The sequence below is a fragment of the Erinaceus europaeus genome, chromosome 18 (assembly GCF_950295315.1).
Source record: "Erinaceus europaeus chromosome 18, mEriEur2.1, whole genome shotgun sequence".
Classification (NCBI taxonomy): domain Eukaryota; kingdom Metazoa; phylum Chordata; class Mammalia; order Eulipotyphla; family Erinaceidae; genus Erinaceus; species Erinaceus europaeus.
The window spans coordinates 578,570-649,708 of record NC_080179.1 but is presented as its reverse complement, the minus strand read 5'-3'; the positions used below and the strand labels follow the sequence as shown (position 1 = coordinate 649,708).

The following is a 71,139-nucleotide window of genomic DNA, read 5'->3' as shown; positions in this document are numbered from 1 at the left end:
CGAGTCTGAATGTAGCCCCCCGGGCGGGCGAGACTGCAATGCCATGCGGGTCCTGGAGTCACCACGTCAGGGGCAGCCAGCGGGGACAAAGCGGCGGTGGCCCAGAAGCCGGCTCGCAAGTCTTTCCTCGTCTCTTTCTGGAAACTTGAGATTTTCAAGGCACAGACTGTGTCCACACTTGGACAGAGTGATGGAGGAACAAAGCTCGAGTCACAACAAGTATCTTAGGCAAAGGAGAGCTCTGCACAGTGTGGTTGGCGATGCCTGCATGTGGCGTTTGCCCATCAAAACCCATCAAAACCCATGAAAACCAGGAGCGACTGACTCTGCTTTGCTGCAGGCCGGCCGCACCTGCTGCCTGTGAACACTAGAGGGAGGTGCGTGCCCTGCGATCGCAGAGGAGCGGTTCATCAGCCTGTGAACACTAGAGCGAGGCCCATGCCCTGCGATCGCAGAGGAGCGGTTCATCAGCCTGTGAACACTAGAGCGAGGCGCGTGCCCTGCGATCGCAGAGGAGCGGTTCATCAGCCTGTGAACACTAGAGCGAGGCGCGTGCCCTGCGATCGCAGAGGAGCGGTTCATCAGCCTGTGAACACTAGAGCGAGGCGCGTGCCCTGCGATCGCAGAGGAGCGGTTCATCAGCCTGTGAACACTAGAGCGAGGCGCGTGCCCTGCGATCGCAGAGGAGCGGTTCATCAGCCTGTGAACACTAGAGCGAGGCGCGTGCCCTGCGATCGCAGAGGAGCGGTTCATCAGCCTGTGAACACTAGAGCGAGGCGCGTGCCCTGCGATCGCAGAGGAGCGGTTCATCAGCCTGTGAACACTAGAGCGAGGCGCGTGCCCTGCGATCGCAGAGGAGCGGTTCATCAGCCTGTGAACACTAGAGCGAGGCGCGTGCCCTGCGATCGCAGAGGAGCGGTTCATCAGCCTGTGAACACTAGAGCGAGGCGCGTGCCCTGCGATCGCAGAGGAGCGGTTCATCAGCCTGTGAACACTAGAGCGAGGCGCGTGCCCTGCGATCGCAGAGGAGCGGTTCATCAGCCTGTGAACACTAGAGCGAGGCGCGTGCCCTGCGATCGCAGAGGAGCGGTTCATCAGCCTGTGAACACTAGAGCGAGGCGCGTGCCCTGCGATCGCAGAGGAGCGGTTCATCAGCCTGTGAACACTAGAGCGAGGCGCGTGCCCTGCGATCGCAGAGGAGCGGTTCATCAGCCTGTGAACACTAGAGCGAGGCGCGTGCCCTGCGATCGCAGAGGAGCGGTTCATCAGCCTGTGAACACTAGAGCGAGGCGCGTGCCCTGCGATCGCAGAGGAGCGGTTCATCAGCCTGTGAACACTAGAGCGAGGCGCGTGCCCTGCGATCGCAGAGGAGCGGTTCATCAGCCTGTGAACACTAGAGCGAGGCGCGTGCCCTGCGATCGCAGAGGAGCGGTTCATCAGCCTGTGAACACTAGAGCGAGGCGCGTGCCCTGCGATCGCAGAGGAGCGGTTCATCAGCCTGTGAACACTAGAGCGAGGCGCGTGCCCTGCGATCGCAGAGGAGCGGTTCATCAGCCTGTGAACACTAGAGCGAGGCGCGTGCCCTGCGATCGCAGAGGAGCGGTTCATCAGCCTGTGAACACTAGAGCGAGGCGCGTGCCCTGCGATCGCAGAGGAGCGGTTCATCAGCCTGTGAACACTAGAGCGAGGCGCGTGCCCTGCGATCGCAGAGGAGCGGTTCATCAGCCTGTGAACACTAGAGCGAGGCGCGTGCCCTGCGATCGCAGAGGAGCGGTTCATCAGCCTGTGAACACTAGAGCGAGGCGCGTGCCCTGCGATCGCAGAGGAGCGGTTCATCAGCCTGTGAACACTAGAGCGAGGCGCGTGCCCTGCGATCGCAGAGGAGCGGTTCATCAGCCTGTGAACACTAGAGCGAGGCGCGTGCCCTGCGATCGCAGAGGAGCGGTTCATCAGCCTGTGAACACTAGAGCGAGGCGCGTGCCCTGCGATCGCAGAGGAGCGGTTCATCAGCCTGTGAACACTAGAGCGAGGCGCGTGCCCTGCGATCGCAGAGGAGCGGTTCATCAGCCTGTGAACACTAGAGCGAGGCGCGTGCCCTGCGATCGCAGAGGAGCGGTTCATCAGCCTGTGAACACTAGAGCGAGGCGCGTGCCCTGCGATCGCAGAGGAGCGGTTCATCAGCCTGTGAACACTAGAGCGAGGCGCGTGCCCTGCGATCGCAGAGGAGCGGTTCATCAGCCTGTGAACACTAGAGCGAGGCGCGTGCCCTGCGATCGCAGAGGAGCGGTTCATCAGCCTGTGAACACTAGAGCGAGGCGCGTGCCCTGCGATCGCAGAGGAGCGGTTCATCAGCCTGTGAACACTAGAGCGAGGCGCGTGCCCTGCGATCGCAGAGGAGCGGTTCATCAGCCTGTGAACACTAGAGCGAGGCGCGTGCCCTGCGATCGCAGAGGAGCGGTTCATCAGCCTGTGAACACTAGAGCGAGGCGCGTGCCCTGCGATCGCAGAGGAGCGGTTCATCAGCCTGTGAACACTAGAGCGAGGCGCGTGCCCTGCGATCGCAGAGGAGCGGTTCATCAGCCTGTGAACACTAGAGCGAGGCGCGTGCCCTGCGATCGCAGAGGAGCGGTTCATCAGCCTGTGAACACTAGAGCGAGGCGCGTGCCCTGCGATCGCAGAGGAGCGGTTCATCAGCCTGTGAACACTAGAGCGAGGCGCGTGCCCTGCGATCGCAGAGGAGCGGTTCATCAGCCTGTGAACACTAGAGCGAGGCGCGTGCCCTGCGATCGCAGAGGAGCGGTTCATCAGCCTGTGAACACTAGAGCGAGGCGCGTGCCCTGCGATCGCAGAGGAGCGGTTCATCAGCCTGTGAACACTAGAGCGAGGCGCGTGCCCTGCGATCGCAGAGGAGCGGTTCATCAGCCTGTGAACACTAGAGCGAGGCGCGTGCCCTGCGATCGCAGAGGAGCGGTTCATCAGCCTGTGAACACTAGAGCGAGGCGCGTGCCCTGCGATCGCAGAGGAGCGGTTCATCAGCCTGTGAACACTAGAGCGAGGCGCGTGCCCTGCGATCGCAGAGGAGCGGTTCATCAGCCTGTGAACACTAGAGCGAGGCGCGTGCCCTGCGATCGCAGAGGAGCGGTTCATCAGCCTGTGAACACTAGAGCGAGGCGCGTGCCCTGCGATCGCAGAGGAGCGGTTCATCAGCCTGTGAACACTAGAGCGAGGCGCGTGCCCTGCGATCGCAGAGGAGCGGTTCATCAGCCTGTGAACACTAGAGCGAGGCGCGTGCCCTGCGATCGCAGAGGAGCGGTTCATCAGCCTGTGAACACTAGAGCGAGGCGCGTGCCCTGCGATCGCAGAGGAGCGGTTCATCAGCCTGTGAACACTAGAGCGAGGCGCGTGCCCTGCGATCGCAGAGGAGCGGTTCATCAGCCTGTGAACACTAGAGCGAGGCGCGTGCCCTGCGATCGCAGAGGAGCGGTTCATCAGCCTGTGAACACTAGAGCGAGGCGCGTGCCCTGCGATCGCAGAGGAGCGGTTCATCAGCCTGTGAACACTAGAGCGAGGCGCGTGCCCTGCGATCGCAGAGGAGCGGTTCATCAGCCTGTGAACACTAGAGCGAGGCGCGTGCCCTGCGATCGCAGAGGAGCGGTTCATCAGCCTGTGAACACTAGAGCGAGGCGCGTGCCCTGCGATCGCAGAGGAGCGGTACATCAGCCTGTGAACACTAGAGCGAGGCGCGTGCCCTGCGATCGCAGAGGAGCGGTACATCAGCCTGTGAACACTAGAGCGAGGCGCGTGCCCTGCGATCGCAGAGGAGCGGTTCATCAGCCTGTGAACACTAGAGCGAGGCGCGTGCCCTGCGATCGCAGAGGAGCGGTTCATCAGCCTGTGAACACTAGAGCGAGGCGCGTGCCCTGCGATCGCAGAGGAGCGGTTCATCAGCCTGTGAACACTAGAGCGAGGCGCGTGCCCTGCGATCGCAGAGGAGCGGTTCATCAGCCTGTGAACACTAGAGCGAGGCGCGTGCCCTGCGATCGCAGAGGAGCGGTTCATCAGCCTGTGAACACTAGAGCGAGGCGCGTGCCCTGCGATCGCAGAGGAGCGGTTCATCAGCCTGTGAACACTAGAGCGAGGCGCGTGCCCTGCGATCGCAGAGGAGCGGTTCATCAGCCTGTGAACACTAGAGCGAGGCGCGTGCCCTGCGATCGCAGAGGAGCGGTTCATCAGCCTGTGAACACTAGAGCGAGGCGCGTGCCCTGCGATCGCAGAGGAGCGGTTCATCAGCCTGTGAACACTAGAGCGAGGCGCGTGCCCTGCGATCGCAGAGGAGCGGTTCATCAGCCTGTGAACACTAGAGCGAGGCGCGTGCCCTGCGATCGCAGAGGAGCGGTTCATCAGCCTGTGAACACTAGAGCGAGGCGCGTGCCCTGCGATCGCAGAGGAGCGGTTCATCAGCCTGTGAACACTAGAGCGAGGCGCGTGCCCTGCGATCGCAGAGGAGCGGTTCATCAGCCTGTGAACACTAGAGCGAGGCGCGTGCCCTGCGATCGCAGAGGAGCGGTTCATCAGCCTGTGAACACTAGAGCGAGGCGCGTGCCCTGCGATCGCAGAGGAGCGGTTCATCAGCCTGTGAACACTAGAGCGAGGCGCGTGCCCTGCGATCGCAGAGGAGCGGTTCATCAGCCTGTGAACACTAGAGCGAGGCGCGTGCCCTGCGATCGCAGAGGAGCGGTTCATCAGCCTGTGAACACTAGAGCGAGGCGCGTGCCCTGCGATCGCAGAGGAGCGGTTCATCAGCCTGTGAACACTAGAGCGAGGCGCGTGCCCTGCGATCGCAGAGGAGCGGTTCATCAGCCTGTGAACACTAGAGCGAGGCGCGTGCCCTGCGATCGCAGAGGAGCGGTTCATCAGCCTGTGAACACTAGAGCGAGGTGCGTGCCCTGCGATCGCAGAGGAGCGGTTCATCAGCCTGTGAACACTAGAGCGAGGCGCGTGCCCTGCGATCGCAGAGGAGCGGTTCATCAGCCTGTGAACACTAGAGCGAGGTGCGTGCCCTGCGATCGCAGAGGAGCGGTTCATCAGCCTGTGAACACTAGAGCGAGGTGCGTGCCCTGCGATCGCAGAGGAGCGGTTCATCAGCCTGTGAACACTAGAGCGAGGTGCGTGCCCTGCGATCGCAGAGGAGCGGTTCATCAGCCTGTGAACACTAGAGCGAGGCGCGTGCCCTGCGATCGCAGAGGAGCGGTTCATCAGCCTGTGAACACTAGAGCGAGGCGCGTGCCCTGCGATCGCAGAGGAGCGGTTCATCAGCCTGTGAACACTAGAGCGAGGCGCGTGCCCTGCGATCGCAGAGGAGCGGTTCATCAGCCTGTGAACACTAGAGCGAGGCGCGTGCCCTGCGATCGCAGAGGAGCGGTTCATCAGCCTGTGAACACTAGAGCGAGGCGCGTGCCCTGCGATCGCAGAGGAGCGGTTCATCAGCCATCTGATGATGCTCTTCGCCACGGAATCATGACACAGACGAGAAATAGAGCCGTGTGCTGAGAAGGAAGAAAGTGCTGCGTGTTTGGACAATAGCCTAACTCCTTTATCAAGTAAGGCGATGAGGCCGGGCGGTGCTGCGCCTGATTAAGTGCTCACATTACAGGGCACAGGGACCCGGGTTCAAGCCCCTGGTCCCCACCTACAGGGGGAGAGCTTCATGAGCGGTGAAGCAGGGCTGCAGGCGTCTCTCTGTCTGTCTCCCTCTCAGTGTCTGTCTTTATCCAATAATAAATAGAAATATTTTTTAAAAGAAAAGTTAAAAAATAAGGTCTTAACTAAAAAACTATTCATTACCTACTTTTAATTATTTCATTTTTGATATTGTATTGATTTATTTTGTTAGAGACAGAAATTATAAGAGAAGGGGAGGCAGAGAGGGAGGGAGAGAGAGAGAGAGACACCCACGGTCCTGTTTTGTCATTGGTGAGACTCCCCCCCACCCCGCAGGTGGTGACCGGGGGTTTGAACCCGGGTCCTTGCACACTGTAACATGTATATCCTACCAAGTGTGCCACTGCCTGGCCCCCTCACCTGGTGACCGTAAGCTCTATTTTCAGATGATAGTTTAGTCATGGAGTGGGGTGGGGAATGCAAAGCAGAAAGACTTAAATCTGATGGTTTGTATTTATAGAAAGATCGGCTCCTCCTCCCCAGGGGCCCTGGCCAGACTCCGGCTGTAAGTCAGTCAGGAGCTGTGGCTCTGGATACGCCTGTGGACTTTGAACGTTGCTGGACCGGCCTCGGTCACGTCCATTGTTGCTCAGGTGGCTTAAAGGTCCTTGGCAACGACTTTGTGCTGGTATTTTTATTTGCCCAATAAAGACTTTGCTCGGTAATCGCAGAGATATGTAATGTTTTCAGGATTGCTTGGGGCAACGAGTAAAACTTTCTCTTTATGTACTTTAGTAAACTTTTCCAAAGAAGGTACTACGAGGCCTACTTCTTTCTTGATCAAAGATTGAAGGTGAACCCTGTCCAACAATTCTTAGCCTAACAAACACTTTACTTGACCTTGTAACTAATTTAATAAGTCCTCTCTTCTGTAACACTAGTGTGTAAATACTTCTGATCATCATAGAAAAATGTTTTTCCCATCTCTGGGCAAAGAGTACACTGTAGAGAAAGGGGTTATTTCCTTTCATCAGAGCTGTTAACTAAACTTGTTGTAGCAATAATTTATCTGTGTAAATGTCAAACTATTATGTTGTACACCTAAAACTGAAACAATATTACTTTATTATGATTTATGCTTATTTATTGGACAGAGACAATTCGAACCTGGGTCCTTGTGCACTGTAACAAGTGTGTTCAGTCAGGTATCCCACCAATGGGCCCAACTAAGACAATGTCACATGTTAAGTTACCTCAGTATATCCACCCTGATGTTGCCTCTTCCAACAAGGGATTTGCGCTGTTAAGCTGACATGTTCTCTTCTGTATTTGGCATCAGAGATTTGCAGAACTGAGGGACTGACTCAGATAATGTTTGGAGAGCATCTAGCTTGGCTCCTAGGTAAAGGAGGTGTTCCCAGTTCCCCGCACCTTCTTTCATCCCAGGCGAGACAGTTTATAAAACGGCCCAGAGAAGCACTTGTGGACTGATTAGGTGCTTTGAAAGGTTTGTCAAGTGCTGGACATATGTACAAAGTGGGACTAAGAGTCCGAGCAATAATCCTGGAGGCAAAGAAAAAGGAAGGAAGAGAGAAAGAAAGAAAGAAAGAAAGAAAGAAAGAAAGAAAGGGGGAGGGAGGGAAGGAAGGGAGGGAGGGAAGGAAGGGAGGGAGGGAAGGAAGGGAGGGAGGGAGGGGAGGAAAGCGGTGATCCTAGGTCCTGACTTCGCAGCTCTGTGATGGAGCCACTCAATGTGGCTGTGTCAGGGTGGCCAGTTTCCTGTCAAGAGCTGGAGACAGAGCTGCAGGTCCTGCAAGGCGGGCCACAGCGTGTGCCAAGCGTGTTCCTGGTGAAGCAACACTCGGCAGGCTTCTGGTTTTGCCCCCGGGCCATCAATATGCACATTTCACAAACAACAACGCACAAGCCATTCAGAGCAGTTTGCCGTCACCAAACTCGATTCCAGAACACCGCCCATGCATTCCTTCTTCCTTCTGCATTTTCTGTAGCCCTACAGCCCTCTCCCCACTGTGGAGTTTCTATGCTGTGAGATGAAGGGCACCTACTTGGCTGAACTAGGACACGTTTTAATGGTGCAGATTCTTCTGTGAATTTACTTCTCTGGCTTTATTCCAGTGATACTCAGAGGAATTCCAGGGGTCAGGCGTTTACTCAGATGTCCAACAACCATCTATCCTTCTAAAACAATCCGCACACTATTCTTCCTGTTTGTTGGCTGTAGGATACTAGTCTTTTTATTATTATTTTTTTGCTATTAACAGTACATTACACGACTGTAAGATTACAATGTGTGGTTCCCAGCTGCACCTAGACTCAAGCTCTGAGTCCCGCCCCGCCAGCTCCCAGCCAGAACCACCAGGTTCTCACGGGGCCTGTAAGCACTTTGCTTGCTTCTGGTGTTTGTTTGCATCCGGAAGCTCACGTGAATCAGACGGAAGCTAGAGTCCACGTATGAGTGAGCCCATCTGGGGGCATCTCTCCTTCCTCGGTTTGTATCTTCTCGGTCTTTCACATGGACATTCCCACTTGCCGATTTCCTGAGAACTAGCACCAGGACCAGCTCTTCTGCAGACTCGTCTCCGGCCGTGCCAGTCACTTGCGTGCCCCAGTACACGGCACACTTTCCAGCAGCTAGCCGCACAGAGGACGAGAGAGCTTCCAGCTGCTCTGTATTTGTAGAATGACCTCGATAAAGTTAATTGCTTTCCCAGACCCAAAGGATACACACATAAATTAGCAGGAAAAGATCTTTTCTAGGTTAAGCATCAGGCACTGTGAATAGAACCAATCAATAGAAACTTACTCTCTCAGAACAATATTTTCAGTGAAACCAGACAATCCCTATCACTGTGGTCTGGGAGACACATCACTACATCCTAGAAATGGCAACCGCCAGTCTTGCAGTCACAACTTTTTCTTGCATCACAAAAATAACAAGTTAGTACTGGGATGGTTGAAACACCATTATGCGCTTGTGCAAGCCCACAGAACATATAACACGAAGATTGTCTGCCAGCTCTAGCCATTGTTAGCGTAAGCGATGCTTGTTCATCACTGCGACAAGTATGTCACGTTAACACTGACATGTAACACTTCTTCTTCTAGCGTTTGCCACATGTAACACTAATGCTGCGGGAAAGCAGAAGGGGCAAGAGGCATTCGAGAACTTACATACTACTGACTCAACTTCACCTTTTCTTTTTCTCTCAGCAGAGCACTGGTCAGCTCTGGCTTATGGTGGGGCAGGGGCTGGACCTGGAGCTTTGGAGCCTCAGGCTTGACAGTCTCTTCGCATAACCACTGTGCCATCTCCTCTGCCTGCCTCCAACTCAACTCTTACGTAAACCTAAAGCTACTCAGAAAGCCACATCCATCAGTTAAAAGAGAGCACCGTTATTGTAGAAGTAGGATGTGATGTGAAATGAGGAAGAAAATCCATCTTCAGACCTCCTCCTCCCTCCCTAACAAGGCATCACAGTTTACTTCCGGGTGTGAATCTAGTCCTGTCCTGTCTGTCCTCCGGGAATATAAAACTGCTCCTGCTCCATTTGTCCATACCTCATTCACTTGCCTGTCCTTCAGTGCTGTCCCAAAGGCCAGGTACTGGGGCTGGACGCTTACAGAAACAAGCAGGCAGAGACCCTCTGTCGAGGACACAGTCTTCAGACCAGCACATAGAACTGAGGTGGTCGAGGGGTGATTTTGGTTGCCGGTGTTACAAGAAGTCAAGGATTATTTTTAACACTCTTCTCCTGTAGGCAGCATGTTGTTCCTCTAGCTGTTTTCTTTTATTAATATTTAAAATAAATTAATACATAAATAAGAAAGTATCTCTATCTGATTTATTATTATTATTATTATTTTGGCCAAAGCACTGCTCAGATCTGGCTTATGGTGGGGCAGGGTATTGAACCTGGGACTTGGAGCCTCAGGCATGAAAGTCTCTTTGCATAACCATTACGCTATCTACCCCCCAACCCACCCAATTTGTGTGTGTGTGTTTTTTTATTTTACTGTATTTACTTATCTATGCTAAACTAGAGCCCTGCTCAGCTCTGGTTTATGGTGGTACCAGGGACTGAACCTGGGTCCTCAGAGCCTAGGGCATGAGAGTCTCTTTGCACGGCAATCATGCTGTATCCCTATCCTCCAAAGCTAATTTAATAAGCTCAAATTAAGTTTTCCAGTAAAAACAGATAATCACAACAAGACAAGGAGAATTTTAGGTCATTCTCACTATGTGAAAACCTTAAAGTATTATGCCAAGTCAAACAGCAAATAAATTATAAGAATGCAAGAACTGCTTAACAGGGGGAAAGAAGCTATCAATATAATTCATCTCACTGAGGTATAACAAAAATACATTTGACCTTTAGCTATATTTGACCTTTGTCCCCTGTTCTTGGCACAGAGCTCCTGAAATCTCTGGAATTTCCTGAGATAGGCATCTCCTTTGTGAGTCATTATACTAAATCTCTCCCTACTGTCACTTCAGGGTAGCTGCTGTCCAGAAAGACCTGGCATCAGAAGGGAGGGTGGGGAGGAGTCTGTTCTACCTGCTGACGTTGGGGGACAGCAGAGGGACAGAAGACTGTTCTGTGACCAACGTGCGGTGCATGCATCAGCGAGAGCTCCATAAGCGCGTTCCTGGGCAGCGAGGCTCCATAGGTTTCCAGCGGCAGACACACTGCTGAGCTGGGGGGCAGGGCAGCGTGCCCATAAGTCCAGCCCAGGCTTTCCCTATGGCACCAGAGGGGGATTGATGAACAGATCGAGGAACAGGGGGATTGTTATTGAAATGGGCATTGTCTTCAATAGAAAGGTCCTTACCTACTGCACCAAAGCAAAAGACTCTGGGGTGGGAGGGGGGGAACACAGGTCCAAGAAGGATGGCAGAGGACCTAGTGGGGGCTGTACTGTTATATGGAAACTGAGAAATGTTATGCGTGTACAAACTGTTGTATTTACTGTCGACTGTAAAACATTAATCCCCCACTAAAGAAATTAAAAAAGAAAAAAAGAAGAAAGCTCCTTACCGGGGCCCTGGTTGAGCACACCTGTTATGTCTTCAGCCCCTGATCCTCACCTGCAGGGGGAGGGGGCTTCATGAGCCTTGAAGGAGAGCAGCAGGTGTGCCTCTTCCTCTTCCCTCTCTTTCCCCCTCCTTTATCATGTCTCTCTGTCTTATCAAAGAAAAAGAAAAAGAAAGGCTACTGCCAGGAGTGGTGACTTCATCACGCAGGTGCCAAACTCTAGCATTAGCCCTGGAAATTAAAAATAAGAGAAGAAAGAAAGAAAGAAAGAAAGAAAGAAAGAAAGAAAGAAAGAGGGAAGGAAGGAAGGAAGGATGTGGTGAAGCAGCACACTGGTGACCGTGCCTGGCCACAGAGCATGCAGTGGTCAGATCCGGCGTGTGGTGGGCTGTGGGTGGATCCAGTCTGTGCTGATGTGCAAAGCATTGTGGGTGGACTGAACAGACTTAAAAGCACAGTCAGCTGCAAGTCTGGGCTCTTTGGCTGCTGCTGCTTCTCCTGGTCAGAAGCATCTTGGCGGAGGTGCGCCAGGTTCCGCCACGGCTACTTCTCCTGGGAACTGCACACGTGTGACGCTGCTAGCCAGTAACGTTTACACCCCTCTACAGCCATGAGCAGCCGTTACCAGAGCTGATAATTGTTAATCTTATGGGACCAGACTTTTGATAACTACACTCAGACCTTATGGGCCTAGCGTACTCTTAGCCCTGATGATAATAGCTTATGTTGCCTTTTACCTGTTTCTCCCTAATACACCTCGTATTGTTTAAACCCGGTCCCAGTGCCCCACTGTGAATCATTTTAAGCACCTCAGCTCCCCAAACCCTTTCAAGTTTCAACAGAAAGAAAGAAGGGAGGAAGGAAGGAGGGAGGGAGGGAGAAAGGGAGGAAGGAAGAAGGAAGGAAGGAAGGAGGGAAGGAAGGAAGGAAGACAGAGGAAAGAAAGCTCTTTCTTATGTTGGTGAGGAGGTCTGGACACACAGGCTGGTGAGGAGGTCTGGACACTAAGGACAAACACTGGGCTCCAACTTGTGTGCCTGTATCTGACGGAGCCTGGCAATCTTCTTTTTCTTAAGAGAGAGCCACGTGGTTTGCCGGAGCGATTGCTCAGTGTAGGAACACGGGGCTGGCATGCCTGAGGCCCCAGAGTTTCATTCCTCACACTGCCACGAGCTGTTCCGGCCTCTTTCATAAAAATAAATCTTTTGTACAGGAGAAAAATATGGAAATGGTCCAATGGCACCACGAACATTGAGAGAGTGACGGTCTGTCCACTCACTGTGACGTATGAGCCAGAGTCTGACGTGTGGTGGCCTGGGGGCGGGCAGGGGGCACGGAGCTGGCACCTGAGACCACCAGAATCTGGCGTGTGGTGGCCTGGGGGTGGGCAGAGGGCATGGAGCTGGGGCACCTGAGACCACCAGAGTCTGACGTGTGGTGGCCTGGGGGCAGGCAGGGGGCATGGAGCTGGCACCTGAGACCACCAGAATCTGGCATGTGGTGGCCTGGGGTTGGGCAGGGGGCACGGAGCTGGCACCTGAGACCACCAGAGTCTGACGTGTGATGGCCTGGGGGCGGGCAGGGTGCACGGAGCTGGCACCTGAGACCACCAGAATCTGGCGTGTGGTGGCCTGGGGGTGGGCAGAGGGCATGGAGCTGGGGCACCTGAGACCACCAGAGTCTGACGTGTGATGGCCTGGGGGCGGGCAGGGGGCATGGAGCTGGCACCTGAGACCACCAGAATCTGGCGTGTGGTGGCCTGGGGTTGGGCAGGGGGCACGGAGCTGGCACCTGAGACCACCAGAGTCTGACGTGTGATGGCCTGGGGGCAGGCAGGGGGCATGGAGCTGGCACCTGAGACCACCAGAATCTGGCGTGTGGTGGCCTGGGGTTGGGCAGGGGGCACGGAGCTGGCACCTGAGACCACCAGAGTCTGACGTGTGATGGCCTGGGGGTGGGCAGGGTGCACGGAGCTGGCACCTGAGACCACCAGAATCTGGCGTGTGGTGGCCTGGGGGTGGGCAGAGGGCATGGAGCTGGGGCACCTGAGACCACCAGAGTCTGACGTGTGGTGGCCTGGGGGCAGGCAGGGGGCATGGAGCTGGCACCTGAGACCACCAGAATCTGGCGTGTGGTGGCCTGGGGTTGGGCAGGGTGCACGGAGCTGGCACCTGAGACCACCAGAGTCTGACGTGTGATGGCCTGGGGGCGGGCAGGGGGCATGGAGCTGGCACCTGAGACCACCAGAATCTGGCGTGTGGTGGCCTGGGGTTGGGCAGGGGGCACGGAGCTGGCACCTGAGACCACCAGAGTCTGACGTGTGATGGCCTGGGGTTGGGCAGGGGGCACGGAGCTGGCACCTGAGACCACCAGAATCTGGCGTGTGGTGGCCTGGGGGTGGGCAGAGGGCATGGAGCTGGGGCACCTGAGACCACCAGAGTCTGACGTGTGGTGGCCTGGGGGCAGGCAGGGGGCATGGAGCTGGCACCTGAGACCACCAGAATCTGGCGTGTGGTGGCCTGGGGTTGGGCAGGGTGCACGGAGCTGGCACCTGAGACCACCAGAATCTGGCGTGTGATGGCCTGGGGGTGGGCAGAGGGCATGGAGCTGGGGCACCTGAGACCACCAGAGTCTGAAGTGTGGTGGCCTGGGGGCAGGCAGGGGGCATGGAGCTGGCACCTGAGACCACCAGAATCTGGCGTGTGGTGGCCTGGGGTTGGGCAGGGGGCACAGAGCTGGCACCTGAGACCACCAGAGTCTGACGTGTGATGGCCTGGGGGCGGGCAGGGTGCACGGAGCTGGCACCTGAGACCACCAGAATCTGGCGTGTGATGGCCTGGGGGTGGGCAGAGGGCATGGAGCTGGGGCACCTGAGACCACCAGAGTCTGACGTGTGATGGCCTGGGGGCGGGCAGGGGGCATGGAGCTGGCACCTGAGACCACCAGAATCTGGCGTGTGATGGCCTGGGGGTGGGCAGAGGGCATGGAGCTGGGGCACCTGAGACCACCAGAAGGGCCTGAGTCCTCAGGTCCTGATCAGTTCTGTCTCCTCCAAGAAGACGAACTTGGTGCCTTGTGCCTCCCTCTGGAGGAAATAGATTCTTTTGGAAACTGTGTAGAAAGTATCTACAAGAAAGAAAAAACTATCAGTGGTTATCAAAGGGACATGTTTTGGTGTACGGCACAAAGTCAAGGACTCTGGGGTGAGGGGAGGGCTGAGGTCCTGGATCATGATGGTGGAGGAGGGCCTGGTGAGGGTGAGAGTGTGACACATGGACCAACTTCTGTATTTTACTGTCGACTGTAAGCCACTAATCCCCCAATAAAGGGGGAAAAAAGAGTACCTTTACCTTTCAGAAAGTTGTGATTTCATTTTGAGTGCACATTAATGATTAGTGCTATTAAAATTGTGCTTCGGTGAAAAAGGTACAAAGGAATTGTCCTTATAAAAAATACCTTCCGAGTTGTCTCAGAACCTCAGGGTCTGACAGTGGTGGGCATCTGCCCGGGTGTCCCAGCTGAAGGGCATGCTCGGGCGTCCTCTGCAGGCCACATGTAATGTAATGAGCAGGGCCAGGCGTGTTCAGGTGCAGAGCCCACGGCCTTGAAGAGCTGGGGGCCGGGGCGCTGAGGTGGGGGTGACACGCGTGAGCACGCGGGGGTCAGGGAAGGACGGCAAGCAGTGTTCCAGCTGCACACGGTCCTTTCCAGCTTCTGATGAAGATGCCGACACCCCCGGGGGAGTGACGGCCGGCATCTTGGCTAAGCAGAAGTGAAATCTCTGCAGACTTTTACTGGAACTTGTACCTGTGTCTGCATGCTGAGTGTTTCGCTTTTGTTTTGGATCCTTTCTGACTCCCTGAACCCTGTCAAGTTCTTCAGGACAGAATGACTGGCTGTATGTGTTGGGCAGGAGATGCCCCGCTGCTCACGTTCCAGGAGATAGAAGAGAATCATTTTGCTCCTTCCTATGCTTATCGCCCTTGACATTCTCCATGACCAGAACCTCGCTCACTGGCTGGAAGCCTGCTCAGTGTTCTCCTGAGTCAGGGTGGACTTGGTCCAGCACTTCCCCCTGGAGAAAAGGGTGTGGGCGTCCAATTGAGTTACAGAGGGAGCTGAATTTGATCGTCTTGTGTGCTTTGCCAGCAATACTTCTGTAACCACAAGTTATCTGGTGCCCCGGCAGTTTCGTTTTGCGTCAGGTCAGGCAAAGGTCCGCGGTGGGTCTGAGCAGCCATTGTTCTGCTCGCTGCTTCACACAGTCCCCCAGCACCCACCTGCAGAGACGCCTGCTCAGCAGAAAGGGCTGTCGGCTCCCTTTGACCATCTCAAATGTGAAGGTCTCTCTCCTGCATGTCCCAGACTTGATGGCCCTGACACTTAAACACAGGAGGGACATTCCAGGAAAGACAAGCTCACCAGGATTTTTCAGAGCGTCTAGACCGATTCAAGGTTTTCTTTTTAAATCTTGCTTCTTGAAGTGTAATAGAAAGGAGAAAAAAAACATGAGTTAATAATGATAAGAGGAATAATAAAAAATAATAATAAGGATAGCAGAGGCCGAGTGGTGGCGCACCTGGCCAAGGGCACACATCACAGCACACAAGGACCCGGGTTCAAAGCCCTGACCCCACCTGCAGGGAGGAAGCTTCAGGTGTCTCTGTCTCTCTTCCTCTTTATTTCTCCCTTCCCTTTCAATTTCTGACTGTCACTACCCAATAAACATAATAAAACATTTAAAAAGCAAAGAAAAAATAAGTAAAAAATAATAAAATATAATAAAGTTAGCAAGATGCCCTGCGATGAGTTGTCCCAGGTTCAAGCCTAGCCCCCAGTGTTGGGGCAGGGGGCTCAGTGCTCTAAGGCCCTTTCCTCTTTCCTTCTCCTCCTCTGTCTCTTTCTGCCTGAAAAAGTCAGCAAAATAAATAAAATACATAGTAATAATAGGGTTTTGGCAAGGGCAGAGTAACAGGTACTCTCTCTTAGCAGCTAGACCTTGAACCATCGGGACACTATGTCTCCAAATGAAAGCAAACTCATTTATCATTTGACCTTGAAAATGTACTTTTAAGAAATTACCTTGGGGCCAGGCAGTGGCGCACCTGGCTAAGCGCTCACATTACAGTGCGCAAGGACCCGGGTTCAGGCCCCTGGCCCCCACCTGCAGGGGGGAAGCTTCACAATTGGTGAAGCAGGGCTGCAGGTGTCTCTCTGTCTCCCTCCCTCTCTATTCCCCCTCCCTCTCAATTTCTCTCTGTCCTTTCAATAAAAGAAAGAGCAAAATAAAGAGATGAGAATTTTGAGAAAAATACAATAGAATGTTTCATAAATAAATGTGTTTCTTAGAGACAGGGAGGCAGAAATATCAACCTATTTTCAAGACTGTGGGAGAACTGGAGTGGTTTTCTATAGGTGTGGGAATGGGAACACAGACCTTTGGTGACAGGAGTGGTAAAAAAAAAAAAACTTTTAGAAAGTAAAATAAATAAATAAAGACACCCACCCCCCCCCCAAAAAAAAAAAAAAGAGCAACAGTTGAAGACTCTAGTTCTGTAAAAACTTGAGCAAGAGTAAAAACCTCCTCAACTCTGTGCAGGGCAGGGAAAAATTTGCCATTTCCTGAAATAGCTCATTTTTTTTCCAGATCATGAAAGAGATATAATTTAGAGAAAAGAGATGATCACAAGTAACATTTTCTCCTGAAAATAAAAACCAAAGCAAAAAAAAAAAATCCGTATATTTATAAGCCACCACAGTGGTGAGTCTCACTAGGCCTGGAGCCACTCAGAGGCTTGGAATCATGAACTCACAGCGAGGGTGACAGGGGCTCGGACACTCCAGCTTCTCCTCTGCCCACATCTCGGCAAGCGGTGGACAAAACCCTCATTTACTGGCCCTCGCCTTCAGGGCTGCAAACAGCAGTTCTGGACACGTGCTCACGGCCCTTTGCCAGCGTCTCAGCGCCACCATGGATCCAAAGCCAACCAGAAGATCTTGTTTTCCAAAGCAGTTTTCCATAGAATAAAGTCGTGTGGAGAGCAGGGAGTGAGAATTATCTGGATGTTGGGAACTCCTGGCAGGAGAACAGAGTTGTGCTGAGGGCTACAGGGCTCCCTTACAGAGAAAGGAGAAGCCTTCTCTTTTAGCTCCGAGTGAATTCCTCAGCAATTAGTGGCCTATCTTGAAATGATAGCAGCTGCAAGGGCTGCGGGCGGTCAGACATTTGTTGCTGCCGACATCACGGAAACATCCTTGGCCCCCGCAGGAAAGAAGTTGCAGGGATCACTGTGGCACAGGACAAGTCGCTGAACCCTTGGGGGCTCTCCTGTGCCCTGTGAAGCAAGCAGACAGAGCACGGCTTCCCGGGAGAGGGGCTGCGTAGGCAGGCCGGGCAGGCTGTGGACGACTGTCAGAAGGTGCTGCTTCTCAAAGAATACAGCACGGTACGCCGAGATTCCCTCCAAGAGGTCGCTGAGACATTCGGAGAAGTCAAGGCGGAGAGACTTGTGGGATTCTCCAAGATGACTCAAACTTCCTGGAACACTAAAAAGGCCTAGTAAAGTGCTGTGAAGAACACACACTTCCAAGATCAGCTAGAACCAGTCAACGCCCGCCCATGTTCAGCGGGGAAGCAATTACAGAAGCCAGACCTTCCACCCTCTGCATCCCACAACGACCCTGGGTCCATGCTCCCAGAGGGATAGAGAATGGGAAAGCTACCAGGGGAGGGGATGGGATATGGAGATTGGGTGGTGGGAATTGTGTGGAGTTGTACCCCTCCTACCCTATGGTCTTGTTAATTTATCGTTTCTTAAATAAAAAATAAATTAAACAAAAAGCCATCGATAGTATCGTCTTACATTTTTATTTCCCCACCCTTTCAAATCTGTTGGTAGAAGAAATGCCTACTTACTGGGAGAAGCAGGAAAGTTATCACCAGTCATTTCCACTGCGCGAGGCTTGAGTTTAACAGACAAGTACGCTTTTTCTTGACTTCTTCCCTTGGTATTTTTTTAAACCTAGTTGAGATTAGATTGTAAGAGTGAGTGTGCGTGTGTGTGCATGTATGTGTGCACGCGTGTGCGTGTACATGTGCGTGTGTGTGTGTGCGTGTGTGCATTGGACGCACCACAGGAATCTTCCAGGACTGAGGAAAGACTTGCTCACTCATTTTGAAAGGAGCATGACGTCTCACCACAGGAACATCCCTGACTCACTGAACTGTCTCCTGCTCCTGCACATTCTTGGTACGTCTGCTCCCTCGCTTGACACGAGCACACACGTGATGAGCACGTATGTCAGCTCACTTACGCTGCCCAGTCCCCTCAACATCTGCCGCCACCACACTTGTTGGCAGGGTGGCGGGCACAGTCCTCCCAGGAGACCCTGGTTTGCAGACCTACTGCTTTGCACTCGTCTTCTTCAGTGTCCAGACAATGAACGGCCTGAAATACAAAACTCTCTCTTAAAATCTAAGGGCACTCTGGGGTCTGAAAGTGAAAGGTAAGTATGTCCAAATAACCCCTGGCTGCTTCTCTCCCCACCCTCCCGCCTTTCTCAAATTTTTTCTGATTTTTTAAAATAAAATTTATTGGGTAGAGTCAGCCAGAAATTGAGAGGAAAAGAGAGATTGAAAGAAAGAGAGAGGGAGAGAGACATCTTCACCATGCATGCAAATGGGGACTGAGGGCTCAAACCCTGGTCCTTGCCCATGGTGACGGGGCACTCAGCCAGGCGCACCACCGGCCTCCCTGCCTGCTTCTCCAGTCTGGTTGTGCTGCGTCTCTCTGGAGAGCCTCCGGTTCACTGACTCACCTAGACATTTCTGCCTCAGAGTGGACTCGGCTTCTGCTTGTGAACACTGTCCTAGGAGACATTAGATGCTACAGGTGATCACTGAAGGTCCATTTCATGCCACTCTGCTCCACACACAGTCACGCACATGACTCCTATTTATTGGTCTCTTTTCAGGCGGTGCTAGGGGATGAAATCCAGGACTCACACACTCATGTGACAATAACTGAGTGGTCTCCCTAGGCCAGTTTTCCTATTCCTGATTTCAGAGAGAGAGAGAGAGAGAGAGAGAGAGAGAGCACCCACAGCACACTCCCATGTAGTGCCGGGTGTCAGTGTCGGGACTCGGGACTTTGTGGTCTCCGGAGTAAGCTATGCTCCAAGCCTGCATCCCTATTTATGCAGCATAAACACTTGGCTAGAAATCATTCGTGGGCTGTTTTATTTTCTTTACACTATTTATTTCATTTCATTTATTTCTTTTGTTTTGTATAAAGACAGAGAGAAAAATGAGAGAAGAGGAGACACAGAGACACTCGCGGCCCTGCATCTCTGCTGATGCAGCTTCCCCCCTGCAGGTGGGGCCTGGGGGCCTGAACCTGCATCCTTGTGCACTGTGACATGTGCACTCAACCCTGTGAGTTGTCCACGTTTCTCTTTTCTATTTAGCCAACACTACGTTCTGTAATGCCGTTGATATTTCGATTTATCGTATCTTAACTCTAACTTTGTGATACAGTTCTAGTTCTTAATTAAGATTATGCAAATTGAAATTTCAGTCCAAACTTTTTAAAAATGCTATAGATTTCAATCACACACACACTCTCTCTCTTGTTTTTCAAAGAATTCTGTAAGTCTTGATACAGAACTGGCGTGAAGAAGCAGTAAAGGGTTGGTGGGCACCCAGTGGGTGCTGGAGGACAAGCTTGCAGTGGGCACACTCCTTGAGTGGCGGCACAGTGCCTTGGGCCCTCTCCTTCCTACTTCATCTCTCGACTCACCTCTCTCTCTGCAGGAAAAGCGAGGGGTGGGGGAGAAGCAAAGAAAACGCGTGTGGGCCCAGCTGAGGTCAGATCCCAGCATGTTAGCACGCTGCTGAAAACTCACGTGGTCTATCTGAGGCTGTCTCCTCACGGACAAGATGGAGCTGAGGTTTGACTGAAGCACCAGATACACTGTCAGGTGTGCAGTGGGCCCTAGCGAGCTTTATTCTCCCTGCTTTAATTTCCATCTAACAATACAGGCATGGCCATGAAGGAAGACACCTCCATAGGCAATGTCGCAAACAAAGTCTGCAAATACCTTCCGGATTTACAGTGATACTTAGTGCCAGCACTGTGGGGCCACTTGCGTGTCACAGCTCCGCAGCCAAAGTAATTAAATCGCTTACAGATTTAGGAGTAGAAAAGGCCTCAGTCACTGGCTATTGGCATTCTTCTTCTTTGGGAAGACTGGAGACAGGTTTATTTGTAGTATCCCATGCTTAATCATTAGTAATAAATGAATTAGGACTAGAGCTAATCAAAGAAGCAAACAGCTGATTATTTCTGCTTTGTGAAAGAAAAAAGTCGTTGGTGTTCACACAGGTTAAAGCAGCCAGAAAGGCGTCTAAATAGATGGCCAAGTCCTCTTTCTCCCTGTATAACTCGTTTTCAATGGTCTTTAGTCTGCGGTGACTTAAATATTCATTATTTCAGAAGGCTATTTTTGTGCAAATACCAATTTAAAGTCCAGTCATGTTCATAATAAATTGGGCTAACAGTTTCTCTCAGGAAGAAATAGATAAATCACAGTACTTCATCTGTAAAATTTAACTTTGAGCCATGGTACAGGCGACACATTCAACGGTAGACTGAGCCGGTCATGAAACCTCAGGAGGGTTGGCAGGCTCTCTAAGGCACGGCGGGTCTGCTGTGTTATGTGTTCAGTGCATCTACCGTAAATCTCCCCTACAGGTCTTGCAGACAGTGAGCTGGTCACCACTCAGCCCAACTGCATGTTCAGTGCATCTACCGTAAATCTCCCCTACAGGTCTTGCAGACAGTTAGCTGGTTACCACTCAGCCCAACTGCATGTTCAGTGCATCTACTGTAAATCTCCCTACAGGTCTTGCAGACAGTGAGCTGGTCACCACTCAGCCCAACTGCATGTTCAGTGCATCTACCGTAAATCTCCCCTACAGGTCTTGCAGACAGTGAGCTGGTCACCACTCAGCCCAACTGCATGTTCAGTGCATCTACTGTAAATCTCCCCTACAGGTCTTGCAGACAGTGAGCTGGTCACCACTCAGTCCAACTGCATGTTCAGTGCATCTACTGTAAATCTCCCCTACAGGTCTTGCAGACAGTTAGCTGGTTACCACTCAGCCCAACTGCATGTTCAGTGCATCTACTGTAAATCTCCCTACAGGTCTTGCAGACAGTGAGCTGGTCACCACTCAGCCCAACTGCATGTTCAGTGCATCTACTGTAAATCTCCCTACAGGTCTTGCAGACAGTGAGCTGGTCACCACTCAGTCCAACTGCATGTTCAGTGCATCTACTGTAAATCTCCCTACAGGTCTTGCAGACAGTGAGCTGGTCACCACTCAGCCCAACTGCATGTTCAGTGCATCTACCGTAAATCTCCCCTACAGGTCTTGCAGACCGTTAGCTGGTTACCACTCAGTCCAACTGCATGTTCAGTGCATCTACTGTAAATCTCCCTACAGGTCTTGCAGACAGTGAGCTGATCACCACTCAGCCCAACTGCATGTTCAGTGCATCTACTGTAAATCTCCCCTACAGGTCTTGCAGACCGTTAGCTGGTTACCACTCAGTCCAACTGCATGTTCAGTGCATCTACTGTAAATCTCCCTACAGGTCTTGCAGACAGTGAGCTGGTCACCACTCAGCCCAACTGCATGTTCAGTGCATCTACTGTAAATCTCCCTACAGGTCTTGCAGACAGTGAGCTGGTCACCACTCAGCCCAACTGCATGTTCAGTGCATCTACCGTAAATCTCCCCTACAGGTCTTGCAGACAGTGAGCTGGTCACCACTCAGCCCAACTGCATGTTCAGTGCATCTACTGTAAATCTCCCCTACAGGTCTTGCAGACAGTGAGCTGGTCACCACTCAGTCCAACTGCATGTTCAGTGCATCTACTGTAAATCTCCCCTACAGGTCTTGCAGACAGTTAGCTGGTTACCACTCAGCCCAACTGCATGTTCAGTGCATCTACTGTAAATCTCCCTACAGGTCTTGCAGACAGTGAGCTGGTCACCACTCAGCCCAACTGCATGTTCAGTGCATCTACTGTAAATCTCCCTACAGGTCTTGCAGACAGTGAGCTGGTCACCACTCAGTCCAACTGCATGTTCAGTGCATCTACTGTAAATCTCCCTACAGGTCTTGCAGACAGTGAGCTGGTCACCACTCAGCCCAACTGCATGTTCAGTGCATCTACCGTAAATCTCCCCTACAGGTCTTGCAGACCGTTAGCTGGTTACCACTCAGTCCAACTGCATGTTCAGTGCATCTACTGTAAATCTCCCTACAGGTCTTGCAGACAGTGAGCTGATCACCACTCAGCCCAACTGCATGTTCAGTGCATCTACTGTAAATCTCCCCTACAGGTCTTGCAGACCGTTAGCTGGTTACCACTCAGTCCAACTGCATGTTCAGTGCATCTACTGTAAATCTCCCTACAGGTCTTGCAGACAGTGAGCTGGTCACCACTCAGCCCAACTGCATGTTCAGTGCATCTACTGTAAATCTCCCTACAGGTCTTGCAGACAGTTAGCTGGTCACCACTCAGTCCAACTACAGTGGCCGCATACTTAGCACTTGTGTCTACAACTGGTGGCCCAGTTGCATTCTGCATTCTGGTCAGCAGCAATGGTATAATTAGCATGTGTCTTTCTCTTGGCTTTTCAAAGGGGCATTACAATTACTAACTTACATTCCCGTGGTGAGCCACAGAAGGTGGAATCCTTGCGACTTATTCTAAAACATCCCTTCTTTCATGTCATCCTTAAAGTAGATGGTAGTGCACAGTTGGTTTGGATCTTAAGCAGGAGCGAGAGAGAACTCCAGGCTATACGTGCTCCCGCCCCATCTGCTACAGACGCTTGTGAACACTCTCCTCAGAAATTTACAGAGAAGAATTAAAGTGATTTCAACCAGCTGGAGGGTCGGTGTATTTTCTTATGAGGAGAGATTTTTTTTAAATCTTTTAAAAATATTTATTTATTCCCTTTTGTTGTCCTTGTTGTTTTATTGTTGTAGTTATGATTGTTGTTGTTATTGATGTCATCATTGTTGGATAGGACAGAGGGAACTGGAGAGAGGAGGGGAAGACAGAGAGGAGGAGAGAAAGACAGACACCTGCAGACCTGCTTCACTGCCTGTGACTCCCTTGCAGGTGCGGAGCCGGGGGCTCAAACCAGGATCCTTACGCCGGTCCTTGCGCTTTGTGCCACCTGCGCTTAACCCGCTGCGCTACCGCCCGACTCCCATGAGGAGAAATTTTATATTTACTTATAGTGTAGAAAAGTGTGTGTGTGTGTGTGTGTGTGTGTACCATGTATGTGAGAAAATATTGAAACCTCTCTATTTGAAAAGATAAAACAACTTTGATAAGTGAGGGAGAAGTCAGAAGATAAGCAAAGGCTCTTGGTCACGTCATGTGTCAACCTGACTGGAATCAGAGCTGTCCAGATAATGGCATGGCAGGGCAGGGTTTCTATCCAGGACTAGTCTGACCAGTAAACCAAGTAGCCATCAGCTGCCAGGGTTCACGCAACCGTTTGCAGAACCAAAAGCAGAGGGAGGAAGAATGGGACCTCTCTGCTGGAGCAAGCCCACACCCCTTCTGCTTTCCATGCCGGCGGTGCTGACTCGCAGGGCTTCAGATTTGGGTGGGAATCACCCAAAACCAGCTCACCTGCTTCTCCAGCTTGTAGATGGCCATCAGTGGGACTTTTTGCCATAACACTTGAACTAATGCCTGTGGTTCAGCTTGTCTGTTTATCTGTCTGTCACTACCTGCCTGCCCAGGTAGTGTTCTCTGAAGAAGACTAACAGTGGGTGTGGAAAATCTTGCAGATACATTAGGTAGTTGAACCGGTGGCCGAGCGTTTGTAGTCTGCTCTTTCTGAAAGCCAAGGCCTGATGACACTGAGGTCCCCCCCACCCCACCCCACCCCCGGCAGAAAGCTGTGGTGACCACTTTTCCTGAAGAAAGACCTTGAAGGTGTGGAGAGCCGGTGTGCTGCAGCCAGCTCTGGTGATTTCTAATGAGGCCACACTGGAAAGAAGTCATTGAAAGGGTTTTACTTGGAGCAAGAATTAGGAGGAGCCTGTCTTTCCTGGTTCTTTTGCTAACAGAAGAGCTAGTGCTCACAAGAGAGCTTGAATGCTGCTTTCATCAGCCATGTCTTGTAGTCACCGGACTACACGGCTACTGCAGTGTCAGCGTTTCCATCACGTGTCTGTGAGTACAGTCCAGAGAGATGTCAGCACGATCAGGCCCAGGTGTGGGCACACCTGGTTAGGTGCATGAATGCCATGCTCAAAGACCTGGGTTCAAGCCCCTGGCCCCCATCTGCAGGGGGAAAGCTTTATGCGCGGTGAAGCAGATGTCTATGAGAAATGTGAGCTTGGGAAGGATTGTCAACTGGTGTCAACTGAGGTGCTTTGGGCAGCAAATAATGAAAGAAATATTTAAAAAAGAGCAATTTAGACAAATAGGGCCTTTTTAAAAAATCACATTAGGGCTGTGTGGTGGTGCATCTGGTTAAGCGTACGTTACAATGTTTAAAGACCTGGGTTCAAGCCCCTGGTCTCCACCTGCAGGAGGAAAGCTTTGCAAATGGTGAAGCAGGGCTACAGTTGTCTCTCTGTCTCTCTCCCTTCCTCTCAACTTCTGGCTGTCTCTATCGAATAAATAATGGTAATAAAAATTTTAAAAATAAAGACTAAAAAGTTTCATGTTGAAAAATTCAGAGAGAACTGGTTGCTGCCAGGGCCAGCACCCCAGGACCCCTTGTCCCTCAGGTCTTGTTCTAAGATGGTAACAGCCCTTCCACCCATGGAGGCATGAGGCTGTCAGCCTTTCTGAGTTACCTGTAGAAATCAGAAGCCTCTCAGACATCGTCCAACAGACCCCCATTTCCTCCCTTCCTCCAAGGGACCTGGAGTGTCGGAGGAGGGAAAGAAGGAGGAAGAGGAGGAGGAGGAAGAGGAGGAGGAGGAGGAAGAGGAGGAGGAGGAGGAAGAGGAGGAGGAGGAGGAAGAGGAGGAGGAGGAAGAGGAGGAGGAGGAAGAGGAGGAGGAGGAAGAGGAGGAGGAGGAAGAAGAGGAGGAGGAGGAAGAGGAGGAGGAGGAGGAAGAGGAGGAGGAGGAAGAGGAGGAGGAGGAGGAGGAAGAGGAGGAGGAGGAAGAGGAGGAGGAGGAAGAGGAGGGGGAGGAGGAGGAGGAGGAGGAAGAGGAGGAGGAGGAGGAGGAGGAGGAAGAGGAGGGGGAGGAGGAGGAAGAGGAGGAGGGAGAAGAGAAGAGGAGGAGGAGGGAGAGGAGGAGGAGGGAGAGGAGGAGGACAAAGAAGAGTTGTTGTCATCTGCCGGGAGCAGCAGAATCTTGGAGGCATGGAGCCCTCAGTGAAGCCCTTATGGCACCAATCAATCAATCAATCAATCAATCAATTAATCAGAACTAGAACAAGGCAGTGTCTAGTTGAGGGAGACACAGGTGACACTATGTCGTTCTAGCTCTGATTTTTTTTTTTTAAACTTTATTAATGAGAAAGATAGGAGGAGAGAGAGAAAGGACCAGCTATCACCCTGGTCCATGTGTTGCTGGGGCTTGAACTCAGGACCTCATGCTTGTGAGTTCAGTGCTTTATCCACTGCGCCAGCTCCCAGACCACCTAGCTCTGATGTTTTAAGTGAAGTGTCCTCTTTGTGGTCCATTTATCATCTTGTTCTCCATTTGGGGCTTTTCTATGTGACTTGTGTGACTTCACTTCACCGTTTAAAGTAGCCCAAGCACAATGCTGAGGTGACGCACGGCCCACCTTCACGAACAGGCATGTACCCCGTGGCAGAAAGCTGTGCTGAGGTGGCGCACGGCCCACCTTCACGAACAGGCATGTACCCCGTGGCAGAAAGCTGTGCTGAGGTGACGCACGGCCCACCTTCACGTACAGGCATGTACCCCGTGGCAGAAAGCTGTGCTGAGGTGGCGCACGGCCCACCTTCACGAACAGGCATGTACCCCATGGCAGAAAGCTCTGAGTCCAGATAAACTTCACGCAAGGTGCAGGCAGCTGGGAGTCCACAGGATGTACTGAGCGAGGCATCTGTAAGTGAAGAAACACAGCAAGGGTCTGCCCTGACCAAGCGTCAAGCATGCTACGGGTGTTTGCAGAGTCTGACCCTGTATCTCGCTGGGAACGGGCTTCTCACTCACCTTGTGAGCATTTGACAGACAGGAGTTGACTGCGTCCTGTGTTGGTCCACAGCCAGATGAGCCCTCGCCGGATTCCTCGTCTCTACACAGTATGTGCACCGTGCTGCCTCTCCAAGGGTCTCTCACTGCCGGCCGGAGAACAGGCCTTCACATTTAGAAGGTTTTCCCAGCTGACAGCACCTCACAAACACATCTGGAAGGGAGTTCAAAGATGACTTGAGTCAGAGACTAGTTAGAATCTCCAGGTCGGAGGTCTTCTTTTTAGAGTCTTTAGTCCCCTCCCCGCTTCTCAGACCAGGAGGATCAAGGCTCCATCACGTGCAGTGCAGGGACTCAAATCTGGGGCCTCCTGGGGCAGGGCCTCCGCTCTGGGACCCGCTTCATCTGGATGCTGTTCAGAGTAACAAAGGGAGAGAAAAGAACACATTTAGGAGACTTTAAAGCCACCGACGGGGCCAGGCAGCGGCACACCTGGTTCAGCGCAAACATTATAGAACACAAGGACCCAGGTTCAAGCCCCCAGTCCCCACCTGCAGGGGAAAAGCTTCATGAGTGGTGAAGCAGGGCTGCAGGTGTCTCTCTGGTTCTCTCCCCTACTCCTCCCCTCCCCTCTCAATTTCTCTGTCTCTATCAAATAAATAAAGTTTGTTTGTTTTTTTATAAAAAAGCAACGGACAACCAGAAATGTTTAAGAAAAAAAAGTGCTTTTTAATTTTTTAACCACAAGGATCAATAAATTGGTTTAAGTAATAGCGTTTTGTTGTTGTTGTTGTTGTTGTTTTAAAAAAGCTGGTGTGTTCATGTTTGTCTCTGCACCATAAACAACATGATTATTTGACAGCTGATGAGGTATGGCAGTTATAATTTGTGTGGAAACATACATTTAGAGTTTAATGTTCTTCACACTTCATGAAATTACAACTTGACAACAATTTCCCAAATTGGAGGCTAGAAAACTTCATTTTAGTACAACTTGAAACTCAAGTATAATTGTTTACACGGTAAGAACCTTCCAAGCAAGTTATCAAACCGAAAATGCACAGATATAAAAGAAATGTAAACTGTTATAAAACACCAACATTTATCAATATTCCTCATAGCAAAGTTATTTCAAAGTAGGAGGCCCGAGCTGTTTGCCACCCATTCAGAATGAAGGACAGTGTGGCAGAGTGGACTAACTCAGCAGCCCCTGGGCACACCGGTCGGCTGCTGTGGCATCCCGTGGGGTAAAGACCCTCATCTCAACCTGGACAGAGACGCCGCCTTAAGAAGCCACCGTCATTTGACTTCTCATGGTCAGATAACCTTGGGGCTATCCAGGAGGTGGCAGAACACGACAGCTGTAACTGTTACCTGCATCTGCTTTCTATTCGAATCAGACTTTCTAACTCATGACAATTGAATCGTAATCTTCAGATGTGTGTAAGTGCCACAGCTGGCTCCCTAGACTCCTATGGCAGAGACACACAGTATCCGCTATTCACAGACGTTTGTTTTCATCTTGGAAGAAGAAAAAAAAAAGAACTCAATTATTTACCAATAAGTCCTCTGTCAAGAACTGAAATTAATTTTCACATTTGAGTCTGTGAAAAATATTTAAATTCAGCCTCATACAAAACAATGCTTTATATATATAGTTTATGCAATCACTAGCTGCCTTTTTACAATGAAAACAGTCAGGAAAAAAGTTATGGACCTATGCAACTCTGTATATTCTCTTAGCAAAGAGGCATATAACCGATAGTCTCTTACACTAGCATAAGGTGGGTATAAAACATTTTTAGAACTAGCTTATATTTAAAAAAATCAAACATTTCCTATTCTTCTAGGAAGGCATAATTCTATAAAAATTCAAAATATGTACTCTCTTGGAAAAGTAATAATCTCATTAATTTACTAAACTTTACCTGTATTAGATAATACTGAAGACGAAGAAATGAACAGTCAACAATTTATATTCTCATCAGTTTTAGATATATGCAGGCCAATTCGGCTTCTGCAGTGACTAGTTCATTTAATCGACGAACTGCTGCTTAGAGATCCTGACTGTCTATTCACACGCCATGAAAAGAGTCTTTCTGGCACCTGAGTTGAGCTCAACATAATAAAGAGCAAAGGATCTCTACGGGAACCTTATCTGTACATATATACACCTACATGCACACACACACCCACACACACACGCATCTACACACACACCACACACACACGCCTACAGACACACACACACGCCTACAGACACACACACGCCTACACACACACACACCTACACACACACACCTACACACATACACACCTACACACACACACGCGCGCGCGCGCACACGCGCGCGCCTAGACACACACTCACCTACACACACACACCTACACACACACATACACATACACACACACGCGCGCGCCTAGACACACACTCACCTACACACACACACATACTCCTACACACACACCTTCCTCTAACATGATGACTACATGAAGGCAATTTTCTACTTTCCCAAATAAAGGGGCCTATTGGGTATTCGAAACAGCTGTGTAGTCATTGGGAGTTTGATAAAAACTTCAAGAAGCTAAACGTTTTAGAATAACATAATTTAGAGGGAGAAAACTCAAGAGACTTTTAGTCAAGACAGAATTTCTTTTCTCATGCTGACAAAGTCACGGTTATTTGAATAAGATCATGTCACGGACCATTTCACCCGGTGTGGAGCCATCAACATTAGCCCGCAAAAGGAGCAAGTGTCCTCCCACTAGGGAGCTTGAAGAATGACACCCACCACTGTTAGCACCACACGCACAGTCTGCTCTCCCAAGACTCTTGCTTGATTCCTGCAAAAGACCATTAGAGGCCACTCTGCAGTGGCTCTCGGGTGAGTCTCCTCACTTGTGCAGTCTTCGCAGAGGGACCCACCTGCTAACACCTCACTAAACCCAGAGCCGCTGCAACTGTGGTGTGGTTATCCACATGTGAGTGACTAGCTTGCGCCTGAAGACAAAAGCTGCTTGAGAGTCTGTGAGCTGGCTGCGTCTGTCTAGCAAAGACTCTCCCTCCATAGCAGAGGAGATGGCGTGGGGACTTGATGCTGTTTCAAAACATTTCAAACTGATTGAAAAAGACTTCCGGATGCAAACTGTCTCAAGCCCGTGTAAACTAGTGTAGATTCTTGCTTAAATGCACCATGCTACCTTCAGAACTCTGTACTGAGGGATGGCATAGGACTCAGCCGAAAATGTCTTCAGCTTGTTCAGCTTGTATCAATCATGACTCAAGCCACCCTTCTTTCCTCCTGCATGCGGACACTGTGAGGCCCCCAGTTTAACTTGTGATCTCTGTCACCATGGAAACTTACAGGTAAACATTCTTGTCATATATTTAAATAATCTCTTCTCCGCAAAGCCAGTATCTTAGGAAGAAAATGAAATGATGCTAGTCTCTAGTAATTTAGCACTGAAATACCTCCCTAAATTCTTCTAAGCAAAAGTGCATTTAGAATATAAACACTCCACTTATGCAGCAACAAACCACAGTCTTGAGCTGGAGTGGCTTTCGAATTCCACATCCGGCGATGGGAGCCGAGGAGAAAAGTGCTAACAGAGTAAGTCTGGCACCAGTTCGTGGGGGTTGGCGAGTGAGTCGTCAAAGCGGAACCTCTTGGGAATCACAGTGCCGTGGTCCTCGGGGATGTTCTCCTTGTCCTCCTGGGTGCCGCACGTCCCGTTACAGGAGGGCTTGCAAGTCTTGTCTTCGGAAGCCCTCACTGTATGGTCCAGAGTCGGAGGTGAACTGGAGGCGTCTTCAGGGTGAAGCAAGCTCCCCAAGTCCCACTGCTGCAGCCAAGAATGAGAAAGGCAGCTCTCCGCTGTCGGCCTTTGCCTTCGAAAGAAAGGACCACATGGAGACTGAGAACAATTGATTTAGCTGCGAACGTCAGTGACTCCATATATATATATATATATATATATATATATATAATTGGCTTGTTTTTTAATAATAAACTAACAAAGTTATAATGCATCCAAATAGTAGAGATGAAAATTATGTAGATGTGGAGTGCTTAGGTAATTTTAATTCTATAGTGTACTGTGAACTCAATTATCGTGAAGGTCACAGACAGACCTATCGAGTCAAAAAGTTGGAGAATGTGTATCAGGTTCACAAGTCCAAGTTAGAGAAAGAATAAAGGGGTGCTGGCTTTACAAAAACCCTTTGTGATTAAGCCCGGTTATGATTATAAAAACCAATAAACAGAAATATGGTGTTAGCTGTGGTGTAATCTTATGATCCTGTAAACCATTATTAAATCTTTAATAACAACTTTAAAAACATAAAAAATAAGCTTGCTAACAAAATTTTAGAAGGCAGGTAAAAAAAGAAATACTTAAGAAAACAAAGACTGCTTATAACCAGAAAGAAATCCATCAGTCTCACTGTTTCTACTAACTAGTCATTCTCGTGCCAGACAGAGCCCGCGGGAGCAGGTCCAGACTGCGTGTGAAGCGACCGCACACGATCCCTACCCAGATCCCTCAACACCGACCCTCAACAGGTAAGGGGACTTGGTCCTCTGGGAGATCCAGTCACTGCCAGAGGAAAAGGCCCTCACAGATGAGAGCGTCGGGACCCTAACCCAGGGCTCTGCATCACAGTGTCTGCGTGAGGCATAGCCAGAGCATCCCACGGTACAACAGGGGGCCAGCTCGAGCTGTTAGTGCCCTGACGTCGCCAGACTGCAGTGAGAAGCCCCAGTCCAGGCCCAAGTCCCCTTGTCAGCAGGCAAAGGGCACCTGCTCCTCAGGCCCATGAGGGCGACAGACCTGGAGCTACGGAGCCACAGACCATCCCCACAGGGGCTAAACTTTACAGGCTCACTCACCACAGAGACCACCGGGCAGGGTTAGGCGGGGAGGAGAGAGCTCGTTACTCCGCTAGTCCCTGTGGAGTAGTTTATATTTTCTGTGCTTCTACTGCCTGGTGTGTAAGTAAAGGATCTCTCATACCACCTCACTTTCTGTTTCCCCTAAAACCTGACTGAATATTTCTCATGACTTAACCCTGGTCCCCAGCTGCAGGGGGAAAGCTTCACGAGCGATGAAGCAGGGCTGCTGGTGTCTGTCTCTCTGTCCCTCTCTGTCTGTCGCTCTCTAACACCCCCTTCTCTCTCGATTTCTAGCTGTCTCTAGCCAATAAGTAAGTAAAGATAATTAAAAAATTGAATCCCACTTTGAATGCATCTCTTTCAACAGACACGTTATTTCATAGTAGCCCATAAATATATTCATTAATGTTGTTACTCACTCTGGATTTTTCACTAAAAGGCTCTGGATAAAGTCAGCGGCCAACTGTGAAACAGATGCGAAAGTCTCTTCTGAATAATCCACATTCACTTGAGAGATGTTGAGAAACGTCTCCTGGTTGTCCTCGCCCACGAACGGAGAGGTGTGCGTCAGCAGCATGTAGGCTATTACACCAACGTTCCTGAAAAGCAAGGGGGGTGGCAGGGACCTCAGGCGCGTGCCCCCTTAAAACATGCCCACAAGAGGGGCGCTCTCAGAACTTGCAGGCAAGCTGGACTTCGACTGCTGGTCAAAACGCTTATATTACTACAGTGGTTGCGAGGTACTAAGTCTGCTCACAGAACAAGAGTTCAAGATGAATCTAGCTTGTTACACATCAGAAATGGTCAGCTTATGCTCAACCCATAAACAACACGAAGATGGTGAATGAAGCCAATCACACTGTGCCTTCCCACACCTGTCACTAAGCATAAAACGCCGCTCAGAGAGCTGCGTTTCCCAAGTGTCCGTTCTGTGGGGCCCTGACAGGAGTTCTGTCGGTAGAATCTGCAGGGCTGGCAAAGCACAAATGTTTTCTTGTGGCAGAACATCTCAAAGCTTGAAGTGTGTTCATGGCAAGCGGCTGGCCCCGGCGCAGGAGGCGGCACGCACAGTCTGCTTCCCGCACTGGCGCGACCCTGGCTCTCTAGTCACGGGCCCGCCTTCCCTCGCAAGCTCACCGGGAGTCCCACGGAACCCGGGCCACGAGTCTAAGCTCTGACGTGACCGTGGAGGCTCCCACTGTGGCCCTTCCATCAGTTCCAGCTCCACTGCCCACGACACTCCAGCCGTGCTAGCCACAAAAGCCCACGGCACCCAGAGATGTATTTCCTGCTGAATGTTGCGGGGACCTGGCTTCCTCTGTCTGCTGAGCAAGCAGGTGCCCTCCCGGTCCTTCCAGAACCAGAGTAAACGCTCCACCTGGCAGCCACCTGCAGCCTCCCCCATGCCGATGACAAGGTGTTTCACCTTCACGGAATCATGTGCGGAAAGGCACTGCACCGTTTGCTTGGTTTTTCTTTTACTGGACCAGGACTACCTTCAGGAAAGCACTGACTTCAAAAGGACAGACAGAGGGTTCCTGTAACTTAATCACGATACTTCAAAGTCATCTAAAGGAAGCCTTGTCATTTACAAGTGAAACAGAGGAGACCCGGCATATGCACAGCACTCAGCACAGCCACATGGAGACCTCCTTACCACATATCTGTCGCAGTAGTGATAGGCTCATAGTTCAGGATTTCCGGAGCTGGAAGAGAAAATAAAATTCAATGCTGATAATACTTAAGATCCAGAAAATTACATGAAGTGAGAACTGGGATTCATTCTAAAGAATGATTAATAACAGATCAATAGAAATTGATCATAGTATTAGCGATTCAATATTAACCAAATTATATAACCAATGACTTGGAATAACTGGTAGCTATACAATTTCTTTTTTTTTTTTTTACATCATTTGTCTCACAAAAGGAAATAATAATAAATAAAATGTTAAAAACAAAAAACATTTTTAGTTTGTATTCGGCTGCTGTTAGGAATCATCTTGCATTGTTTTATTAGATAACTTACATTTTGCTCTTCAGTATAAAAAATCAGAAGCATTTTATATTTGTCAAATATATTATATTTCCTGGAAGTGATTTAGATTTTCAAATAGATTAAATAACCTCTCTTAAAGCTTAATTTCCTAAGTAGTTAACATCACACCACCTATTCCCCCGTCCACACGTTTTAGAATATTTCACCCCCCCTTTCCCGTCCACATTTTTTAGAAGGGCAAAATAATTTCTCCATACTTCCTAAACATTATCATAGAGTTTATATTAGTAGAAATCAAAACTAGGAACTTTCACTGAATACTATCTTATATTAAAAGACGGTTTCTTCATGATTAGTCAATAATTTGTTTGGCTTTATATGTTAACTCTTTTTCTTTTTTTAAATTTTTTTATACTTATTTATTTTCCCTTTTGTTGCCCTTGTTTTTATTGTTGTTGTAGTTATTATGGTTGTTGTTATTGATGCCACTGTTGTTGGATAGGACAGAGAGAAATGGAGAGAGGAGGGGAAGACAGAGAGGGGAGAAAGAGACACCTGCAGACCTGCTTTGCCGCTTGTAAAGCGACTCCCCTGCAGGTGGGGAGCTGGGGGCTCGAACCGGGATCCTTAAGCCGGTCCTTGTGCTTTGCTCCACGTGTGCTTAACCCACAGCACTACCGCCCAAACCCCATGTTAACTCTTTTTCAGCCATCAGGTTCCAGACGCTACCGGACCTCCCTGGGCAGACAACCCCACCAATGTGTCCTGGAGCTCGGCTTCCCCAGAGCCCTGCCCCACTAGGGAAAGAGAGAGGCAGGCTGGGAGTATGGAGCCACCTGTCAACGCCCATGTTCAGCGGGGAAGCAATGACAGAAGCCAGACCTTCCACCTTCTGCTCCCCACAATGACCCTGGGTCCATACTCCCAGAGGGATAAAGAATAGGAAAGCTATCAGGGGAGGGGATGGGATACAGAGTTCTGGTGGTGGGAATTGTGTGGAGTTGTACCCCTCTTAGCCTATGGTCTAGTCAGTGTTTCCATTTTATAAATAAATTAATTAATAAATTTTTAAAAGATGGTTTCCTAATTTTTCCAAAGAGAAACTGACTCTTAAGACTCCAAATCTTTGTGAATGCAGCCTTTTGATGTGTTTATATATGTGACTAGAATGTCAGCCTCTGTCACACCACTAACAACCTTTTCACATCTTGGAGCTGTGCTTTCGCTCCTACTAGTAACCAAAAGCTAGTAACCTACTTTGCTGTTTTCAATCTGGAGGGACAGTCAGCTGCCTGGCTGAGTGACAGTTGCTCTGTTTAGCTGCAGGGTTTCAATGCCTGCGAGGAGGTATCAGTCTGAGCAACCCACTACTATAAATTCCTCCTTTTATTGCCACTAGGATCACTGCCTACCTGACAAACACACCACTCCCAGCAGTCTTTATTATTTATTTTTCTTCAAAAATATACAGAAAGCAGTTGACAGGAAAGGGAGACTGAGAACAAGAGAGGCAGAGAGACACCTGCAGGAACGATGCCCCTCTCTGGGTTTTCCCCTGCAGGTGGGGACTGGCGCTTTAATGTGTGCCCTCAGCTGGCGTGCCACTGCCTGGCCCAGTAATACTATGAATTCAGACACTGCACGTGCTGCCCCACGCAGCGTACAGGTCTCCCAGCTACAGCATGTGATCTGCTGATCTAGCCTAGTAGTTCCAGAATGTCTGATCACCTGCGCTTTCGTGCCCTTCTTCAGATATTCCTCTTACAGCCTCAAGATAAGATCACAGTTTAAAGCAGAAGCAGTAAATACCAAGGAGACCAGCTAGTGCTTTTGCAAGACCAAAGGTATTTGTATTGTAAATTGCACTGCAGTTGGGACCAAAGTCACGTCTGACTAAAGGCTTGGTCCTCCAGGCGATGACAGAGAAGTGATCCTCCCAGCTTCTCCTTTTTACCCTTTATCCTGCATCCCTAACTTCCTTTAGTTCCTTTTTCTCTACACCCATGATTTTATAGACAAATATCAGCCCTTTGGATTTTCATGTCCAGGGTCCTGAGGCTCAATAACTCAGCAGTCCTATAGCCATGTTTGAGGCTTTACATGCATCAAAACTGAATCCCAAGGACTAAACATTTGGATCAAATACATGCTGGAAAGACAGGCTCTAAAATGAAGTCACATCGATTCACGTTGCGGTCTGGCCACCTTCAAGAAGGTGTGGAGGGTACAAGGAAGCCCTTACCTAAGTACTCTGGAGTCCCCATGATTTCCCGGAGTTCACAGGCATTTCCTATTTTCCGAGACATGCCAAAGTCTACGATTTTTATGTCTCCGAGAGGATATACACTGCTCAGTAGTATGTTCTGAGGCTAAAAAATACACATACAAAAGATAAATAATATACAACAAGAACAGCTAGTCTCATGGTAAAGGACAATTCAGCAGAGCTTATTGGCGAATTATTATATATTTTATATATTATATAATATATATTTCACTGAGTCATTCATCAAACGTCTGCTGAACTGCTATTTAGGGGAAGCCACCCCTTCAATAGTAAAGTGAAAATACCTCCGAGAGAACTCTTGGCATGGAGGGAAAGGGACTGAGCTATGCACAGAGACAGGCTGACCACTTTGTTTTGAGATGTCCTAGCAACTGACCACACTCCATCAAAGTTGATATGAACCCCCAGAAAAAGAAGACATGATTCTGCCCACTGTAAAGTCCTTGGATGCTTTGCACCTACAAGGGTCCTTGGGCTGATCCTTAAAGAATAAACCAGAACACACACACTCACAAATGCTCCGGGAGCAGCATGGAAGTCAGCTGAAGGGACAGTAACACAAGGGGCTGGGGCGGCTTTGCAGAGCTGGCCTGCTGTGCCAGGAAGGGGGAGCGGGGCAGGAGCCCAGACACTAGAGCCTGAGAGAAAGCTGAAGGAGGAAGTGTCTTTCAGGGAGTGCAGGTCAAGGACCAACAGCAAGCCATCTCCAGGGGTGGGACCCAGAGTGGAGTGCTGCGACTGAGAGGAGAGTAGAATGATCCAGGGAGACCATGAGGGCAGGCGGGACGGGAGGGCCCTAGCACTGCCCACCCTGAGACTCACTCGCACAGCATGCTGGGCCTTCTCTAGCGCACTGGTGCAGGAAGGGGCCCGAGCTCACTCTGCACACGCAGGCCCAACTGCTGCCCCGCCTCCACAACCCTGCAAGTGAGCATATGAGAGCGGACAGAAGACAGAGCTGTGTCCTTTGGAATCATGGGTCATGATACCTTTAAGTCAAGGTGGACGATGTTATTCTGATGCAGGTAACAAACTCCTTCGAGGATTTGCTTGATGAGTCTGATGATGTCTTTTTCAGAGACCACTTCAGAAAGCTCAGGTAAACACAAGTTGAAAATTTCTCCACCTGCAGCACTGGAATGAAATCAAATGACAGAAATTTGAGAAACCACTGACCTGAAGTGACAGTTTTAAAATATTTCAGTGCATTTAGGAGGACATGCAGAGTAAAAGACAGACGGCCTTTTACACAACAGTGCACGTCATACCTGCATGCGAACGAGAACACAGACACATAGCCTGAGGCACGTGTCAGCACTTCACAGGCATGTGGAGCACTGGGCAAGGAAGGTAGATAAATAACAAGAAGATTCTGGGTTTTAGCACTTGACTAATAACACAGGAAACACCGTAATATGTGAGTCTTGATGGGATTTTGTTGTGGCATAAAATAATAAGGTCAACTGCTGCACTGCATCAAAGCAAAGGACTCTGGGGTGGGGGGAGAGTTCAGGTCCTTCCTGGAACAGGATGGCGGGGGAGGACCACGGTGGGTGGGGGTGAGAGTGTGATGTGGAAAACTGAGAATGTGACGCATGGACCAGCTACTGTATCTTACTGTCAACTGTGAACCATTAATCCCCCAATAAAGGGAAAAAATTAGGTCAAGTTGCTCTAAAGCAAAGGACTGTGGGAAGGAGAGGCAGAGTTGGCATGGAGGGTGCTGGGGTAGTGGTGCATGGTGACAGAACAGGACCTGGCCATGGGGAGAGCGCTTTGCAGACAGTTCTCCTAGGGAGATGGCGTGCTGTGCTGCGACCACTAATACCTGCCCCCACAGCGGTGACTGGATAGGCCCGTGTGACATTTTGCAGGTGACGCGTGTAGATGCTGACTACAGGGGTGAGGGAGATGGCTGAGAAGCTAGAGCAGAGGTATTCCAGCAGCCGGGGATGCTCTGCATACCACCCCCATGCCCCCTTATAACACAAGGAATCGAAAGACTGAGCCAAGGGGACTCAGTGAGGAGAGACAGATGCACAAGTCTGTTCCCAGGCATCACACAATCACAGGCCAGATTTGCTGCTGAGCTGACATCAGCTTTGGTTCTGATGCTGATGTGGGTGACACAGCATCACCCTTTCTGAAACACTTTGGTGTGTGAGTGAGAAAGGTCATGCTATGCTGACGGCTCTCAAGGGGTCGAGAGGCAGCAACGTGCCCACAACAGCTCGGATCACGCTGACGTGAAGTGTTGGTTGTATTATTGTTTCAACTTCTCTGTAGATTTGAGATTTTGTAAAATAAAGTCAGGGCAGAAGAACGGACTTGTAGGATGGCTTGAAGGAGGCATCAAAGTTTGTGATTGCTCTTGGAGTGACAGATTTTGCAAATTGGAGTTCACCAGCTCCAAAGTGTGCCACCCTTTTCAACAACTAAGCCTGTCTGACCAGATTCTGACCTCTGAGGGATACTGACATGACCATGTCAACTCAAGAGTGACAGGAACATTAGCTGGATTACAGTCCTCATGACAACGTGGTCCCAGGTGTGACTGCCCCAGTGAGAATTAAAGTATTGGGTTGCTGAAAAGTCATGAAGCTTTTTTGCACAGAGAAACACAGATAAAATGCATCTGACTTTTCTGACAGCTCAGGGTATTGGTGGCCACACACTCAGGCCACAGGCACAGCCCTGGCCTGAGGGACTCAGAGAACTCAGGGAGAACGACTGAGTCAACGTCTACGGTGCGTGAGGCTCAGCCACTTAACCTGCTGAGACTTTCTTTATCAGCTTTACTGTCAATGGCCCCATGTCCACTTGCCTCCCAGTTTGAGTGCTTTATTGCTGACTTTGAAGTAAAACCCAGCAGCTTCTCACACACTTCAAATACGCAGATGACATGCAGGTGGGTGCATTTAGCAAGGCCAGCTGAAGACCCTGACAGAAATGACCCTGCAGGGCTGGAGGGTGGCCCTGCACCAGGTTCTAGGCTCACACGACACCACAAGTATCAACAGAATAAGAGGGATGAGCCACCACCCTTACTCAGCCTCACTCCAGTTGCGCTAAGCCCTTGTGACATCTTGTCAACGCAAACACGATACTTTCTCGTCATAGGTATTTTTACCATTCTTGTTCTTGGCATTCCAAGTCCATGTACCCCATCAACACAGGCGCTACAAACTCACTGGGATGTGTCCGAGCGCACACTTACTATTCCAGCACCAAGATGATGTCGCTGGCGTTGTCGTAGACTTCGTGGAGGCTGATGACGCGGGGGCAGGCCCCGGCCAGCTCCAGCACAGCGATCTCGTGCAGAATCTCCGCCCGGCAGTCCTGGCCTCTTCTCCTCTTCTTCAGGAACTTTGCGGCATACTCCTGGCCGGTAGATTTGGATATGCACTGTCGGACCACAGCAAACTTTCCCCTGTGGGAAAACATCAGGACACTGGTTATTTTTCCAGAGAGACCGACGTCAAGAAACAGAGACAGTCGGCCCTTCTTCAGTCCTCTGAAACATTCCCGACCCTGGGAGCTCACCCTTGTTCTCCTGACTAGGTCAAGTATGGCACGGGAGTCCGTAAGATGTATGGCACGGTCACATGAATAGTGGAGCAGCAAGTGACAACAGGACACTTAACATTCGACACTATTACTGTGGTGCACCATTCCAGTGCATTTCCTTCTCATGCCAGAGTTCCATGACAGGACAGAGAAAAACTGAGAGGAGAAGGAGACTGAAGAAAAGGGAGGGAGGGAGGGAGGGGAGAGAGACTTGCAGCTCTGCTTCACTATCTGTGAAGCTTCCCCCCGAATGCAGGGGTGGAAGGCCTGAACCCAGGTCCTTGTGCATAGCAGCATGTATGCTCTACCAGGTGTGCCACCAGACAGCCCCCAAATGTCTACTCTATATTTTCCAAATTTCCTCTGAATTCGTGGTGTTGGCAAACACCAGAGATCAAGTTGGGAAGGTTTAGTGATGACCAAGTCGTGATTTCATCGTTCAGATTTTATCAAAAGCTGCATCACCTCAACACACCTCTCTGCACACACCTGATTCTCTGGGGAACACATCGTCTCTGTATATTTTCTCACCGGATGCAGAAAGGGCTCAATCGACACATTTTAGCGAGCAGATAAAAGCCAGTCACTCACTCCCTCTGCTCTGCTCTCATCCACCTGACGCCCAGAGGTTCAGCACAGATGTCAGATGGAGTCAGATGAGACTGAGTCACTCATGAAACATCATGGAGGAATTGAGGTCCAATGATTCAAACTGTGGCATGTGAATCCCTAACTTTCCGGCCATGCCACTAAGGAAACAATTCCTTCCTTTATGGCAGGTTTTTATTGTCCCCCATCTTTTATCTGTGATTCATAGTCAGTTACAAGATTAGATTATAGGGTTATGAGGTATACTCCCACACTGCACCCACCCTCCATAAGGTAGATTTTTTTTACAACATACAACTTTCTCAATTTTTTTTTTTTTTTTTTTTTTTGCCAGTTCTTGACTTAGAAGCAAAAGGTTGTCTATAACCAACAGAAAAGTTTTGGCTATATAAAGAAATTCACTTTGCAAAACTTAGGAAGTAGAAACTAATAAGTGAAAATTGTCCATCAGAAAAATAAAACTTATAAGCATCAATTGTAATGATTTAGTTCTGTTGTAATTTTTTAAAACATTTTTTAAATTTTATTTTTTATATTTATTTTCCCTTTTGTTGCCCTTGCTGTTTTTTATTGTTGTAGTTATTACTCTTGTTTTTGATGTCATCATCATTGGATAGGACAGAGAGAAATGGAGAGAAGAGGGGAGACAGAGGGGGAGAGACAGACAGACACCTGCAGACCTGCTTCACCGCCTGTGAAGTGACCCCCCTGCAGGTGGGGAGCCGGGGGCTCGAACCCGGGATCCTTATGTCGGTCCCTGCGCTTTGTGCCACCTGTGCTTAACCCGCTGCACCACCGCCCGACTCCCAGTTCTGCTGTGATTTTATAATCACATCTGTAAGCAACAATTTTACTCAGAAAGAAACCCCACGATGAGGGCTAGGCAGCGCGGCCAGCCTGTGACAGCAGGAAGCTGCCAGTGCGCTGGCCTCCCCGGTCCTCCTCTCTCTCTCCCCCTCCCGACTCCCAGCAGATAAATCGTTTTCAGAAAGGCAGATGAAATGGCCCTGCTCGTCTATTTCAGGTCCCCTCAAGAGGCTTTGCAAGTGAGTTTTCATCCAGACTGGAGCGGGATCTAAGCAGGGCCTGTGGACTGGCCTCACGCTGTGTGTCCCGCCGGACGCCCAGGAGCGAGCGAGTCTCCATGAGTCTCCACCGTGGCTGCTCGTCGCAGGAGCTGCCGGCCCCGGAGCACAGGGATGCCCGCACCGGCCCCGCATCACATCCGAGCAACACATCGTTGGGTTCTGCGTCCCATCCTTGCGCACCGCAGTGTGTGTGCTTCACCAGGAACGCCACCGCTGGGCTCCCGTGTCCCATTCTTAGGGCTCTGGTTTTATTGCGTTTGGCCATGGCCGGGGGAATCACCACTCAGGTCTCTTTTTCTGATAAAGAGGGACAAAGGCAGAGAGAAAGGGAGGCTGCGTCTCTGAGCGGCAGGAGGACACCAGCTTTGACGGGGGTCTTCTGCCGGGCAGAGAAGGCACCCTTCCAGCTCAGCTACCTGGCAGACCGCAAGCCTTTTCTCTTTAAAATTTGACATCTCGATACGTTTTAACGTGGATACTTCTTGTTTGAGCTAGGGAAAGTAAGCTTTTTTTTACCCTAATAATCAGATGGCATAAGGCAAAACAGCATAGGTTTTCCACTCAAAAATGCTAATCATAGCTGAGATGCATAAAGATAATGGGTACTCCTTAAAAAGTTAAGAAAAACATGAGTATTTCTCTAGCGAGTGCACAGAGAAGTTTAACAAAACGCAAAATGCTCACCGGTAACGCCTAACTGCACCTAAAATGGCGACGCTGAGGAGACTGGCCAGCAGAGTGAGGGCGCAGGGCCACCTTCTGCTTCTAGGGCCAGGCCAGGCTGAGGGGCCGGGAGCCGCCCAGGAAGCTGGGTCTGCATCTGCCCCGCTCACCACAAGACCTCAACAAAGCCCTGCCTCCCTCCCTGGGGAGGGCCGGGAGTCACAAACAAGCTAAAAACAGGAACCCAGCTGGGTTTTTTGAGAACAGCGGAAAAAAATGAACTGTCGTTTTAACATCTTCTTTTGGCTTGCAAAAGGGAACTGAATTCTGAAACATATGAAAGTAAATGGAAATCAGTTTATTTGGGAAGATAAACACTAGCTTACGACATGTAAGAACTACACATACATACACAAGACTTACACAGACATACTTCTTACATGCATACAGACAGATTGACAGACAGACAGACAGGCTTACTTGTACTTGAGGCTATAAATGCCTCAGGAGAAACAAGATTAGGACCCCAATATTCAGCTTGCAGAAATATCGAATGCTAAAATTGGACAAAATTAAATCAGATTGATGGCAGAGAGAAGGCTGTGGTTTCCAATCGATTGAGATTCATCAATTAGATCAGAACTTTACCATGCAACTCCTTAGTCCTATCAGAAGAAAAACGCTGGGTCTCTTTCTTTAAAGTATTTGGAAATGAGACACTAGCAACCTAAAGGTTCTCGTCAGACTCCATCTTGACTGTTGGCTTTACCGTGAAAAAGTATACCTGGCTTAAAGTTTATGATTATTGATCATGGCACCTTACTAAAAAAAAAAAAAAAAAACAGAACTAATGATAATGTCCTCATTAAAGTTTACATTCTCCCAAATTCTCAAAAACCTGTACACTTTCACCTCTTCTATGCATACCTTTATTCATGCCAAGTAAAGTTAAGAAATGCTGGACAGTAACACACCTGCTTGAGACCCCAGGTTTAAGCCCTGCGCACACCTGCAGAGGGTGGGGGGTTTATAAGTGGCAACAGTATTGTGGCGCCCCTCTCTCCTTCTCCTCCTCCCTCTCTACCTTCCCCTCCCCTCTGAATTCCTGTTTCTGTCAAAAATAATTCTTATTCAAAAAGACAAAATGCATGCAAATTTAACTGTCAAGACAGTAACTTCGAACAAGATTAGAAGAGAAAACACAAGTAGAACCTGAACTGGAGTTGGCGTATTGCACCAAATTAAAAGACTCTGGGGTGGCTGGGGCGGGGGAGGAGAATACAGATCCTGGGAAAGGATGCCAGAGGACGTAATGGGGGTTGTATTGTTATATGGAAAACTGAGAGATGTCACACATGTACAAACTATTGTATTCACTATCGACCGTAAAACATTAATCCCCCAATAAAGAAATTAAAAATAAAAAAGACAGTAACTTTGAAAAACACTCTTTATTAGGGCACTGCTTAAGGCCTAGCCATTTAATATCTGCTCAGCACAGTGTACAAGCACATCTGCAACAGAAGGAAACTGAGAGACATCTAGTTTGCCCTGTCATCTGGGAAGGAGGGGAAGAGACAGGATGGTGGGCACTGTGCTATGGCGAGACCGTAAATTACTAGCCCCCAGCAGAATCTTTAAAATAAAGTAAACTTTCAAACAGGAAGTAATCCAAGCAATTGCGACTTTTAAATCTGAAGCACATACGCCAGTTGATCCCTAATTAAGTCGGCTTCTACTGAAAGTCTATCTGGCACCGTGCTGCACACTTTGGGCATGTCTATGTAAAAAAGGAGCAAGAAACGGCCTCGACCAAGCTCTCTGTGTTCTGCCTGCAAATGCAGACAATATCACCCCCTGAATCTCTTCATTCTCAGTGTCACAGAGCAAAGCAAACAGGCCCAGAAGGCGGTCCTGGGTCAGAGACGGCTCTCTGAAACGTCAGCCACAGGACAAGCCTCTGAACAAAGAGCACTGCTCAACTACATTCAGATCCTTCAAGAATTCCCACCTGGACTTTAACAACTGCTGCAAAAAGAGAACTGTGTCTACTGAGTGAAGATTAGCAAAGCCACAAACAGAACACCTGACACCTAAGAGAAGTGCACAAACTGGAAAGGAGGACTCTGAGGCAGGGAGCCCTGAATACACAGCTGTCAGGAGGACCAAGAGGGATACTGCTGCCTGAGCAAGCAGTCCCAGTAGGAGGCCACTCGTGAGAAGTGAAAGCTACAGACACGCATTCTCTCCTGTTCCAATGCAAAGAGATAATCATAGACTCAGATCTAAATAGATCCTTAGAAACATTCTGAAAGAATGTAGAACTCCATGTTTAATTCACCATGAAGCACTCAACTATTTTTCACGACAAATTAAATATGCTAGGAATCATGAAATGTGCTTTTTCACGTTCAGTGTTTGATCTAATGTGGTAGATAACAGCCCTGCTCTGCAAAAGAAACAGCGTGTTCAACATCCAACAAGCAAGAAAAGGATCTGTCTTGTATTTGCCATATAAAAAGATGGCCAAACGGAGAACTGCCTTCCACAGCTCGGTCAGTCTGTTTTCACGCTGAGGATTTTCACTGAGATCAACCCCACATCAACTAAGACGTTTTAGGCTAAACCAGAAGGCTTCGTGACAGTGCTGAGTGCGGGCTGGTTACAGAAGCCGACCATCGTCTAGCGACCTCTGCTTTGTGACTGAGCTGAGTGCTCGCAAGACCCCAAGGCTGTGACCCAGATAACTCGGCACTTCTCTGGCAAGTGCCGCACGCACCAAAGTGCTGGGACGAGATGGTCTCGCGGCTCCTGTTGCGGCCTGGCCTGCAGAATCTACACTTGGGTTGAGCCCAAAGAAACCGGTCTTGGCGTACGGGCGGAAGGTCCAGCCACACAGAATCAGACCGTCCTTGGCGAGCTGATCTTCCCGCTGAATCGAACCCTCACACCAGCCTCACACCAGCCTCACACCACGTCCTCTCCACTGTCCGTGCAGTGGGGAAACGGTAACACCGAGAGATCACAGCCATCTGCTTGGGGACGCAGAGTCCAAGAACAGCAGCGCCGGGGAGCGGCCGCAGCTCCCCGCTAGGCTGCCCGCCCTGAGACTCCCTGAGACTAGGGAGGACCGAGCATTAGGAGCACCTGCTAAGACCAGACCCTCTGCGCTCAGCAGACATCCCTTCCCTTCCCTTCTCTCCGTGACTGGATCATGGACTAGGGAGCTGCAGAGGAGTAGAAGCAGAAGTCCCAAACATGAATTTAAATAGCAGGCATGTCGTCAGGCCTCCTTACCTGCCTAGTTCTTTAGATGTGAGTGTATAAAAATTATTAAAGTTTTCCATCTTCATTGGAGTTTGAGGAGTTGTGGTCAGGAGGCCCGATAGACTCCGGCAGTCAAACCTTCTCCTGGACATGGTAGTGGCTCCCAGATGCGTTCCCAGTCACTTACTTTTACCTATAACAACAGAGGGAGATGATAAATGGTGGAACTTAAATGTAGTTAAGACAAAAAAAAAAAAAAAAAGGTCCCAGACAGGATGTGCCGCCTGGTCCGCAAGTCCATATATAGCCAGAAGCACATGTGACGTGCTTTGCCTCCACAGCGCCACATTTCAGAATACAGCCATGACCACAGTCGCTACCTGACCGCCCACATCCTCCCTGCTCTCAGCCCCATAACTCTCAGCAGTCCTGGTTTTCCTTTCTGTCTGTCTGTCTGTCTGTCTGTCTGTTAATGGCTAGAGGGTGAGAAACAGAGAGGTAAAAAGGGGAGGGAAGAGACCGCCGTACTGCCTGTGAGGCCCGTGCAGGTGCTGTGCATGAGGTGGGGTGCGAGGCTCCAGCGGCAAGGCCTTCACGCTAGCAGGAGAGCGACCCCCCAGCCCTTGGCGTATGTGGACACCACAAAGCAGGCAAGCCTTCCTGAACGTCCCTTTATACTCCCGAGCTTAAATTTACCGCTTCACATGCATGCCGTCTAAGCTAACGAAGTTTGGGGTTTTTTTTTTGAGCTGAATTCCAAGCAGACAATGGTGCTAGTGGTGGTAGACTCACATTTCACGTGCTTTCAAGACCGTCAGTTCCAGGGTCAGAGCACACACAGTCCCCACCTGCAGGAAGGTGGCTTCACAGATGATTCAGAAGTGCTGCCACTGTCTCTCCTTTTCTGTCTCCGTCTCTTTCCCTCTCCCTGTCTCTCATCCTCTAGAAAAAATGAACACCGGGAAAGGTGCAGCTGGCAGGTCCCAGGCCCGAGTGACAGCCCTGGAGGCAGGCTCGCACCACCCCGTCCTCGTCACCAGTAAGCGCAGGACGCTTTGCGGCGGTCAGCACACAGCCTGCTGGGCAGAAGGCTCTCTGCACCGTGCGGGCTCGGCGGCCGACAGCACCCACGGTCTTGCTCTGGAATCCACTCAGTCCACGCCTGAGCCCTGTTTCCCTGTAGTGATCGGTGGTACTTAGAAGCACCCAGTTTCAACGTCAGGAATACTCGCCCGTCACAGGGAACTGCGCACAGCAGCAGGCCCCTAAGGAGAGGTGTGTCATGGGTCCGACACTGTCCTGCCTACCCCCACCCAAGACTCCTGTTCCTTCCGCGGCTTCTCCTCCACGCTGTCCCTCCTGTTCCCTGCCCCGTGTGCACTGCTCTTTCTGGTCCCAAGTTCAGATGCCAAGTACACTCAGCTTCGTCATTCGAGTTCAGTATTTTCAGTTTCTCTATTTTTCTGTCTTCAGTCAGCATTCCCCCACCCACCCCACCCCCTCTGAATCTCTTAACTTCTGGGGAAACAGCGTCCCCACCAGCTATGGGGCCACCTCCAGCAGCCTAAGGGGAACAGCGTGGCTTTCTGGAATGACCTCAGACTGGTCCTCATCCGGGTCTGATTCTGCCTTGCCTCCATGACACTGGCTACAAGACCTCAAAGGATGCTACATGGCTTCCGTTCCAGGCTCAAAATTACCTCTGTTAAGTAAAATAAGGCCATCAGAACGGGCCTTAAAGAAAGAAGAGAAAAGGAAGGAGGGAAAGGGAAAGGGAAAGGGAGGGGAGGGAAAGGGAAAGGGACGGAGGGGAGGGGAGGGGAGGGGAGGGGGGAGGGAGGGAGGGGAGAGGAGAGAAGGGGAGGGCAGGGAAACTTGAGTGCCTATAGAGGGCCCCAGAGGACACTGGGAGAAGCCCTGTCTAGAGACCACAGCCTCAGGACTCCGGAGGAGCTATCTTGCCAGTGTCTGAGCTCCGAGTTCTACTTTCCGGAATTACGAGCAAAGGCGCGTCGGCCCTTCAGACCACCCAGCACAGGACTCTCTGTTACACGACAGCCTGCCAATTAGCACAGCTAGTTAAAGCATCCCTTCCAGTGGAGAGCAAGCAATGCAAATACCTTTGTGCATATCTGGGGTCGCTGTCTTTCCTGCCCTCACACCAGCCCACTAGCACTTCCTCAACATTTGCCTTGCTCATTGATCTGGACGGTTCCAGGGGGGAGAAGGTGAGGAGGAATTTTATCATTATTGACTTTACATTCCCCTGACTTTAGTGTAGAAAGATCCAGTTATGCTGTATCTAGAATGACAGTATTATACATCTTAAAGAGCACAGATGAGGATACCTAAGTATTAAAATATATATACTGGACTTAGAGGAAATAAGTATCGTTAAGGGGCCAGGTAGTGGTGCACTTGGTTCAGCGCACACATCCCAGGGCACAAGGACCTGGGTTTGAGCCGCTGGTCCCCACCTGCAGGGGGGAAGCTTTACTGACAGTGGAGCAGGGCTGCAGGGGTCTCTGTCTCTCTTTCTCTCTACCCCCCCTTCCCTCTCAATTTCTCTCTGTCCTATTAAATCAAATAGTTGAACAATAAGTAGATAAAATTCTCCCCAGAGACGCTCTCTCCACACTCCTGGTGTCACTGAGTAGTCACACCACTTCCACATGCAAGTCTCACCCCAGTTTGGCTCAAAGCTGACTTTCAACATTCTGTCTGCTAGACCCTGTGTGGATGAGGTATTTGTGCCGTTTCTTAGTTCTTCAGGCACTTGGTTTCATTGGCCACATGTTCCTCATTGAAGAAGTTAATGTGTGAAGAAGTTAATTCATTTCCACACTCAGTCATCTTTCCAGTTAAAAAAAAATGTATTTGTAGCTGACACAGTTATAAATGTCCTTGTGTGTACTCACATTCATGCCGCACAGAGAAGGGGAGAAATGCACCTGCATTGTCAGTGCAGACTGACTGCCTTCCCAGCGCGCTGTCCACCCAGCAAGTCTTAAGAAATATCAAGTCCAAGGTGTCGGGAAATTGTGAGGACGTGGTAGAGCCTGGCAGGGCTTGACCTGAGGGGTGCGTCTATCCTGTCGGCCTCTCTCTCTACCGAGAGGTTGAGCGAGGGGGACACGGGAACCCCAAGGTTTGCCTCGTCTTAGCAGACTCCCTGCCTCACAAAGGATCCTGCATTTTTCTGCCTCCAGGCACCCGGCATTCCTTAAAACATTAAGCCAGCTCCCCCTGCTCCACCCAGCATTCCTGATACTATGGCCCGTCCTTTTATTATCTACATATCAATCTTCTGCTTTGTCTAACAAATGGCTTAAGGCCTTCACCCTATTCCCCCACCCATTCTGCTCGTTTAATATATTCTTTTCCTACCCTCAAGACTGCAGGGTATTATTAATCCTACCAGTTTAACCCCTAGCAACAGTTGCTAAGAAATTCCCTGCCTTTTTCACCTTTCTCTGCCCCTTTCCTAACCATGGATGGTATTGTCAAGCCACTTCCACTTCCCACTTGGCTCTCCCCCTTTTCCGGCCTGGGGAAGCACATGACGCCAGCCACTGAGGTTTGTGCCACGTGGCTTAACCAGGTGTGCTACTGCCCAACTCGGGTGCTCAGATGAATAAAGATTTGAATGGCCTCGCCTCCACGAGCTTGGTTCCTGGGTCATCTCTCTCGCGTGTCACTAGCCCGACACAAGGAGACAGACTGCATACAGGCCCCTGATTCTAAGGCGTCTACTCGTCTGAGTCTAGACTCTAGGCTCTTCAGCTCATAAAACATGTGCTACAGAGCGAACCATTCATGAAAACTCAAGCAGTCATCTTCCATCAATAAGTGTTTTTTGTTCTTAAGTTTCAGAAGAGTCAGGATGGGTCACATATATTGTCAAAGGCTTCTCAGTAAAGAATGATTTAGAACAGTGAAAAACTGTCAACACTTATTGAATGCATGAGTCCCAAAGTCTAACAACAGGGAGATAATTAAATAAGCCTAAACAACAAGATTTTACATACTCAATCAAACTTGTGTTTCCATGATATTTCACTTTATATAATAGAGACTAGAAAAAGTAAGGCACAAACCAGGATGGTTCTTGTAGGAAAATACAAAGCAAGCGGAAACAGAAAAGAGCTCGGATGGAGAATGGTTATCTCTGGACGGCAGCGCGTGGCTAGGCTACAGGTGTGCCTGTGTGTCTGTTACCTGCACTGAGCAGGTTCTGCTGTGACTGTCAGCAAGGGCCAGCAAATATCTGTGCGTGACAAGACACGGGGGTGTGCATATATAGCTCGTTCTTAGGAGCAGAAACGTACCATATGCCACAGTAGAATGTCTCTCTGACTTTTGTTTGATTTTATTTTAGTTTTTCATAGGAAATAGAAGTAGAGGAGGAGGAGAGAAACAGAGACATCTGCAAACCTGCTTCACCACTCGTGAAGCCTCCCTCTGCAGGTGGGGAGCCGGGGCTCAAGCCTAGGTCCTAGCACTCGGCAGTGTGTGCCTGTAGCGGCTGTGCCACCACCTGACCTCCAAGTCTCTTTACATTGTAAGGATTTGCTTTGTGGAAAGTGTTACAGCTGACATTGCTCAATTCTTTGATTTGTTATGGTCTGAATATTTTCCCCACATTTATATAGAACACATGGTGCTTGTTATTCAAGTAATAAATCAGTTCTTTCGCAAAGGTAACAAGCAGTAGACAGGAATTACAGCCTTGTCTGATACTTCATAGAAAATCAAACACTTAGCAAACCCCACCTTATATAATTATAGTTCTACACAGTGAATATAAATGTGTAGCTTTGAGGCATATTTCTTTATCGTATTTCTTTATCATTTTGTCATCTGTCAAAACCAAACGTATCATTGGACCCTTCAAAAACAAAGATCCAAAGTGTGAGTTCAAATATAATGATACATACTAAGTTTTGCAATACCTCTTATTTAAACTCTGTATTAGAAAGGAAAACTGTTTTTTTTTTTTCCAGATGGTTGAAATGGATACCGATGATAGAAACAGGCCTTACTGACCCAGCTGCTCAGAGGGCTGGTGCGGTAATGCACGCGACACGTCACTGCTTTGCTATGTGCAAGACTCAGGTTCAAGTCCAGCCCCTGACACACTGCAGGAATCTTTGGTGGCATGTTCTTTCCCTCTCTGCCTCTGAAAGAAAGGAAGGAAGGAAGGAAGGAAGGAAGGAAGGAAGGAAGGAAGGAAGGAAGGAAGGAAGGAAGGAAGGAAGAAAGAATGGATCAGGCTGCAAGCCACTTATCAGTATCTTCTAAGGCCAGCGCGCCTGGTTTGTGCTGAAGTTTTCCCTGACTCCTCCTCTCCTCACAGACACGCTGACACGCGCCGTGCGCTGGCTGCCACCACGCCAGGCTGGCACAGGCCTTTGTTAGACGGCAGACGTGGTCAGAGACAGCACTGGGGCAGTCAGGGCCTCAACACTGTGTCGACAAAGACCACTTCTGAACCGTGGCACATTTCACGCTGACGCTAAACGTGCTCCAACGCTAGGGTGCTCTCTTTTCCTCTGGGGGAGAAAGAAAAGAGAGTAGCACGTTTCTGAAGGCGGAACTTCCCGCTTGTCTATCCACCCAGGACATTTTCATCGCAGACTCCTTTAGGCGTATAGTCAAGGCTTCTCCTGCTTACTACACTTGAACCAAACATGACAAGCAAAATATTTCCCTAGTTCACTTCCTTTGGCCAATTCTGCACATTTTGGAGCACGGATGTCACCTTTCTCTCCCAAGCCCTCCTTTTGTGTGTTTTTGAGAGTCAGGGAGAGAGAAGAGGGGGAGACAGAGAGAAAGACCACAGCACCAAATCTTCCTTCAATGCAGTGGGGGCCAGGCTCTTCCTGACCTTCCTCCCTGTTGACTTAACCCTTAGATGGATAAAGGCCAGCCACCTCCCCTTCTCACCTCTCCCCAAGTTTCCGCTAAGTTCTCTTTCACTTCAACAATCCCCAGATAAGATCTCTTCCTTTCTTCCTCCACAATTCACAGACCTATAACTGACCTCAACTTACCAGGGTGTCTCGTTGCATTTGAAATTCAGTTGCTACTACTCTGTTAGGCTTTACTAATTTAAAAAAAAATCTGAAGGGACTTAGGTGAATACGTGTGTGTACAGGTGGGCGGGTAGGTACGTGACCATAGGCATCACCAGGCATTATGGATTGTGTTTTAGAAGGCAAGATACAATTAAGCTTCCAGTTACAAGGCTCCACCAGCAAAAACAGTATCTCAGACCAAGGTCGAGCCTGTCTTCCTTAATGCTCATTGCGACAAAACACAGATATGAGTTAGTGAAGTGGGGAGCAGAAGGAAGTGATCTGGGTGTTCACTTACCGGAAGAAAGCAAGAATGCCACCACCCACAGTAGGACAGACCACCCTCGCACATCTCTAAGCAGGCCTGACCACACGCTCTACTCATTCAGAACCTATTCCACAAAAAGTGTCACAAGACATTCTGCAGAACAGATGAAGCCACCCGGAGAACGCCAGTGCCCACTGGAGTCTCTGCACTGCTTTCCCAGCAGCCACGAGCTGACGGTCACCTCGGCGTGATCCCAGCAGCCACGGAAGGCCGGCGCGCAGCCCGCCAGGCTCCTGTCTTGCCTGCACGTCTCTAGGATCCTGCTCTGCCACCAGCAAGCAGCCTTGCTACTTTTCCTTCAACAGCACGTTCTTACACACACTCTGAATCCACAGTGGATCCTCTCGTTCGGGAGGGATCTTTTACCTAAATCCAACAGTGAGTTTAAACGCCTCCCCTTTGTGCTTCAAAGATGAGGCCCCCTGGCCGGCCTGTTTATGGCAGACCACAGTGGTGTGTGGTGTCTAGGGAGAAGCAGTCAGACTTCAATCCCCAGCACCTGGCAGGAATTCAAACTTCATGTGATGAACTGAATTGTAAGAATTGTGAAATACAGCCAGAACAATGTTAGTAGCTTCAAAGTTTTAACAGGACTAGAGGTCGACAGGATTATTTTATTGTGTTCCAGCAGACCGCTTGCTTTTACATTTCTCTCTATCTCCAGATTAGACGGGCACCTATTCTGTGTAAATACCCAAATTGACTAGGGGCATCAGTATTTTGGTGCATATCTCAATCAGCAAAATCAGATGCTTTCCTACAAAGGACTGATACATTTAGATCTCCAGGAAAGTATTTCAAACTGCAGTGGAAAATGCCTTTCTAGGTTTTTTTTTTTTTTTTTTTAAATATTTTATTTATTGGAAATAGAGAAATTGAAAGGGAAGGGAGAGACAGAGAGAAAGAGAGACAGAGAGACACCTTGCTTCACCACTTGTGAAGCTTCCCTCTGCAGGTGGGGACTGAGGGCTTGAACCTGGGGCTGTGCACTGTAATGTGTGTGCTCAGCCAGATGACCACCCCCCAGCCCCTCTTTCTGGCAGTTACAGCTACCAGGTTTTTCCAGGAAACAGAGGAATTGGAGAGTTACTTATCCGGTAGCTATCAACATAAAGAGAGAATTTTCAGTTCTATGGGCAAGAGGATCCGTTTCTAATTACTGGGTGATTAGAAGCAAAGGTATTAGTGTTGGAATGGGGGTGGCAACACTCAATTTTAAGGAAGAGACTGTATTCCTTAAAGGTCTTCTACTAATAATTTTTCACAGTTTCAATGTAAAAAGTGACTCTGGAACGTAATCCTTTGAGAATCACAGTAGGAAGACAGCTAACTGGCTGTGCCCGACCTCCTTAGAGTTTACCGCCCAGGGGCTGAAGGCACAGGCAATGGTCCCAGGTCCAATTCTGTGCCAAGACAATGAGGCCTGTTGTCACTTTCCTCTCTCTTAAACAGAGTTAAACCCTCTGGAACAAAAGCAAGACACACAGCACAACCACTTAGTAAGATAACAACACAAACCCCTCGTCACTCATGAGATGGCAAATTAAGGTGTGTTGTAAAAATGAATTGCTGTTTACTTATACCATTGCTGAAATGCTGTTAACTAATGACAATGTTGCAAAGAATTACCATTCCTTGAGGATTCAATGTGAAGCTGCCAGCTGACTGCTAACACCAAATGAGTTCCTAAAATGCGAGTGTTAAAAGCTCACAGTGTAGCTACGCCCGTGGGGGGGGGGGGGGGGGGCAGTGTCGGGCAGCAGCAGAACAGGCAGCAAGCACACAGTGACCAGAAGAAACTGACTAGTTTTAAAACGGCAGTGAAGTTCAAGGTCAAATGGAGTCGGAAAACAAGGACAAGTGAAACAAGGCAACACACCTTTTAAAGAAGGTGTACCTTGAAAACCACAGCACTTATTACGACAATGTCTAGATGACATATGTGCTTATAAGTTAATTTATAAGCACATCTCTCAATGGAAATATTTAAAGAATATCTTTTGATAAAGTCATAGGTTTTAAAATAAAAATCACTGAATTTATGTCACCAATATTGTGGAAAATTAAGTAACTACAAAGTTTCCCCAAGTGGAGAGGAAACACACAATCATTGCTAATGTTTCTGAGATGAAAACAAGTACCTGCAGAAAGAAAAAGAATTCTTAAAAGGGGAGGGGGACATAGCATATTGGTTCTGCAAATAGACTTCCCTGCCTGAGGTTCCAAAGTCCCAGGTTCAACCCCCCATACAACCATGAGACAGTTCTCTGGTAAATAAATAAATAAGTAAATAAATAAATACAGAGGGAAAGAGACAGAGAGAGAGGAGCTAGCATCAACCAGAAATCTTTCAAAGCAGTAGACCCAGCCATGCCACCCTTCTAAGCTGCCTACTGGGCAAGCACATACTAGAAGCGATTTTAAGGCAGTTTCAGGATTCAGTGAAAGTGGTAAGTAACTGATTTCCTGGACTTCTGCGTCCTGAACAGAATCTCTAAGATTAAAGCGAGGACGTGCGACTCTTTAAACTATCCAGCAGGACCCCAAAACAAAGCTCTTAAGATGTGCACCCATCTCAGCAGGAGCACAAGCGGCTGTGGGCTTGAGAATGAGCTGATGACAAAGTCGTCGGGGCTGGGGTTGCCGTCACCGTCACCGTGCCCGTCATAATTCACTCTGCAGCTGACAAGCCTGAGAGAAGCCAGGCGCTGACCACACACAGAAACAAAGCCCTTCAAAGTCTTAGATAAATTTTGCTTGAGAACCTCAGTATGTTGCCATGTAAACGTTTTTCACCTTGATTTTAGACTTCAAATTTAGGGGAAAAAAAAAAAAAAAGATGTGTTGTATCTGCACCTCAGAATAAAGTGACTACTAGGGACTTCTTCAGCTGTTAACACGGCTCAGGAGGGTGCGGAGGGGCCTTAAAGCCGCATATTCCGTGGGGATGGAGCGGGGATGGAGCGCAACCCTTAGCAGGCGCATTTCTGGTTTTATTCTTCAGCTGCATCTGGAGAGTGGAGAGCCCATCACTGAAGGGCGGACGGTAAGGAGAGCAGACCCTTCATGCGTCCAGCCGGCTCCACGCTCACTCGGGGACCAGGGGGACCAGGGACCACGGCCGGGCTCCCCACCCGCCGGCTCCACACTGGGGACCACAGGGGACCAGGGACCACGGCCGGGCTCCCCACCCGCCGGCAGCGCAAACAGGCCGGCAAAGGGTGACGGGTGGCGGTGGGCGCCCCCTGCCCTGGCCTGAGCGAGCCGCCAGTGCTCTGTGCCCACCTCCCCGGCCGGCCGGACCGAGGGGCCTCCCGCCAGCGCAGCCCAGTGGGCACCGGAGACGCGCCGGCACCGCCCGCTCTGGACGGCCTGGGCGGGGGCCGTGCCCACGTGTGCCCTCCCTGTGCCCGCAGACGCCGAGCCACGAGCCGCCCCCAGCTGGGGTCCAGGCCGTGCCCCCCCCACCAGGACCCTGGGGCCCCACCACGTGCCGGGTGCCTGTGGACAGGACAGGGGGACAGCACAGGGGGACAGCGGGACAGGGACAGAGTGACAGGGACAGCAGGACAGGACAGGGGGACAGGACAGGGGGACAGCGGGACAGGGACAGAGTGACAGGGACAGCAGGACAGGACAGGGGGACAGGGGATAGGGGGACAAGGACATGGACAGAGTGACAGGGACAGGGGACAGGGCAGGGACAGAGGGAAGGGGGACAGAGGGACAGGACAGGGACAGAGGGACGGGGCCAGGGCGGGGACAGAGGGACGGGGACAGGATGGGGACAGAGGGACAGGGACAGAGGGACGGACGGGGACAGAGGGACGGGGACAGGGCGGGGACAGAGGGACAGGGACAGAGGGACGGGGACAGAGGGACGGGGACAGGACGGGGACAGAGGGACGGGGACAGAGGGACGGGGACAGAGGGACGGGGACAGAGGGACGGACGGGGACAGAGGGACGGGGACAGGACGGGGACAGAGGGACAGGGACAGAGGGACGGGGACAGAGGGACGGGGACAGAGGGACGGGGACAGGACGGGGACAGAGGGACGGGGACAGAGGGACGGGGACAGAGGGACGGGGACAGGACGGGGACAGAGGGACGAGGACAGCGGGACGGGGACAGAGGGACGGGGACAGAGGGACGGGGACAGCGCAGAGACAGCACACGGCCGGGCCAGGAGGGAGGCCCTGCGCACCCGCCCGGAGCCCCGGCGCTAAGCACCGACCTCTCCGGCTCCCGGCTCCCGGCTCCCGAAGCGGGGGCGCTCGTCCGTCCGTGCGTCCGTCCGTCCGTCCGTCCGTGCCGACGCCGGGCGCCCCGGGCGGTCTCTGTCCCGGAGGCCTGGGGGGGCCCCGGCTGAGGCCTGAAGCGAGGCTGACGAGGGGCAGCGCCGCGTCCACAGCCGCCGGCCGGCCGGGCTCTGAGCGCGCAGCCGCCGCCGCCGCCGCCGCACGGTCGCAGTTTGAAAAGTGCTGGGCAGCCCGGGGGCGGAGCCGACGGCCAGGGCCCGCCCCCGACGCCGGGACAGCCAGTCAGAGCGCCGCCGGGCGGCGACGTCACTGCGCGGGTGGGCGGGGCTCGGGGCGCCACCTCCGGGCCGGCGGCTAGGCTGGGCGGGGGCGGGGCTGCAGTGCGGGGGCGGGGCCCGGGGCGGGGCGGGACCTAGTGGTGGGCGGGGCGGGGCGGGGCCCGGGGCGGGGCGGGGCGGGGCGGGGCCGCAGCGCAGGTGGACAGGGCGCTGTCGCTGCTGGCACCGGGTTGGCGGGGCTCCGCGCGCGCGGGGACTCAGGCTGCAGTCCGCCCCGCAGACCCGAGGCCCCTGGGCAGCGGCTGCAGCCGGGCCGAGGAAGCGGAGTGAGTCTAAACTGCCCCACATCGCTGTGCACACCCCAGAGTTCCCTGATTCTTCCTCATCAGCGCAGCACCTCAGCCCCAGGAGATGCAAAGTCCGCTTTGGTGTTTCTTGTTTGTTTGTTCAGTACAATTCAACTAATGTATCGGCATGGCTTGGAGGTTTGTCTATCCTGAACCCTCCCAAGCCCGTTAAATAAATTGAATTCTTGGGCGGTGGCGCGGTGAGTTAACCGCACGTGGCGCAAAGCGCAGGGACCAGCGTAAGGATCCCGGTTCGAACCCCGGCTCCACACCTGCAGGGGAGTCGCTTCCCAGGCGGTGAAGCAGGTCTGCAGGTGTCTGTCTTTCTCTCCCCCTCTCTGTCTTCCCCTCCTCTCTCCATTTCTCTCTGTTCTGTCCAACAACAATGACATCAATAACAACAATAGCTACAACAATAAAACAACAAGGGCAACAAAAGGAAAAATAAATAATATAAAAAATAAATAAATAAATAAATCGAATTCTTGAGGTGTAACTGAGCTCTGTGGGGACAATCCAAACAAGGTACATGGCTAATTTTGTATACAGTGCAGCGGGGGGAAAAACACACACACACAACAAACTATGTGGTACTTGTTACCACTGAAAAAGATGAAAACAATGGAAGTCGTACTTTTTACACGAGCTATAAGATTGATTGCATTTTTGTTTTTACAGTAATTGTAGAGGATTGTTGGGATCATCCTTTCACACTACTTTTAACAGTCAGTCAGCTTGTAAGTAGGTTTTCTCGTTTCCTCCCGGTGAGCTAAGGGAATTACCAGCAGTGCATGTTTGCTCTCAGACAATAGCATTCACTGCTGCAGTTGCTTCAGCAATTCTTTTTTTCAATTATTTATTTATTTATTCCCCTTTTGTTGCCCTTGTTGTTTTGTTGTTGTAGTTATTGTTGTTGTTATTGATGTCATTGTTGGACAGGACAGAGAGAAATGGAGAGAGGAGGGGAGGACAGAGAGGGGGAGAGAAAGATAGACACCTGCAGACCTGCTTCACCGCCTGGGAAGCGACCCCCCTGCAGGTGGGGAGCCGGGGGCTCGAACCGGGATCCTTACGCCGGTCCTTGTGCTTTGTGCCACCTGCGCTTAACCCGCTGCGTTACTGCCTGACTCCCTACTTCAACAATTCTATAAAGCTTGCTTGCTGCTTAACTGATTCCTCGTCCCAACTGGACGTGTTTCTCCATCCTGGAAGTTTGTCACTTGGAAAATGTTTTTATCTTCCCCACCTGCAGAGGGAAAGTTTTGTGAGTGGTGAAGCAGGGCTGCAGGTGTCTCTCTGTCTCTCTCCCTCTCTATCTCCCTTTCCTCTCGATTTCTGGCTGTCTCTATCCAATAAAGACAATAAAAAGAAGAAAGTGTTTTATCTTATTTCTCATTGTTAATATTTGCATTGAGTGGAAGAGTCTACTGTAGAAAATCCACACACTGACATGAACATTCAGTGACGTGAGTTCACAGATCAGAGAAACTGTCATTTCCCTCACAAATTCCCAGTCATCTCTGAAATCAGCAGCCTCTCAGAGTTGCGGGGCTGCATCATTAGCGTGATTTTGGCCATTTTTTTTAATTATCTTTATTTATTTATTTATTGGATGGAGACAGAAATCAAGAGGAAGGGTGAAATAGAGAGGGAGAAAGACAGACAGACACTTGCAGACCTGCTTCACCACTTGTGAAGGGAACCCCCTGCAGGTGGGGACCAGGGGCTCGAACCCGGATCTTGATGCTGGTCCAAGCACTTTCCGCCATGTGCACTTAACCTGCTGTGCCACCACTGGCCCCCATTTTCTTCTTTTTTATTATTACTTTTATTTATTACTGGACAGGGTCAGAGAGAAATTGAGAGGGGAGGGAGAGGTAGAGAGGGAGAAAGACAGACACCTGCAGCCCTGCTTCACCTCTTGTGAAACTTCCCCAATGCAAGTGGGGACCAGGGGCTCGAACCTGGGTCCTTGTGCACTGTAGCATGTGCGCTCAGCAAGGTGCGCTACCACCTGGCCCCATTAGCACATCTTAGTGTGTGTGTAATTCTGCACTCCTCAGTGTCAATATTTGGTAAGTACGCGGCTCTTAGCAGTCTTCTCACCTCAGCCCGACTTCCTCGGGTCACAGACCTCGTCCTGACCCACTACACGGTGGCACAAACTGTACCCATCGCCTCTCTAGGCCAGTCCTTGTAGCCTCATGTCCTACGCTTTAGCCGTCGGCTGCCTACAGGCCTTTTCATATTTCCCACATTCCCCTCTCTCTGCCTTTCCTCTAGCTTTTGCTGCCCTCCGACTCATCAATACCTTATTAATCAATACCTTATTGATCAATACCCTCCCCAGAAATCACAGACCTCCACTGACAACCACTTTGGACTGCCCGGCTGTTCACCAGCTACCCATGCTCTTAGGTGCAGGGCTGACCTGTGGTCCGTGTCCCTCTGGGTTGGCAGGTCTGTGAGCCAGGCTTTGCTACACGCCGCAGTCACAGGCAACCGCGCTTGTTGTCTTGGCACTTTGCTCCGACGATAAAGGATTTTTGCTGAGGAAAAGGCCATGCCGTCTATCGCCCTGCAGATAGACAGAGAAATCCAGGCACAGCAGAGAGGTGTGTCCTGGGGAGTTCCTAGGTGGTCTGATGGCCATTCTGTGGTTGTTGTCCCCTCACTACACAGTTTGTTCTCCCTCTTCCTCTCTCTCTCTCTCTCTCTCTCGCTCGCTCCGTCTTTCTGTGTCCATTTTAGAGAGAGAGATTCAACACAGTGGGGATCAGGCTCAAACCTTGATGGCACAGTATTCAAGGAGCTATTTTACCAGCCTTCTCCATGTTGGCATGCTTCTAATTCTGCTTCTAAGTCCCTTCTGTTTCATTGGTTTAATCCCCCTGCTTAACACTGTATTCTATTTACATCACCACTGTTAACTAGCACCGCCCTTCCTGCAGGGCACTGGTTTAATCCCCCTGCTTAACACTGTATTCTATGTACATAACCACTGTTAACTAGCACCGCCCTTCCTGCAGGGCACTGGTTTAATCCCCCTGCTTAACACTGTATTCTAGTTACATCACCACTGTTAACTAGCACCGCCCTGCCTGCAGGGCACTGGTTTAATCCTCCCGCTTAACACTGTATTCTATGTACATAACCACTGTTAACTAGCACCACCCTGCCTGCAGGGCACTGGTTTAATCCCCCTGCTTAACACTGTATTCTATTTACATCACCACTGTTAACTAGCACCACCCTGCCTCCAAGGCACTGGTTTAATCCTCACTGGTTCATGATGTCTTTTTGCTCTACCCCCTCTCCTAGTCACACCCTGATTTACACCAGTCTCTTTTCGCTCCACCCTCTCTACGTCTCATCCTGTTTCCACCCTACTTGGCGAGTATATATAAGGACAGGATTGTGATTAGAGATGGCTTAGATTGCGCTGCGTTCCACATGAATAAAGACTGAACTGCATAGCCATGAGTCCCTGGTCGTCTGTCTCCCGCCCGCGAAGCTAGTCCGGCAAAATGGCGCCTGAACAGGGACTGGCATCTCCACACTTTAAAGTGGTCATTGAGGAGGCCGGGTGGTGGCATCCCCAATGAAACACACATATTACCAAGTGCAAGGACCTGGGTTCAAGCCCCCACGCCCCACCTGTATAGGGGTTCCATTTCACAAGTGGTAAAGCTGGTCTGCAGGTGTCTGTCTCTCTCTCCCTCTCTCCACCCCCCACCCTCTCTGTCCTATCTAATAAAAACAATTTTAAAAGAATAATGATGATAATAAAGTGATCACTGAATGCAACAGGCCTGCCAGGGATGGTGTTATTGTCATGGGTCGAATGTGTCCTCCTCAGATTTTTACATCCTAACCCCAGTACCCCAGAAAGTGGCTGTTGGCAGACAGGGCCTTTACTGAGATGACGGAAGCCAAGCTAGATTATGTGAGTGGAACTTGTTCTTTGCTGAGATCACTGCACAGGCCCCATAGACTGGAGGACCGCCTCATGAGGGCCTGAGGAGAAGGCCGCCGACTCACACCAGCAGGGGCCCCTGTCCTAGATGCTGAGCCTACAGGACTTGAGAAAGTTGGCGTGTGCTGTTCCAGTGACTGAGTCTACAGTCCTCGCGACGGCTGTCTAGCAAGCGCACACAGCGGGCCTCCCCGCTCACCCCTGGAGAATCATCACATAGGACCCAGCGTGAGAGTCACTACATTCTGACAGCCGCTCTGGTCACAGCCGCTCCGTTAGCACGTGCTGACCACACACTGCTTGAAGGAGAAGGCTCTCCTCTCTGACCACACAGGATGCAGAGAAGGAGGGTGGCATTTACAGAGACTAGAAGGCCCCGAGCTCCAGGCTCCCACTGCAGATCCAGCCTCTTCTCTCTGAGGAAGAGCTGCTAGTATTTTTTTTTAACACCAGGGTTAGCACTGGACCTCAGTGCCTGCACTACAAGTCCACTACTCCTGGCGCTCAGTTTCCCTTTTAATTTTTCCCCCTTTCTATTTCTATTTGACAGGACAGAGAGAAATTCAGAGAGGCAGGGGAACTAGTGAGAGGGAAAGACAGACACCTGCAGCCCCGCTTCACTGCTTGTGAAGCTTCCTGCCTGCAGGTGGGAGCAGAGGCTCCAAGCTGGGTCCTTGCGCATGGTGACAGGTATGTCACGCCCCGCCCATATCTTCTTTATCAAGGTCCTAGGCGTTGATCCATGTGGAAGAATAAAAGCAGCACTGCTGCCTGCCCGCCTCCGCCTGAATACCACAGAAATGTGTGGCCAGGAGAAAGCCAGCCAGACACAAGCAGAGCCAACAGCCTCTCCATTAGGCTTCTCTGAGCAAGGGCATCACGATGGACGGAGAGAGGTTGGTCCAGATAGAGCCCCTCTGAGGGAGAGTGCGACAGGAAACAGACGGGTGACACACACCCGAGTCACACAGCACGGCCCACTTCTGTCTACTGTGACTTAATGCTGACTTACACAATTATGAGCTGACGGGGGCACAGTTCCACAACGCGGCCACCACTAGAGGTCTGTGCCCCCTCCTCCCTGCTGGAAACTGCAGTGGTTCTCCCAAAGTCACAGGTATGTTGCAGGGGTTGGGGGCCATGGACGTACCAGGAGAACTCGCATATGCGGGCTTCCTTAAAAGAAGCCCTGACAGCCATAGCAATAGGGACTCTGATGACTCAGATGGCACCAGCGAATTCCTCAAATTGTGACACAATTCTTTCTCTGAAGTGCCATCACTGACTAGCATCCAGCTTGCCAGCCAAGCCACCTACCACAATTTAGAGAGTGTCACCTTCCAAAAGCATCTAAGAGGAATGTCCTGCAGAGCATGCCTCTTCAAATGCTTTAGCACTCCCATTTTTAAAAGTAAAAACAGGTGAAGTTAATTTTTAAAAAATGTTACTAGTGATTTACAAGATTATAAGTAGTGGGCGTACAATTCCACATCACTCACACCACCAAAGCTCCCTGCCCACCCCCCTCCAGTGCCAACCACCATACTTCCATCAAGGTCTTAGATATGTGTTGACTCTCTGTCTCTATGTTTTCCCGTTTTAATTCACTTCTATGGCCCTGCATTCACTTCCTTTCTAAGCCACACCTCCAACTGTTACTTCTTCAGGTGTCCTGCCTTTTCCCTCTTCCCTCTCGGGTAAGAGAAGCAGAGCTGATTGCTCCGGTGCTCTCCAGATCCTTCCCCCACGCAGCAATGGCATAAAAATAAAGGTTCCCGTCACAGTGTTCTGGGCACCAGTGGGGCTAAAGTTCAGAGCCCTCTGGTCACCTTCCCCTAACATTCATCCCCTACTGGGAGTCTGGAATAAAATTCTCTATGGGGAGCAGCAGGTAGGAGTTCTGGCTTCTGTGATTGCTTCTCTGCTGGACATGGTGTTGGCAGGTGGAGCCACACCCCAGCCTGTGATTTAGAAAGGAGAAAACCTACCAGAGAGTGGGAGAGGTTCAGGGGTTAGTGAAACATCCCAGGGCTGAACTGACTAGTGGAGCACGTTTGGACTACAGCTTGGGTCTCCTGATTCTTGACCCCAAAACTTTGTCCACGACACCCGGCATTATTACTGGAAAAGTTTGCTTTGACAATGACAGAAGCCAGAACTCCCACCTTCCGCTGCTCCCCATAATGATCCTGGGCCCATGCTCCCAGCGGGATAAAGAACAGGGAGGCTTCCAATGGAGGGGATGGGACACGGGACTCTGGTGGTGGGAACTGTGTGGAATTGTACCCCTCTTATCCTACTGTCTTGTCGAACATTATTAAATCAATAAAAAATAAAGGAAAAGATACTTTCAAATCTTATTTGAATAATTACTTAAATGAGACAGGCAAAAAAAAAAAAACAACAAAAAACAGAAACAGCGTTCTTCTATCTTGGTTGCATTTTGTGGCCTAATCCCACACACTGTGTGTCCTCACATAGTAATGCCTTGGACTGTGATCTGACAGTCTGCGTGCTTGGCCCCTGGGCCCTACCTCAGCCCGTCCTGCTCTCCTTGGGTGCCCTCCCTCCTCCAGCGCATCTGGCCGCTCTGGCCGCTCTGCAGTTGTCTCTTCCCAGCTGTCTACCACAGTTTGTCTAAGGCTGTGCGTCAGAGAACCCTAGATCTTTGCACATCAAAGTCTAGCGGAAACAGCAGCACAGGCATTGGAGAGCTGCTGCCAGACACACCGTCCTGAGGTCCCGCCCCAGAGCCCAGAGCGGTGCATCCAGGAGAGGAGAGCAGGGCTGTGTGCAGGGCTGTGTGAAGCTGCGAGGCCTGGAGTCAGGCCCGGCTCTGCCCACCGGGTGTTGTGTGGCTTTGCGGCACCCTACAAATTGACAATGAATAACAATAGTGCACCAACTGGTCGGGGAGGGAGATAATGGTTATGCAAACAGACTCTCAATGCCTGAGGCTCCAAGAACCTACTTGTAGTCCCCACCAACATAAGCCAGAGCTCAGCAGTCAGTGCTCTGCATAATAATAATAATAATAATAATAATAATAATAATAATAATAATAATAACCTTTGTGATACTTAAATGTGGCAGTGCATGCAGGAGATGTATCCAGATAGAAGGTGAGAGATGGGGGCCCGGCGGTAGCGCAGCGGGTTAAGTGCACATGGCTCGAAGTACAAGGACCTGCCTAAGGATCCTGGTTGGAGCCCCCAGTTGCCTCACAGGCGGTGACGCAGGTCTGCAGGAGTCTGTCTTTCTTTCCCCCTCTCAGTCTTCCCCTCCTCTCCCCATTTCTCTCAGTCCTATCTAACAACAATGACAACAATAATAGTAACAACAACGATAAACAACAAGGGCAACAAAAGGGAAAAAATGGCCTCCAGGAGCAGTGGATTCGTGGTGCAGGCACTGAGCCCCAGCAATAACCCTGGAGGAAGAAACAAAAACAAAAAAACGGTGAGAGATGGAGAGACAGGGGACAGCATAGCACGGCTTGTGAAAACTCGTCCCAGAAGTAATAGCACACACTCAGGTTTCCAACGTAGTTGTCAAAAAATAAAAAAAAAATAATAATAATAAGTAGAAGTGGAAGCATGGTGGCAAAATGGTTTGTTCTAGGAATGGAGCAGGAAACACACAGGTGGGTCAGGAACATCGTGCAGTGCCTGAAAAAAAGGAGGTGCAAAGAAACAAATAAATTCAGTCATGATGCGGTGACAGGGCCCCAGAAGTCAACTGCAGGAGCTGCCAGTGGCCAAGGCTGGGGCAACCTGAGTGACGGAGCAAGTAGATGAGCTACTATGGGGGACAGTCCAAGGTGCGAAACAGCTGTCTGTGTGTGCACGATGCAAACAGCTGCAGGAACGAGAAGGAAACGGCAAAGCTCCCACACACAAGCCTGGGGAACGACCCACACAGGGTCTCCACCTCAACTCGCGGCACAGAAGGTCCGACTCCCGGGGCTGCGTGTGGTGGCTCTCCTGTGAGAAGCACAGCATGCGGTGGGAAGAAGGCAAACAGCCTCACAGTGTAGAGGCCCATGAGCAATGCCTCACGGCAGGGGCTCCATGTCAACAGCTGTGGAAATGCTTCAGTGGCCTTGCTCCCCCAGACCCATATCCCCAGAGCCACCACGAAAAGCTTTACAGTTTCAACTGAGAGACATCCGACAAAACATCTGACCCTTGTCATCAGAACTGTCAAAATCATCAAGCACAAAGGAAGTCAGAAAAATGGTCATAACCAAGTAGACCCGCTGATGTTTCATTGTGGTGATCTGTCCTGAATGGGTCATAGAGCAGAAAAGTGACAAGACAGGCTGGGGTGTGGATCCACCTGCCAACACCAAGGTCCAGAGAAGAAGCAGTTACGGAGGCCAGAACTCTCACCTTCTGTGCCCCACAAAGAATTTTGTAATTTATTTATAAAATAAAAAATATAGACAAGACCATAGGATGAAAGGGGCACAATTCCACACAGTTCCCACCACTAGAGCTCCGTGTCCCGTCCCCTCCACTGGAAGCTTCCCTGTTCTTTATCCCTCTGGGAGCCTGGACCCAAATTCTCTATGGGGAGCAGAAGGTGGGAGTTCTGGCTTCTGTCATTGCTTCTCCGCTGGACATGGGTGTTGGCAGGTGGACCCACACCCCCAGCCTGTGTCTGTCTGTCCCTATTGGGGCAGGGCTCTGGGGAGGGGAGGCTCCAGGACACGTGGGTGAGGGCGTCTGTCCAGGGAGGTCAGGGTGGTGTCATAGTAGATTCTGCAACTTGGTGGCTGAAAAGCAGTAAGATATAAAGAAGAACAAATTGTTTAATAAACAGGAACCTAAAGGTAAGAATAAAGCAGATGAGATTGTGGTCTCCATTTCGGAAAAAGCTAGTAGGTCTATTTTAGGTCTATTCCAAGGGGCCCATGACTTTATTAATTTTTGCCTGAGCCAGACAGCTAATATGCAAGTGGGCCAAAGGTATTATCTGGGGAGATGGTGTCAGAGTTGGAAACAGGACTAGAAAGCTGGATCAGGGAAGAGAGTAGCTCTGAAATATGGGAAAAGTATATAAATACCATTAACTGTAAACCCATTGATCTGATCTGGGGCCCATATTCAGCATCCCTCTGCATCCCTGTAGGTCTGAGCTCACATTCCATGGTCACAGCTGAGAACATTCTAGCTGCACTCATTTCAGGACCCGTCTTCTTCAAGTGGTAGAGGATTTTGATCTAACCTCCCTTTAGAGAATGGAACATTCTCTACCATTGTTGATCCACATGGAGGGCAAGGTCCTGTAGGGGCCCACAAAGGGGTCCATTGTGTTGTTCCTGATGGAGATGACCAGTGATGATGCAGAGAGGGATCTGTTAGAGGTCTAGGCCCATAGCATTTTTAAATTTAAACCCCAGGATTCCCTGACTAGGGCCGTGGGTGAACCCATAATAAATTTTGATCTCCACTCCCAGGGGGGGAAAGTGATGGGAGGAGCATGACCAGAGGGCTCTGAACTCCAACTCCATCAGGGCCTGGAGGGAAAAGAGGGAAAATGGGAGACAGTGGGAGGCAGTAACAGGCAGAGGTCTGAGTTAGAGAGGAAGGCAGGAACATGGAAAAAAGGGTAAATGTACACAAAAACAGACAGCTATAGAAATAACAGTCAACCCACATCTGCAACCATTAAATGGGAGGCAGTGGGAGGCAGTAACAGGCAGAGGTATGAGATAGAGAGGAAGGCAGGAACATGGAAAAATGGGTAAATGTACACAAAAACAGACAGATAGCTATAGAAAGAATAGTCAACCCAGATCTGCAACCTTGAGAGAACTGCTGCAGCTTCCAGTGAAGGGACTGGGGATTCAGAGCTCTAGCAGTGGGAATGTGTGCCTGTTATCTTGTAATTTTGTAAATCAATATTAAATCACTAGTAAACTTAAAAAAAAAATGATGTTAGGGAAAAGATAAAGGAACTTGAACAAGAAGAACTTTTGTTAACGACAATGTGTTAGTGGCCCACTGGTTATGACAGCCCACCTTGGTGATGTGAGATGCACTAGGCCAAGCTGGTTTTGGACTTGGCAACAATTCTGTGACTCAAACATTTGTGAAATTAAAAGACTGTTGAGAAAAAGATGAATGAGCTTATCTCTGCTTAAAATACCAACACATGGGCAACTCCAAGCCAACTTTGAGATGCAGGAGGGACAAAGCGTCACGCAATCAGTGACTCAGTTCTCCTCTGCTCTGCAATTCATTCAAAATACCATTGCTTCAGAGTTAGACGAATGTCCAACTTTCTCACCTTCTGCACAGAATCTCCCAGTTTTGCAATCAAGTACGCGTGACAAGAATATAGAAAAAGATCCTCAAAACCGTGTTCTGATATAACACATATCATTTGGCTCAAACCCCACAGTGACTCTCTCAGCTAGCAACTCTCAAAGGGTGGTGGGAAGAATACTCGTACCATTTTAAATTTTATGATTATTCTTTTTGAAATGGTCATTTTTATTATCCTTTGAAATTAATCTTTCTTGGGGAAATGGTCTTTCCCAAGACTGTTGTTGGCACAAGACCTTTTAGAGGAAACCTCAGGACAAAACTATGTCACAGGAGTAGGAATAAATCTCACAGCATACAGTTTTCCAGAAACCGCAGGATGTTGGGTATTACCAGCTCTGGCTTAGGGTGGCGTGGGGGAGTGGAACCTGGGACTTTGGAGCCCCAACACAAGAGTCTCTTTGCATGATTGTCATGCTATCTCCCCGCCACCACCACCCCAGAAGTAGTGTTTGAACCACAGTGAGCAGTCTTCTCCTTTTGCACTGGGCCATTTGCCAGTCATCCCTGGCAGCTTGTGCCTGAACTGCTCCAGACTGAGAGAAGCTTTCGCACTTGGGTCTGTGCACGTGCGAGTACCAGAGGCTCCCATTCCCAGACCCCTTTGCAGTCGGGGCGGGAGAGACTCTCCTAGCCCCCCTGTGCATCTGAGCCTTTGCATCTGGAGCAAGTGAACCTGGGGCCAAGGGGCGCTCCGTCGGGGAAGCGAAAGCAGCGGCCCCGGGGCCAGGCCCTGCAGGTGTTGTACCCGGTCTCGGAGACCCTCCGTGTGCCAGTGCCGAGTACAGGCTCTCCGTGGTCAGGCTCGCTCCACCTGCACAGCATCCCTAACTCACCAGCCTGTGCCACCTTCCATGAGCTCGAACAGCCTTTCAGTGTGTCCCTTCCAGCTCTGACCACCCAGACTCCTGCTTGCTCCCAGTTGGTAACTCTGAACGATGCTGCCTACAGTTGATTTCTTAGTCCACTTCTGAGGCTACGTATCTTGACCCTTTTGTAAATTCAACCAGCAAGCTAGAGAACAGAATAGATTTACCCCAGGCTTTATGCTTTATAGACAACAACTCCATATAAGTTAAAATACCCAGCCCTTCTTCCACGCTATATGCCTTTTTTTTTTTCCTTCAGGGAGATGGCTGGGGCTTGGTGCCTACACTATGAATCCACTGCTCCTGAAAGCCATTTTCCCCGTATTTTTTGCTTCCAGGTTATCACTGGGGCTCAGTGCCTGCACTATGAATTCACAGCTCCTGGGAGGCATCTTTTTTTCCTGTTGTTGTTGTTGTTGCTGTTATTATTATTGTTGTGATAGCTGTTGTCGGATAGAAAAAGAGAAATTGAGAGAGAAGGGGAAGGCAAAAAGGGAGAGAAAGAGAGACACATGCAGACCTGTCTTACTACTTGTGAAGCGACTCCCCGTGCAGGTGGGAGCCGGGGGCTCGAAACAGATCTCTGTGTAGCCCTAGTGCTTAGTACTCTGTGTGCTTAACCTGGTTGCCACTGCCCCCTCCCCCAAGCTGTATGCTTTACGCCTAAATTTTGGAATTGTAAGACAACTTTCAAGCAGCAAAGTGCAAGGCTTTCATTGTGCTATTTTTCAGTAGTGCAATCCCCATAAAATGGGCAAGAGGCTCAGAATAAAATGACGGCTGGCCCATGCCATGTGCTTGCTTCCTTCTAAAGCATTCCTTAAAATGCTTTAGAAGGAAGTACCTCCAGCCGTACTGAGCCAATCAAAACAGAAATGTTCGAATGCACCAGAGAGTATCTTGTTTTATAGTGTGCTTAGGAAAGGCATGAAAAGCACCGCCGATTTTAAATGCCCCAAATTACCCTGAAAGGATTTGGGAACAGGTTGCTATTAGGTTACGTGACATATATAAGCTACAACTGTTCTGTTTGAGCTGCTTGGGTTTGGCATGGCTCTGCATTCTACAATTTTGCAAGCAAATTAAAAGTGTTTCTGTCCTAGTCATGCCTAGAAATGTGGCATTTCAAAGGTGAAAAGTACACTGGCAAGTTTGGCCCTTGGAAGCTTTACATCTCATGCTGCTTTATACCACCAGGGAAGTTAATTTTGATGAGGAAAAAAAAAATTGATGGTTAAAACATTAGCACAGTTTAAGGAGCCTTGGAAAAAGTATTTTGAAATAATTTGAAAAAAACAAACAGGTTGGAATCTAGGTTGGAATCTAGGGACTGACTCTTGGGTCTGGAATCTGAAATGTCCAGTTAACTTCTCAAAGGAGATTTTTGTTGATTGGAAGTTAACAGGGAGACGAATCAGTATATCCCCTCTTGAGAACAGGTTGAGAAATTAAAGAAACAGGAGTATGGAATTGTCTGCAGTAAGCTGTTTCTTGAAGCTGCGCTGAGGACACGTCTTTGTGCAGAACAGTGTCCTGAGCGCGTTGGAGAGGACTGTCGGGAGTCAGGGAAACCGGTAGGCGCACAGTCATCTGTCTGCACTGCTTCTGGTCTCTCACCCAGGCTGTGGGTCTCTGTCCCCGCTTGCTAAGAACAGGAAATTACAGAGGCAACGAATGGATCAGTTCTCAGGACTTCAGGAGGCCTCGCTCAGGTCAGCCTAGTTGAACGGCACAGTGAAACTCCACCAAATGGTCCCCACAGCGCGTCTGAACAGGCTAGTGTGGTGCAGTTCGCATGTCCTTGAGTCCTGCCTAGTAACAGTCTCTGAGAAGGGGTTCTTTAAAGTCGAGACGGGCATTTCCTTTAGCACATTGCCCACTACTGGTTAACCTAGAAAAACCCCCTTCCTGGGGACTCAGTCTCAAGCAGGTCTGCAAAGTGGGCCCCCTGCCAAGTGAGCACAGGACATGTTAATACCAGCAACACCTGAAATCAGAACAGAATTTGAGAGTCACTACTGAGTTTCATGTGCACTGCTCTGTCAGACGTCCACAATCCCGAGCTGACTGTAAGCAAGGGGACAGCAATGTGTTGCGAGTGATGGAGGAGTGACTGACCTAACTGCTCTTCTGCCCACAGTCCTCAGCTGGGTTGTGACCCTTGCTCCTCTCTGCTCTTCCTACTCGCTGTGATTCTCTAAGTCCTAACTGGTGAGCATGAGCATGCCTGCTGGCTGCCTCCCTCCCCACAGGCCTGTAAGTGACCTGCAGGTAGAACCAGTGACTGTCAGACCACACAGTGTTTCCTTAGCGCCTGTCATGGCGCCTTGCAAAAGGAGCAAGTCAGTACATGCTGACTGGGCGGATGCATGGATGGATGGATGCATGGGTGCATGTATGGATGGATAGATGCATGGGTGGAAGGATGGATGGATGCATGGATGGATGGACGGATGCATGGATGGATGGACGGATGCATGGATGCACATGGATGGATAGATGCATGGGTGGAAGGACGCATGGATGCATGGATGGATGGATCAATGGAAAAGAAGGAGAATATGGGGGAAGAAAGGAAGAGAGAAATATGGATGGACAAGCAACTCATTCCCAGAGAATTTCCACTGGGATGTGAGGTGACTTGATGCTCTAGGGAGTACTAGGCCCCTTCTCAGACGGCCATAAGCCCACCACCCTGGCACTGCAAACAGGCCTTAGACCTGGGGGTGTCCCGGAATAACACACAGGAACTGTGAGGTCAGTCCACCTGGACAGAAGGGGAAGTGAGCAGATGGAAGACTTTTCAAGTGCAAAACAGCACACTAGAGACACGCCGATATAAAAAGCACTGTGTGTGAAAAAAAGAGGTCTTCACAAGTACATGAAGACAGTTGAAGATGGATGGCATTTCCAAGGCCATGCCACAACTAAGTGTGAGTTGGGATAGTCGCACACATATCACTATTTTTTTTTATACATATCACATTTTAAAGGTCACACCTTTCTTATTTAAGGCAAATTTTGAATAACATTGATCTTTATTGATTTTTTCTTTTTCCTTTGCCTATAGTTTACATAGAGAAGTCGCCCATATTTTGTTTAGTTTGATAAGGTCTAAACATGTGTACATCCTTACCATCAAGATAAAGAAATGGGCCGTGTTTGGCTCTCCTTGATAAAGTCGCCCACATTTTAAGTGTTTAGTTTGACAAAGTCTGAATATGTGTACATCCTTACCATCAGGATAAAGAAATGGGCCGTGTTTGGCTCTCCTTGATAAAGTCGCCCACATTTTAAGTGTTTAGTTTGACAAAGTCTGAATATGTGTACATCCTTACCATCAGGATAAAGAAATGGGCCGTGTTTGGCTCTCCTTGGCAGCTCTGCACTTTCTCTCCTCAGTGTGATGTTATTTCAGTCACGGCAGCCACGAGGGGCCTGTTTTCAAGCTTCCTACAGACTGGATCTGGGAGCGAGCCCCTTTTGTGTGTGGGGCTTCCTGGCCTGCCAGACAAACTCACCCAGGTTGTAGCTTGTCCCAGAGGCTGATTCTGTTTGCATCCTGCTGAGCTAACGACACTACTGACGGCCTCTACGTTGTTTGTTGTTTCAGTGTTGGTGATCTGAGCATTTCTGAGCAGGCTCGCTGGCTCTATGCACTCATTTCTGGATACACACAGTCAGAAGCGAAGTTGTTGGCCAGAGCTATGCAAACGTAGTCTGTTCTCTTTTTCGATGTGGTTCCGTCAATCCACACACATTGCAGCAATACAGAGAATTGCAGTTCTCCACATTCTGAACAGCTGCTGCTGTCATCCGTTCTGTGACCCTCACGACTCTGGTGGAGTGTGGGAACACATTTATGAACCAAACCTCGGTTGTTTAACACACGCTACATGAGTTTTCAGAAAAGGAAAGACATCTAGGGCCCTGGAATCCCAGGAAGGTCCTGTCCTCACAGTGAGCGAAGACATTGGAGAAAACTCGCTTGTAAGAAGCAAGGAGGCTTATCAAGGCAGGGATGAGTCAGGGCAAAGAGAAGGGGCACCTGCCCTGCGCACAGAGCTGCTGAGACCTTGTGCAGAAGGGGCGAGCTCTCCTCAGGCCAGGCCCCGTGCTGAACAGCAGAGCAAGATAGTTTTTCAGCAAAAGAAGTGCCCACTGCATGCATAAGTCTAGAAATTAGACGGTGACTACCCTCTGTTATATTCTGAATACAATCTGTGTGCCACCGTGCTTCACGTATGAAGAGTGTACTATCTATGACTTTCTAGTGTAGTAGCGCCAAGCACGATTATTAGCAGGTTTTATTATTTACCAGATACACCTTTATCCGGAGACCGCTCTTCCTCCCAT

At 50.0% G+C, this 71,139-nt stretch overlaps 1 protein-coding gene across 6 annotated transcripts; it reads right to left on the bottom strand.

Moving 5' to 3' along the window:
• Window positions 1-26,645: 26,645 nt before the first annotated feature.
• STK17B (serine/threonine kinase 17b) lies at window positions 26,646-55,167 on the bottom strand. 6 transcript variants are annotated; one of them, XR_009545899.1, is made up of 9 exons: window positions 54,957-55,167; window positions 44,345-44,507; window positions 38,338-38,550; window positions 36,110-36,254; window positions 35,076-35,202; window positions 32,492-32,540; window positions 31,254-31,433; window positions 28,181-29,831; window positions 26,646-28,147 (listed from the first exon to the last, which is right to left on the bottom strand). XR_009545899.1 is itself a non-coding variant. In XM_060177537.1 (8 exons), exons 2-8 carry the CDS (start codon window positions 44,464-44,466, stop codon window positions 29,546-29,548), a joined length of 1,122 nt encoding a protein of 373 aa, XP_060033520.1. In that variant the 5' UTR covers window positions 44,467-44,507; window positions 54,957-55,167; the 3' UTR covers window positions 26,646-29,545. The 6 variants fall into 6 exon arrangements, 3 of the variants coding, with proteins under 3 accessions (XP_060033520.1, XP_060033521.1, XP_060033522.1); XR_009545898.1 differs by having other exon boundaries at window positions 26,646-28,256; window positions 28,337-29,831; XR_009545900.1 differs by having other exon boundaries at window positions 26,646-28,192; window positions 28,369-29,831.
• Between the last annotated feature and the right edge of the window lie 15,972 nt (window positions 55,168-71,139).

What these genes read in the sequence shown, in the direction of transcription:
- STK17B (XM_060177537.1), bottom strand. Translation starts at nt 44,466, where the DNA reads ATGTCCAGGAGAAGGTTTGACTGCCGGAGTCTATCGGGCCTCCTGACC. An exon ending in ATCATCTTGGTGCTGGAATA is followed by an intron (nt 36,255 to 38,337) that starts GTAAGTGTGCGC and finishes ATTTCATTCCAG; the next exon opens with TGCTGCAGGTGGAGAAATTT. An exon ending in CTTTTAGTGAAAAATCCAGA is followed by an intron (nt 29,832 to 31,253) that starts GTGAGTAACAAC and finishes TTTCTTTCGAAG; the next exon opens with GCAAAGGCCGACAGCGGAGA.